This window comes from Xenopus laevis, chromosome 1S (assembly GCF_017654675.1).
Source record: "Xenopus laevis strain J_2021 chromosome 1S, Xenopus_laevis_v10.1, whole genome shotgun sequence".
Lineage (NCBI taxonomy): Eukaryota > Metazoa > Chordata > Amphibia > Anura > Pipidae > Xenopus > Xenopus laevis.
Window position 1 is genome coordinate 2,285,258 of NC_054372.1, and position 72,089 is coordinate 2,357,346.

Genomic DNA, 72,089 nt, shown 5'->3' on the forward strand with positions numbered 1-72,089 from the left:
ACCCCAAAAAATTGCTTGGCTGTAAGTGCATTACTAACTATACAAATTATAAACAATACAAATTACAGTCCCACAGGAATTCCTTATTTAAATTTTTGACCTTCTCATGCCCCCATGTAGCTAAAAGATTTCTGGTTAAACTTGACATTTACCCAACTGCTAATGACCATGACTTACTCACCTTGTGATGTATGCATTGTCTTCTATGTAACAATTAGTTCTGTGAACTACTCTGAGAAGTAAATGTACCAGTTTAATACAGTATATGAGTATTTTGTGGACAAGCACAAATTAATTATGCAAGCCATAAAGGTGGGCAGGGAATCTGAACTGAGAAGTGCATTATTATCTGACTTTAAGAGAAACACCAGTGTTGTAAGAAGATCCGTTTTAGCAGGTACCCCACAATGACTGGGGGGTATCTTACACTGTGCATTGCCTGCCTGTACCGATTATTAAACTTTTATTAAAATTCTGACTGATCTGATAATTACATAATAATTGATACTGGAAATTACCAATATTATTGCAGAAACTGGCCTGGAACCAACAATCATTTACATGGGGTCAAAAATGACATGTTCCTGGGCAGTCCTACCTCAAGAACAATGTAATGAGAAGAAATTTGCCAGCAGAGAATTAAAAGGTGGGGAGATCTAACTATTGAAGCTCATGTTTGACATTCAATTCCTTTGGAATTATGTGCCCAGTTTTCAAACTTTTGTCTCAGGAAGACACAAAGAACATTCTGAACTGGTGCTTCAGAAGACTTTTATATATCTTTTACTGGGTTCCTTCATGGCAGCAACTAATGCGTTTATCTCCCTATCATGAGAATGGACAGGCTTGACAAGTGACCAATCATAGAAGACCTTAAGAACCCTCTCCATCCCCCCATACACTGTCTTTTTTTTTCCTGTCCGCTGAGTTTGGATAGGCTTTTAATTTTGGTCTCACTTGGGTCATTGTTGGCCTTTTTCCACTTCGATGAAGCCTCTGCAAAGGGTATCTGCTTGGCGCTCTGCCTGTCATAGGGCCCCCCCCCATTCCTTGGAGGGACCAAGAATCTGTTTGGAGAGAACTAATTCTTCTGTGACGGTGGGGAGAGACTAGGCGCCGGTGGCAGTGGGGGAGGGTGCAGGGCTAGTTCACCGATTTGTGTTCCACAGTATCCTTGCGTTCCATTCGGAGGAAGTGACGTCACTGTGCATGCCATTTGGCGGAAGTGACATCACTATGTATTCCATTCGGAGGAAGTGATGTCACTTCCGGGGTTAGATTGTGGTTCCAAAGGTAGGTTTTAAAAACGCCAAGAGTAGCAGTTCGGGTTGCTGCTTCTGGCTGTCTTGGCTGGCTGGTTCTGTAGGTAGGTCTTACAAGCTCCATAAGTTGGCTCCTACTTCCGCTCTCTTACGGTTCCATTGAGGATTATTTTTATAATTTTTTTTTTCTCTAGTAGCTCATTACCATGGAGGATTCCCCCACTGCCCCTAGTTCGCATCGTTCAGGTTCTAGGTGAGATCGATTTTTTTCTTGGATTTTTTTTTTTTTTTTTTTTTTTTTCCTCCTCATCTCAGAAGAGAACTACTTCTCAGGAGGAAGGTGGGAGTGAGGAGGACTTAGAGTCTGAAATAGATGAGCTCTCAGGAATCCTTTCTGAGGCAGAATCAGAAGAGGATTCTTCACATTTATTTACTTCAAGATGGTGGATTCTTTGGTAAGAGCCATTAAGGAAGCTTTGAATTGTGGGGAAGAGAAGGAAGAAGCTTTTACATCTAAGAAGTTGTTCATGTCTAAACCTAAGAAATCCAATTTTTTCCCTATCTTTGAAGAAGTAAAGGAAATGATAGCTTCGGAATGGAGCAAGATGGAAAAGAAGCCATCTGTCAGAAATAGGTTAATTAAATGTTATCCATTTTTTCTGGAAGATTCAAAGTTTTGGGACTCGCCACCAGCTGTCGACGCAGCTTTAGCTCAGTTGGCTAGGAGATCCACGCTCCCAGTGGAAGATGCTACCAGTTTCAGAGATTCAATTGAAAGATGAATGGATAATTAAATTAATGAAGGCCTACATAGTTTCTGGTTCTGTTTTTAAGCCGGAAATAGCTTTATCTGCCTTATCTAGGGCTTTCAGATTTTGGGTGGCGAAAATCAAGGAAGCCTTGAGGAACAAGGTTAGCCGAGAGAAGATCATTGATGCCTTAAGTGAACTCAAGTTGGGAGCAGATTTCATGGCGGAAGCTTCTCTAGACCTTATAAGACTTTCTGCTAGGACTGTTGCTTTTTCGGTCTCTGTTCGGCGTGCATTATGGCTTCGCTCATGGCAGGCGGATAACAACTCCAAGTACAATTTATGTGTTATTCCCTTTCTGGGTCACAAGCTGTTTGGAGAGAAACTGGATGAGGCCATAAAAAAGGTGTCTGGTGGGAAGACTATGTTTCTACCGCAAGAGAGAAGTCAGAACCATTCTTTCTCTTCTACTAATAGAAGATCCTTCAGGGATAGTCTATTTTCTACTGATCAGAGTAATTATAGACCAGGAAGAGAATATGGAAGGCCGCGTGCATGGAAAAGAGGACAAGCATCTGTTAAATTGGAAAAGGAAAGAACTTCTTCTTCCTTTCGGGGAGTCAAGAATACTAGAATATTCTGAGGATCTGCCAGCCAAACACCAAGAAGTAGGAGGTCACTTGAAAGAGTTTGCTGTGGTTTGGGCTGGGTCAATTCGAGACAACTGGGTGTGCACGGTGGTGAGCAGGGAATATTTGATTCGATCAAAGACCTCAGACCCTGCATTATGTTCCTTCAACCATTCCTTCTACTCCAGCCAAGTCTCAGGCAATCCATCATTATATCCAGAAGCCTCTGATTCAGAGGGCAATTCTACCTGTACCAGAAGAAGAGAGATTTCAAGGCTTCTATTCTCCTCTCTTTCTCGTGTTAAAGGCCTCAGGAGAGTACAGACCGATCCTGGATTTAAGAGAACTCAACAGATTCATCAGTCCTCAACATTTCAAGATGGAGTCACTCTCAACGATTATACAGATGCTGCATTTTGGAGATTGGATGATGTCTATCGATCTTCTGGATGCTTATTTGCACATCCCAATTGCACAACAACTTTCTGAGGTTCGCAACCCAGCAGGGTATTTCCAGTTTGTCTGTCTGCCCTTTGGTCTGTCAACTTCTCCCAGAGTATTTTCAAAGATTCTCTTGGTGTTAGTTGCCCTGGTAAGGGAGCAGGGCATCAGAATTTATCATTACTTAGACGACCTCCTCCTTCTAGCATCCTCCCAGGAGCAATTGCGGACCATATCAGGTCAAGTCCTACAAACCTTGCAGCAATTCGGCTGGCTGGTGAATTATCAGAAGAGCAGCTTATCACCAAGTCAGCAGCTGATCTATCTGGGAGCTCACCTCAATACCCAGAGGAATCGAGTGTCGCTTCCAGAGCTGAAGATGAACAAGATACAGCAAGCAGTAGCAGAGGCTCTTGTACAGGAATGTTTGTCAGCAAGACAGTGGCTGCGCCTGTTAGGTCTGCTCACGTCGTCCTTTCAGATGGTGAGATGGAGCCGTTGGCATATGAGAGCCATTCAGTATTTCTTCCTACAGAAGTGGAATCGTTGCTCCATGAACCAGAAGATTATGATTCTAGAGGGACTCAGGGAAAAGTTGGAATGGTGGCTAGTGACAGAGAATCTGCAGAAAGGGTTGCCTATCGAGGAGCCAGCCTGGAGTTTGGTGACCACAGATGCAAGTACAGTAGGATGGGGAGTACATCACCTACAGTTCAGTGTACAGGGAAGATGGAGCGCTATCGAGTCAAAAGGCTCGTCCAATATTCTGGAACTGAGAGCAGTGAGGAAAGCTCTTCTGACCTTTCAAGATCACCTGAGGGGCAAGGATGTAAAGATAAGAATAGACAATTCTACAGTAGTAGCTTACATAAGAAAGCAAGGAAGGACCAAGAGTCGGAAGCTGTTGGAAGAGACTGCATTGATCATGCAGTGGGCGGAGGCTCATGTCAAGAGTTTGATGGCAGTACATCTTCCTGGAGTACAGAATCACAGGGCAGATTGGCTCAGCAGGAGATTTGCGGATCGCCACGAGTGGGAGCTGGACCAAGAAGTGTTCTTGTGGATAACGTCGAGGTTTGGAGGGCCGTGGGTGGACATCATGGCCTCCCCTTGGAACACCAAGCTTCCCCCTTCTATTCCTGGAGACCACATCACAAAGCTCTGGGATGGGATGCTCTCTCAATACCATGGAAATTTCCGCTGGGACACATATTTCCACCGATTCCATTGATTCATGTAGTGCTAAAGAAGATCTGCCAGGAGAGAGTCAAGGTGATCACAGTCATTCCATATTGGCCACGGAGGCCGTGGTTTCCTCTTCTCCTGAATTTTGCGGTAGTGTCTCCCCTGAGACTTCTGTGTCGACTAGGTCTGTTGCATCCAGATCCTCGGAGCTTGAATTTAATGGCTTGGAAATTGAACGGTCGAGGTTACTGAAAGAAGGAATTGCTCTACCGGTAGTTTGTATACTCTTGAAGGCCAGGAAGTCTTCTACTAATGCTACATATCATCGCATTTGGGAAAAGTTTATTCAGTTTGCTGCAAGGGAATCTGTGGATCCATTTTCCCCACCAATCAGCAGTGTTTTATCTTTTCTTCAGATGGGATTTGAGAAGGGATTGAGCTTGAGTGCACTAAAGGTGCACAAACATTCATTGGGCAAAACAAGAATTAATAATTCAGTTTTTCAAAGTAGTCTTAAAGTTAAGACCCCTGAACAGGAGATTGTCTGCTCCTTGGTGCCTTCCTCTTGTACTACATGGATTATCAAGGGACCCGTTCGAACCCATGGAACAGGTTTCTGATTATTTTGTGACTCTCAAGACAGCTTTTCTTATAGCTCTGGCCTCAGCAAGTAGAGTTTCAGATTTATATGCTTTATCAGCTTGTCCACCTTTCACAGTTTGTGACACAGAAAGAGCTATTCTGAGACCTCTTCCTTCAGTACTCCCAAAGGTGGTTTCTCAGTTCCATCATAACAGGGAGATTATCTTACCAGCATTATTGAGCATGGAGAACACAGGAATAGATACTCTTCATCTTCTGGATCCAGTAAGAAGCTTGAGGATATATCTGGATAGATCTGCTTCTTGGAGGAGTTCAGAGAAACTCTTTGTCATCCCAGCTGGAATAAGGAAGGGCCAGCCGGCTACAAAGGCAACTTTGGCCAGATGGTTAGTTTCCGTTATTAAGAGAGCCTATGTAGAGCAAAAGATGGAGATTCCAGTGGTTATCACAGCACATTCTGTTAGGGCAGTGGCTACGTCCTGGGCAGCAGAGAAGAAGGTTCCTACTGACATCATTTGCAAGACAGCTAGTTGGCAATCAACCAGAACCTTCCTGAGACATTACAAGTTAGAAGTGAATTCTTCAGACTCTATTCAGTTCGCTTCTGCAGTTCTCGATGTAGTAACCAATCAGTAAAAGTTTGAATTGCAGATGGTGTTATGTGGTTCTTTGTCTCACCCTGTTAGCTTTTTATTTCCCATTAGTTGCTACCATGAGGGAACCCAGGAAAAAGGAGAATTCCTATCATATTTACCGTAATTCTCTTTTCCTGGAGTTCCTCCATGGCAGCACACGCTCCCACCCTCTGGACTTTGAACAAAGACAGTGTATGGGGGTCTTCTATGATTGGTCACTTGTTAAGCCTGTCCATTCTCATGATAGGGACATTAACCCATAAGTTGCTGCCATGGAGGAACTCCAGGAAAAGAGAATTACGGTAAGTATGATAGGAATTCTCATTTATCTATGTTAGGGATGACTGTTCGGTTTGCAGACAGGAGCCAATGTGCTGTGTAACTTAGTATTTACTGAACAAAAAATATATGTAGACTTATGCAGAAAAAAGGAAGCAAAACACAAGTCCAAAAACAAAATGCCAAAAATTCATGAAATGGTGACAATTTGCTTAACACATTAAAGACACCTTTTTCCAAGCTGTGCAACTTTTTATTGTTTTGCAATATGTTGGAGTCTATGGGCATTTTTTCATAGTGAAACAGAATTATCGGCCATCACTACATTTGATAGATATATTGTCCCATATCAGATAACTGCAAGTCTATCCTTCATTGATGACAACTCTCAGGATTGATACAGGTTTAGCTCTGGATTTGTGACAGTATCTGTGATATCATAGCAGTTGTCCGTTCCATTGTTTTCAGTTGGCCAAAGGTACCTAAAAATAATATTTTGCATATCTCCTCCCATGATTCTTTTTTCATAGTTTTGTATCACAAACATGTGTAGGGGTAGACATCTGAATGCCTTTAGAGATTTAAGAGAGCTTTAATTGTAGAGTGTAGTTTAGTAATTATTTTATGCAGTGAAGGGCTTTTTAGAAACATTTATCCATCTTGCATTACTGGGTCCTTTGTTTGCTTACTTAAATTATAAAGTATAGCTATTTTCAACAACAGAACATGCCCATAAATTACAGGGTTTACTGCCTGTTCACTAATTGGCATTTGATGAAGGAAAAAACAACAAGAGGGAAAGCCTGAAGTCAGCTATGAAACATCAGTATTGTGGAAAATGCTCACAAAACAGTCACAGCAAAGGACAGATTGCAAAGAGTGGACCAGTGTTGTTAGTGGAGTACCATAGGGCTCTGTCCTTGGTCCTTTGCTTTTTTTTGCTTTGTTTATTAATGCCCTGGAGGAGGCCATTGAAAGTACTGTTTCTATTTTTGCTGATGATACTAAATTGTGCAGAACTATAGGTTCCATGCAGGATGATGCCACTTGACACAGACTGATTTGACTAAATTTGAAACCTGGGCAGACGGCAACTGAGCTTCACTGTAGATAAGTACAAGATTATATGCCTTGAACAAAAAAACATACATGATATATAATTATAACAAAAACATGCATTTTATATGATTAAAACAATAGGAAAAAGAGTTACATTGGCACAAGACCTATTCATTGTACTTAAAGGGATTCTTTTTATGGTGTAGTTTTTATTTCTAAATGACACTGTATACACTGCAAATAATTCACTGTACAATATAAAATGCCATTCCTGAACCAGCAAGTGTATTTAGTTGTAATATTGGTGTGTAGGTGCATCTCAGGTCATTTTGCCTGGTCATGTGATTTCAGAAAGAGCCAGCACTTTAGGATGGAACTGCTTTCTGGCAGCCTGTTGTTTCTCCTACTCAATGTAACTGAATGTGTCTCAGTGGGACCTGGATTTTACTATTGAGTGCTGTTGTTAGATCTTCCAGGCAGCTGTTATCTTGTGTAAGGGAGCTTCTATCTGGTTACCTTCCCATTATTCTGTTGTTAGGTTGCTGTGAGGGGGAGGGGTGATATCACTCCAACTTGCAGTACAGCAGTAAAGAGTGACTGAAGTTTATCAGAGCACAAGTCAGATGACTGAGAGCAGCTGGGAAACTGACAATATGTTTAGCCCCATGTCATATTAAATATAAAAAAAACTGTTCACTCTTTTTTAAAAATGGATTTCAGTGCAGAATTCTGCTGAAGCAGTACTATTAACTGAAATTTTTTTTCCCATGGCAGTATCCCTTTAAATCCCAGTGTTCTGCCAACTGCCTGCCTGGCTACAGAAAGATCCCAAAAGAAAGGAGCACCACCCTGCCGCTATTACTGTGCCTCATGTTCTGATCGAAGATTTACAATCTAACTGGTAATTGTGTAAATTACAGTGAATTTATCAGAATATAATGATTAAGGATATATTAAGATATAAATGATACAATGATACAGCGATAAGTATACCCAGTATCCATTCACTTGAAATGATAGTGTTTTCTTACAGTTTATTAGTGATGAGCACATTTTTCCACCATGCATGGATTCACTGTGAAATTCCACATTCCAAAATTTTGCAGAGAAAAAAAAATCACATGAAAAACACCCATTCGTTTCAATGTATTTGGATTGAGAAAAAAAAAGTTGCCCATAGACTCCAATTTTTAAACAGATTTATTTTTTACAGATTTACACACTATCCACAACTATATATATATATATATATATATAATTGAGCACAACTTGTCCTCACACAGGGGACACATACTGGGACTTTTCAGTACCCTTTCCTCAGGCCAAAACTCACTGAGGGCTCACACAGCACTGGTATAGGTATCCACAGCATCTCACAGGATCTTTAATCTTCAGGCCAGATCCAACACTCATCCTGAGTGTAAGCCCATCCCAAGCCTCTTTCACAGGAATCTATTACCAGGCAGCTCTTTTACTCTCTCTTTGCTGCCTCCAAACTCCAAACCACATATGTGGTTTCTCTCCATAGCTTGGGGCATTTGCTGCAAGAACCCCAACCCACAAAATCATTCCATCCTGAAGGGAACTAAGTCAGCAAGTGTTGGAAGAGGCCCAGGTGCACCGACCTGAACTTTCAGCTAAGAGAGTGGATCAAAATCATATTGTAATAGACCAGGCACTCATGTAGTTTATTTGGTAGACAAGGACACAGCCTTATGCGTTTGTATCTCACAGACACTTAACAATAGGCTGAACTTTTTGTTACTGCTCTCTGCCCTGTCTGAGAGAGAGAAAGGAGAGCTACTGGGGCTGTGTAAGAAAGTGTTTCAGTGTAACTGCATGTGACTTGTGTTGTTGAGCATAAGGACTGTATTGCTGGACACGTTTTACACAAGGAGACAAGTTCTCTGGGAGCAAGGACTGGCTACCACCTACTTCCCTAAAGTGCTTGGGAGTGAGCAGCTTCCAGGAGAAAAGCACAGGGAATCTGCAAAAGGACTGTGAGTTAACAGTTTATTTTGTTTGCTGGAGTTATATTGCCCAAGTGGGGCTGTGGGTTCTTTGGGTAAAGGACATTTTTCTTTAACAGCACAGCTGGAACTATTTTGTTTTTTGCCTCCTAAAAGATTATGAACTTTTATGTTTATGTGGAAGCTGACATGTGGAATAAAAATCACATATAAATTTCAGCTGAAAACCCGATGTACCTTCTCTTGTCTGTGTGAATGGAGCTGCCGCTGCTACTTCCTAAAGAGTCATTCCCCACAGTAGGACAAGACCATCCACTAGTAAAGCAGTAGCCAAAAATATTTATTTAAATAAAAAGACTTTATTAGGACATGTGTAAGCTCCTCCTTCTTGTACCATCAAGAGCTTTATATGCTCAGGATTGAAACATAACAGGACATGAGGAAGTGGAACATGGCGAAGACATTAACCAAAAGAAAGTGTCTGCTCCATGTCCATATATACTGGGTAGAAAGAGAACATCGCATAACTAAAGCATAACTTGCCCCAAACCGTGTCCATATTAAAGGAATAGTTCAGTATAAAAATAAAAATGGGGTAAATAGGCTGTGCAAAATAAATAATGTATCTAATATAGTTAGTTAGGCAAAAATGTAATGTATAAAGGCTGGAGTGACTGGATGTGTAACATAATAGACAGAACACCACTTCCAAACTCCAAATGATCACCACCTATGTGGTTTCTCTCCATAGCCTGGGGTCTTTTGCTGCAAGAACCCCAGCTGAACCAATCACTCCATCCTGAAGTGAATAGAAAGTAAAACTGAACTTGTGCACATGGCAGCTCAGCTTTTTATACTTCTTGCACAGTGACACCTTCTGGCAAATCTGGAATCTGCAAGGGCTCACTGTACACGGGACAAAGGACTCACTGCCCCTCCCAGGTCCAATTTATATCCAACATTTAACTGGCCACAGTAGGGGATTTCCAACCATTTGGAGATTTTCAGACCATAGGGGAACATAACAATATGGGTCACTACATCAGTACAACAAATGAGTGTTGGAAAAGGTCCAGGTGCACCTCCCTGAACCTTCAGCTAAGGGAGTGGATCAAACTCATATTGAAGTAGAGCAGGCACTCAAAAATCAATCTTCCAAACAGAGGTATGAAAAGATTGTAGTTTATTTAGTACACATGGACATAGCCTTACACGACACTTAACAACAGGCTGAACTTTTTGTTATGACAGCATATTTAAAGGAAAAAAACACCAAGGAGCACTTGGATTACAAATACCAATCACAATAGGGACTCTAGTCTCCCAAGGGCAGTAGCCAAGGATATTACATAATAAATGTGAGCCTGCCTCCAACAAGAGGATGTTAGTGTTATGAAATGGTGAAGACAAATCAAAATAACCAAAACTTTATAACAAAAACAATAACACAAAAACTTTATAAATATACAAAAACATGAAAAAAGGCACAAGAAAACAAGAGAAAAGAGAAATACAACTCATCATGACATGAAATTAAATAATATATATCGGTCAAAAATCAGAAATAACATGTTACATAATATTCATTAATCATGCCTAGAGAAAATCCAGTGGCCAGGGTAAAATCCATTTAGTTTGTTATGGAGTGGTTAAAGTTCCTTTTTAACTTTATTGTAAACACATTTTTTTCTCAGCTATAAGTTCCATTGTTTTTAAGGAACAGCCAGTAAGGACTATGTTCCCTTTGGACATAAATGTGTTATGTCGCAAATTTTTGGATTCTGAGACCCCTCTGGATCATATTCAAAGACAAATATTTGTCAAATATAGCTAGTTCTCATCATAGTTTGGTTTCTTTCTTTGAGAGGTCTTCATATTTGTAAAAAAGTTCTTTAAGTTTGGAATATTTCTCAGTTCTGCAACAGCTGAGTCACTTTTGGTTGAGCAGTGCAGTGTAGCAGGGTTTAGTATACATTTAATCGTGGATAGGCAATGACTAATGAGAAGGCAGATATATATGGAACTTTGACTCACCATACCACAAGTCATATAGCACAAAACTAAAAAATGATGATACTGCCTTAAAAATGCTCTATTTTGCCTAAAATATCAAATAAGGTAAACAATAAATGTGCCTTATCATAGTTACATAGTTAAATTGGCTGAAACTTAAACAAAGGGAGGTGTGGTGGATAAAAAAAACTAAATTCGCTACATCCAAAGGGATTGAATAAAGATTATAACCTGTATCTATTTTTATGAAAGATGGATATTTTATTGTGTTTATAGGAAAATGTACGATTTGTTATTATATACATGTTACAAATGTCTATTTAATTGTTCTATACAGCAGGTGTGGTGACAGCCCTGTACGAGGCATATGGAAAGAATCAGTAGGTCACTTCCTTTGATGGACTTTAAAAACCTGTATAGACTAATTGGATTTTAAAAACCATTGTTCACATGTCTTGAGAAAGAGCCTAAATTGGCTCGAAATGTCGCTACAAAATGTGTACACATATGGTGATGTATATGCTTTTTTCACTTTAATATAACCTTTTTGCATGCAATTCGTGAGTACTGTCCATTTTTGTATATTATATAACGAAGGAAAACCTCAACGGGACTTGCACCACATATACGAAGAGAACATAGCGTGAGTGCTGTTACTAACCAATACAAGAGAATATATATATATATATATATATATATATATATATATATATATATATATATATATATATGTATATTTACATACATATATAGGATATATATAATATCCTTCTCTTTATCGTGCGTTAGACATGCTGTCAGTAAGTCCTTCAGTAACACGTCTTCTTAATTGCAAATATATATTCCTTAAATTTTATCTTATCAAAAATTACAAATACTTCTCTGAAAATGAGACTTCCATTAAAAAGGGAAAAGGTGTACTCGATAAGCCATTTTAGACACTTCCTTTTTAAACAATCCAATATCTATAAAATATAAGTGGGTTCTGGGACATCCTGTCTGATATGGATGGCTGACACAGGGGGAAACTTTTGCACTAAATAAGTAGATATTTGCTGCTCAAGAAATAAAATAAAAACAAGAGATGTGTGTCTTCTTTCATGTTTTTCTCATAAATGTTCAACAAACAAAATTCTATTGTTTGTCTATTGTGACGCAGGTGACTGAGACAGAAAATGTCAGGCAATGAAAGAGTGCCTTGAATTGGACTTTAAGACCTTCTTTAAAGCGAGCACACATCTTTGCATATTAGACAAAAAAGCTTTATTGTTTAATAGAAAAGCAATGAAATATCAGTATTGGTTGAAATCATATATTTATAGTAAGAAATAATATATATTCCTACATATTATAATAATGTAACATAATGTAACATATATATATATATATATATATATATATATATATATATATATATATATATATATATATATATATATATATATATATATATATTATGCAGTGTATTATAGTTGCTAAATATGTATGCAATATATCAAAGACTTTCTGTGATTTTCTGTTTATTTCCCAGTAAATATTGCTTTGTGTTTATTTCTGGTTTTAGTAAAATAATATAACATTTGGGTAGAAATATACAGAAGAGAAGCCCACAGTTTGAAGAGATTATGGCAAATATCTCCACTGCCACCATGTATTTGCCTTTGGTGCTCAGATAGGCCGGGATCATTGTGATCCAAACACTGCAGAAGAGCAACATGCTGAAAGTGATGTACTTGGCCTCATTAAAACTGTCCGGTAATGTCCGAGCCAAGAAAGCTACAATGAAACTCACAGATGCCAACAATCCCATGTAGGAGAGGACAATATAGAAAGCAACTACTGAGCCCTCATTGCACTGAATGATGATAATTCCAGGTTTAGAATGTATATTTTCTTCTGCAAATGGGGCAGAAATGACCAACCAGATAACACTAATTACTATTTGGATGACTGAACAAACAAAAGCAATATAATTTGCCACTTTGGGCCCAATCCATTTTCTCCATGAGCTCCCTGGCTTGGAGGCTTTGAAAGCAATGCAAACCATGATAGTCTTGGACAGAACACAAGAGACAGATGTGGAGAAGGTGATTGCAAAAGAGGTTTGCCGGAGCATGCAGGTTATATCTACAGGGTGACCGAGGAACAAGAACACAGAGAGGAAGCTCAGCTTGATGGAGACAAGGAGAATAAAGCTCAGATTACGATTATTGGCTTTCACTACCGGAGTGTCTCGAAATAAAATAAAAATTCCCAACATACTCAGTGATATTAAAAAAAGAACCAAAGTGATGACATTAAAGATTAGAGTTAGGGGGTCTCTGTCATATGAGAGAAACTCGCTTGGTTTCTCAAGACACAATGTCTTCGCATGATTCGGCCATTTATAGTCCGGACATTTTACACAGTTCTCCATATCTGTAAAAGATAAATGTTTAACAGGAATGTAAAAACAGAAATAGGGTTTTGTTCATTCATCCGAAGAGTTTGTGGTTTCGGGGGTCAAATCTCAAAAAGTAGGGGGTTTCAGGAGTAAAATCTGAAAAAGTCTGAGTCTTTGGTGACAAATCTGAAATATTTGCATGATTTAGATTTTTTCATGATTTTATCATGAAATTTTTGGAAAAAATATATTTATAAATAGGGGGAGAAAGTCAGTACAGCCTTAATCAGAGTAGTTTTCAGAAAATAGTGAGAACTTTTCAGATTTTGATAAATAACCCCCCTGCATCACAATATCCTACTAAATGTATTGTTTATTGTAAAACACAATTTATCAAGTAACATTCATTGGAATTTACACAGTTACCAGTTAAATTGGAGACCTCCCCCTCTGAGCATGAGGCACAGTCATAGCAGCAGGACGGCGCTCCATTCTGTGGGACTTTTCTGTAGCCAGGAGGGCAGCTGGCAGAGCACTGAGATTTCAGAGTCTGGAAATAATAAAGAGAGATAACATAGGAAAATACATCTCCCCCACCCAAATGGCATCATTTGTATTGTATATCCCCTCCGTTCCCCAGCACATATTGTATCATAATTAAAACTCAGTCCCAGTAATCCAAATCAATTCTGGTTCTAAGGGCCAATCTACCTCACTGATAGTTTGAAATAGTGATGGGTGAATTTATTCGCCAGGCGCGAATTTGCGGCGATTCGCCGCCAGCGAATAAATTCACGAAACGCCCGTGAAAATTCGTGGCAAAAATTCGCCGGCGTCAAAAACAATTTTTTTGGAAAAACGGATGCCGGCGTCAAAAACGGGCGCCGGCGTCGACAAAACGGGCGCCGGCGTCAAAAACGAGACGCCAGCGCCGTTTCGCGAATTTTTCGGCGCAAATTCGCCCATCACTAGTTTCAAACAAAGGAATTGATCATTGCAAATACCTTTATTTTTCCCTCCACATACACTGCCCATTAAGCCTAATCTATAAGTACTATACAGATAAAGTTTCGCCACGAAAATGATGCCCATAGACTCTGATGGGTGAAAAAAATTGGCATGCATCAAAAATGAGTTTGTCATCCATAGATTTCAATGAATTTTGCTGGATTTCACAAATTATCAGCAAAGCGAAATGGGTCAGATTCGCCCATCACTACCCGCCATCCCATAATTGACTATAATACAAGCTTCAGATATCAGATCACAACGTGAGATATAAATCATCAAAATATCATTCGCCAGAGTTTCCTTCGCCAGCTTAGACCTGGAGAACTGATAAGATGAAGATACATCCTCCTCAATCTTATATCAGTGACATCATATCCTGTATGTCTGAAGAGTCATAACATTTTTAAAAAACATTATTTTAAAGGGGGTATGCCTTCCGAATTATTATTGTTATTTTTTTACCAATTTGAGTGGCATGCCACATTTGTTTTAGAGTGGGCTCATGTCTAGGGCATTAGAGGATCTTTTGTCTTTATTTTGCTTCCTTGGACATTTGTAATAATAAGTGACCACTTCAACCATTTGCACCAACATCTCTAATAAAGACACATATATATGATCTATATGTACCCGTCCTATTCAAATGAACCTAAGCGTAAGAGTACTAATGAAGTTACACTAGACAGAAATAAACGCTAGTGAAAGTTCTCTATGAAACGCTTGCACTGACGAATTCACGTTAGTTAAACTTTACCAGCATTTGGCTAGAGACGCAACTGCGCATTTTAGTGAATTAGTGTAGCGGTACTGAACTTATTTCTGGCTGAGTGGAGTGAAGTGTGGTGGGGAATTTGCTGGAGAAATTTGCCCTTTAGTGAATTTGCCTCTATATGTCGCCTGTATCTAATACATCAACGAGTGACCTCCAAACCTTCCCTGAGTTGTTTTAGACAGATGTATTACTTAGTCCCGTTTCTCACACACTAACTTACTATTTTGAACTGGTGAAGATTTATTAGAAAACTAAAAAAGATTCTGCTTTTGGCATTCACACTCCTCTTCTGATATTATATTTATGTACACACTATGGGGCAAATTCACTATGCGCCGAAGAGCCTAACGCTAGCGTCAATTCACTAGCGTTGGGCATTTTCGTTACTTTGCAAATTCACTAACGGACGCTGGTGTAACTTCGCTAGTGTAACTTCGCACCCTTATGCCTGTCGAATTTGCGCAATGGACCTAACTACAAAAATTCACTAACGCGCGCATTGTACTGAACGCTAGACTTCCTTCACCACCTCAGACCAGGCGAAGCGCAATAGAGTAGATAGGGATTTCTTCAAAAAAAGTTAAAAAATTTTCTATGTCCCAAGAAACGCTGGCGTTTTTTCTATATTATGGGTGATAGGCTGAAAAAGATTGAAAAATGTTTTGGGGCTCCCCTCCTTCCCCCCTACATTTCCTAATTCATGGCAACTTAACTATACAGTGGGCACATAAAATCAAAATTAAATAAAAATTTTATTTGATGTTTTGAAGGTTTCCCAGGCATTTGTAGTGCTGATACGTATTCCTCCATTGAAATTTGAATTTGCGGCGTATGCAAATTAGCCTTCGCTATCGTAACTTCGCTTCGCTTAGCGAATCAACGCTAGCGCAACTTCGCAACCTTACGCTACCCCTGAGCGCAACTTCGGATTTTAGTGAATTTGCGAAGCGCTGTCACAACTACGCCTGGCGCAACTACGAATCTTAGTGAATGTCCCACTATAAGAAGTACAGTAATCCATATCTCTTTATAGACTAGTAAAACAGTCACCTGCCCAGATATGATAGAAACCTAAAAGTTCTCACATAAGTATTCTCCAAATTCTGACCTGAACACTTTTTGAACTACTACTCCCATTGCCCCCATACAAACTGTACTAATATTAAATACTAATATTAAATTACCCCCATAAAGTAATAAATTGAGGGGGTAGGGTGCTTTTGGCTTGACTTAAAGGGCATATAAAATTAACCCCATCTTGGTTAGGCAACACCATGTCAGGCTATGAAACAGGCAGAGCACCAGTTATATTTGACCCTCAATCCACAAGATGGGACTTTGCTACATGAAAGGGTGAAGGAATAGCGTTGTGCAACTACACCTCACTTGTGCTATGTGACTATATAACAGAATTGGGCACCAGACGTTTCTTGAACAAAACAAACTGCACAGGATTTATTCTCTCAAAGCACAAATCAGTAGGGATGGGCAAATTTTTCACCCTGTTTCGCAATGGAAATGACGCCCATAGACTTGTATGGCATCTTGCGTAAAAAAAATGACGCGCGTCAAAAAAATTACACCAACTTTAATGGGCGTCTGCGACATTTTGCCGGCGGCAAATTTTTGCCTAAATGAAATGGGTCAAATTCGCCCATCCCTACAAATCAGGGTTTTATACTCAACATGCACAATATGGATAGATACACCCTCAGGATCTCTGTACCGTGACCTGGATCCCCACATGTTGGAACAGGGAAATCACTAAACCTAAATCCTAATTATGGTGCGATCCATACACTACAGGAGAGTCTTCCCTAAGGGAATAGCTAGCCCTTGTTATCAATCCTATTTGAAGTCAGGCTGCTCTTGCTCACTTGTTCAATCTGCCTCACTTTCCTAGAAAATGCTGTTATAGAGAACTACCATTTCCTGACTACTCCTCATTCACGGGGTCCCTGTATCCCTAAATTCACCAAGGCCTTCCCTATACTGAGGCCTAAGCTCCAGGCTCCCATTCACTGCCATTCTGGTTGTTGAAAGGCTAATATAAAGGCTGCAGCATCTCCTTAATCACTTAGGATAGCTTCTCCTCCTCTTACTCACTTGGCTAAAATGTGTTTTAGCTGTTGGCTACTGGGCATGCTCAGTTCTTCTTAACTCAAATGACTAAACTCTGCTTTTGTTGTGCACTTGGCTGGAGAAACATATTCTTTCTCCTAACCTCCTCTCCTGAGCTCAACTTAATCATTACCATACTTAATCCAGGCAGAAGTTTTTATCAGAGTAAGTTATTCCTGTATAAGCCTGTGTACTTGATCACATGAACTTTATAGCACACGTGTGATGTCTGCAGATGTAAATGTCACTGATTATGTATCAGAGGGAAAATGGCCACGGGGTGAAAGCTAATATTTGTTTTAGGAAAATGTGGTGGTGCAGGTGAATGGAGGGGTTTATATGCAGTACAAGAATTTAGGTTGGGTAGATATGTCTACCTTATATACATTGTTATGTCCTCCCTACGTATTACCCTGGGACAGTGTGTAGTTCAACATGCAGCTAAACCTCCCCACACTCCAATAAAGAGACTGAGAACTGAAGTCTGTACATTTTACTGTTGGCAAGGGGAATCGTTGAAAGTGGAGAGGTGAAACTGTAACAAATAACAGAAAATATAATAAGTATGTTTGCAAATGAACAAACATGTAAAAATGAACATATAACTGTAGCATGAAAACACTAGCTGGCATGAAATGTCTATGCAGCAATGTCTCTGGGGGTGCTGGCAACTGTGGAGGTGATTTGGTGCAACTATGAATCTATTTGTTTACCAGCGATGTTACTGTGAAAACTGTGTGCTTCTTCCACACCATGAGCTGTAAAATGGAGTCTTGGCTCCCACAAAGCATTGCACTAGGTCACATGGTGGAAGTACGGTAACCAGATAGGTTCAAATGCACTGCTGTAACTGGCCTTATGAAGGTGCTGGATTTGTACAGGAAGTGGCCTTGTGTAGTTACAACAAGCATCCAGCAGAGGGAGTTCACAGCATGAGACATGAAATACCATAGCATGGTGAAAGCTTATGCTGGAGACATGACATACATGATAGGAGAATGTAGGGTTTATATGTCCTTTAAGCACCCTACCAACTTGGCCTGACACTGGGTATTTCTTTTGGGGAGATATAAGAAGTGAATAAATCCATTTCACAATAGGAATCACCCTGCATCTTATTGCCTCCCTACTGAAATACACAAGCACATTTCAGATATATTTCTCCCTGAATAACCTTTTATTAAAAGCTTTATATGGTAAATAAATTGCCCTCTTCAATGTATGATGCAATTATAACAATAATAATCAAGTCTAATAAAGACCCTACTCAGAATGGATTGTTTAATATCAGAGGGACGTTTAAGTTCTCTACACCTTGTCTCTCTGCAGTTTGAGCTTGCCATCGCTAAAGGGCTGATATACAACATTCTAAGCTGAGCTTTGGGTTCTGTTCAAATAACCTGGGAACATGCAATTGAGTTCTTCGTATGTACAGTACTTATAAAACTAAATAAATTGTTCCTACCTGGTTGTTGGTGTTTTTCTTCCAAATTATATTTTGAATATTAATTTCCAGTTTGCCTTTAGATTCTAACCAATCATAAGTGCCAAGAAAAGTTGTTTCTGGATATTTATAGAGGGTAATCCAGTACCAAATTCCGTAATACATATTCAAGAATCCAGGATCACTAAAATGTACTTTTTTTCCGGAGGGATCTTTGAAATGTACATTTCTTAGATATCGGTGCAACTGTCAGATGGAATATGTATATGAAAATCACTGTCTACAAAATTGGATAGTAAAAATTTAAAGATATTGATTGTCTCCGCATTATGCTTTTTCTAAAAGTGACCTGTATTGAAGGAATATGGGCACATGCCTTTGGGCCTCCTCTCTAACACCTTGACCCTTTCCAAGTTGCTAATTTAAAGCTTAAAATAACTCATGATTCTCTCTTCATTAGAATTTGGCAAAGTGTAACAAAGCCTCTGTAGTGATATGGTAAAATACTCTTTAGTGTATTAAAAGCACAATGTCAGTTGAACATAGCAAAGATTCTTAAAGGAACCCTGACCCTTGACTTCTTTCAGTCCTACGGGGAAGCCGCCATATTCCAAGTTGGTACCCTAGGCATGCTGGGAATTGTAATTATGCAAGTTCAGAAAAGCTGCACAAGGAATTACATGATCCTGATTGGGTAGCAGGTATGCATGCTAAATAGCAAGTGATTAGAGCAAGAAGGCTAAAGTTATAGTTATAATTTACTTTAAAACATCAAAGTTATAATTCACTTTAAAACTAAATAAATAGAATGCCTTGCTCTATACCTCTTAAATACAAACTAGTGCTTCCCATTCTCTATTTTGTTATTAACCCAGCTGTGCATTACATAAATAATGGGGAACCCATCCAGAAAGCATAAAAAGGGCAGGAGCGCTACAATATTCCTCTAAATATCAATTTGCTGAGCTCCAAATTATGGGAAGGATTTCATCCATAGACTCTATTTTAATCAAGTAATTAACATTTTTACAAAATTTTTACAAAATGTAATCAAGTAATTAACATTTTTACAAAATTTAAAGATATTGATTGTCTCCGCATTATGCTTTTTCTAAAAGTGACCTGTATTGAAGGAATTAAACAGTAACTTGTACTTGATCCCAACTAAGATATAATTAATTCTTATTGGAGGCAAAACCAGACTATTGGGTTTATTTAATGTTTATATGATTTTCTAGTAGACTTGAGGTATGAAGATCCAAATTATAGAAAGAGCCATTATCCAGAAAACCACAGGTCCCGAGCATTCTGGATAACAGGTCCCTTAACTGTACCTACAATTTCTATTGTTATGAGATCTAAACAACCCCTATCATGATGAGATAAGATGGTTGTAAAAGGTTGTATTTTATGCAACTTCAAGGTTTCTATTTGTAACGTATGGTGTCCCAAAACCCTGAACAAACCCCAAGGTCCCGGTCTTGGCTCACATGTCTGCCTCTAACAGGCACCTTTGGCTTTGGGAGGAGCCCTTTGCTATTCAGATGCTGCCAGGTCTTAAAGTGAGAGGACCTTGGAGAATGTTCTGGCCAGGCAAGGGAACCCTAAAATATGCAGGAGGAATGGGGAGCAGATAGTGAAGTCTTAGAACTGGCTGTGACAATACCAGTCAGACAGAGCAGTACAGAATCAGGGGCCAGGAGGGTAGTCAGGATAAACAGGCCGGGGTCAAAACCAATCAGTAACATGGTACAAAGTCAAGATCTAGCAGAGTGGTCAAACTGGGTCAGTTCAGACAGCAAAGGTCAAAAACAGGCAAAGGTCAGGAACAGATAATCAGATGCAAATCAAACCCAGGAACTATCACGGAATAGACCTACATTGGGCAATGAGTCAGTGCAGAGTAGGGGCTTTTATAGCCAGACTAATGACTTACACTGATCTCCTGTGGCTGGATTGTTAACAGGTAAAACAAGCCATGTTTACTTGCACTTACAAAGCATAGCCATAAGAGTGACCCAGGCCCTTACCTGTTTGCTCAAAAAGAGTAGTGGTAATACAGACAGCACCTAAACACCAGGTCCCTGGTTCAACTCCAGGCAGGCTCTTACTCTATTGGTTAGCCCAAACCCTAGCTGTTTTTTAAGCTATTGTGTTTCTGTAATGGCTGACCAGGGTTTCAACTGAAAGCAAATATTACCTGGCTCATAGTGTTTTCATTGCAGTGATATCTCGCATGCTTTTTACTCTTGACATGACATTTCTCTCGCTGGGTTTGTGAATTTTGCAGATGGACTAAAGTCCAACAGGTGACATCCTACTGTTTGAAACCCTAGACCCAAAACCCAAGTTTTATGTCTATTAGGCAGAAAATCAGACTTTTTTTCACCTGTTTTTCATATTAGTCTAAAAAGTTGCTCTCCCTGTATTTCTGGGATGTAAAGCTGGATTCAGGATAACATGGGGAGAGAAGCACAAACACATTTAGCACTTTTCTTATTACAAGGTATTGAGGAAAGTCACACAGTTTTTTTGTGGCGTTGCACAAGGAATTACACCAGTAAGACAAGCTATTGTATTTCTGTCCAAAGAAAAGCCATTTTGCAATAAAGGCCTTTTAAGATAATATTCACGAGTGGTGCTGTCTGCTGGCTGATTGTGTTTACACCAGTAAGACAATAGCCATGTGCCAACACTAGAGTAAGACGGCAGAGGTAAAAAAATACACAACTTTTTTGGTAAAAAATTAAGCAAAGTTAAAAAACTGTGGTATATTTTATACTGGGACTTTTTAGTTATCAGTGAAAAATAAAAATAATTCCTTACCTATTCGACATATTACCTGATTTCTATGAATATTTTTGTGCACCTGTTTATTACAGTATTGTCCAGATAAAGAAAGCATGTCATGTTCTGCATGTGCCAATCCATATACTGCTGTGTACACTCGGTAACTTCTGCCATCATGTCGTTGTCGTAATTTTAAACTTGAACAGTTCCGTAAAGTAAATCCATAAACTTTCATAAATATGGCATCCTTCTCTTTATCATGTGTCAGGCACGCTGAGGCAACTGTCAATAAGTCCTCAAGTAACATGTCTTCTTTAATTGACATTACGTAGTCTTCAAATTCTAAGTTATCGAAGACAAAAAAAACTTCTTTAAAAATGAGACTTCTATTGAAGAGGGGGGAAATATAACCAGGAATCCATGTTGCTGGAACCACCAAAGTTTTTTCTTTAAAAATCTTTTCTACTAAAAATAATGGACTACGAAATTGTTCCCCACACAAGATACCAACTTCTGCAGTAGATTTTTGTATTCTTTCTAGTGTTCTTGTGTTTGTATCTGTTAGAGTGCCAGTTAAGTCCACACAGGCTCCATGTTTGGTGATCTCGTTCCTGAGGTTCTTACTCTCTCTTTCACTACGTTCATCACCAGCTGCCAGAATGATCACCCAAGTCCATCCCAAGTGTTCCAACAGCTCTGCTATAGCAACGTGCTGAATATAATCATCTGGCCCAGTACTAAAATGGTATGGATACCACACTTGGTCCTTTAGCACAGGGTCAATTAAACTATAACTTATCTAATAAAAAAGGAATAAGGATTTAAATAAGAAAAAGTTTTGGCTGCAAACTTCCTTATCAGCCTTCATCCCACTTATATGAATTCAAATCCTTTTATAAGAAGTGGCCCGAAGAGAAGACTAGTGACCAACTGGTTATGGTGTGATATCATTGGGGAAATGACCAACCAGAAAAGGTTTTACAAATGCAAAGTAGCAACTATTATGTTTTACTACTTAAAATGTACATATATGAATATTATAATGGTGACTCAAGACCTGTTTGCCAAATGTGATGGCAAAATATACAGATGAGGCAAAAGTAATCACATAAGGCAGCTGGTAACGACCAGTTGTGTTTTAAACCTGCACCAACTGAGTAAAGTTTGGTTGAGCAGTATAAATCCCCTTTAAAGGGACACAGTCCCCTAGCTTCTTTTACAATATGGCAACTTCCAACTAGGAGCTGCTGTATTGCAATGTGATCACCTAAGGCATGCTGAGAATTGTAGTTTCTGTACTCCAGAAAAAGTGAGACGAGGGTCAAAGGATTGTGATTGGTTCGCATTCAGAATAGAAACTAGGCAAGTAGGCAGTTAAAAGGAACCTTACATACTCAAACACAAAACTGAACTCAACATTGAATAGACAAGCTAAAGTATTCAGAAAAAAAACTACATTGTGTTCAAACCAGCCTAAAAAACTTCTGAACTGGTATCACTCTGCAAACAACTTATTCCAAACTGATATTGAATTTCATCTTAGAAAATGTGCATCTTTAGAATCTTACAGTGCTGAGTGAGGATTTCTGTACAATCTATTTATTAGACACAAATGCTGATGTGAGTGTGAGTCACTTTGCTCATGTAAATCAGCAGGTCTGGAAAGATGTAGAGTGTTTGCACAAAGGTTCCCCTGTACATTGCATGTTGTTTTGCCTATAGACCTTCTGTCATGGTTTGACTTCTCCCCAAGTCTAATGGGCTGTTCATAAATTCCAACTAGCCTCCTGCAATATTTACCTTTACATGCATCTTGGATCTTCTTATTCTAATACAACCTGGTGGGCTGTAGGGCTATAAAGTACCAACATACTTATTTTGTGAATAATGTAATATCAGCTGAGTAGCTGTTTTCACTCTGTCTATTAGACATGGAAAAACTCTTTATATAGTGATAAACTAACCTGAGCCATATTACGTGCTTTTGTTTAGATATTATTACTATTGCATATAAATGCATAGCTTTATACTAAAGGGTTAGTTAAGGTATGTATGTATATGTATGTATAACTTTATTTGTAAAGTGCTGTTAAGGATCCGCAGCGCTGTACAATGCATAAAAGTACAATATATATAAAAGTATACATGGGGGAGACAAATCACATAATAAATATAAACAGAATCAAAGGACAAAGAGTTTAAGTGCTATGTGGTAAGAGACATAGTTATGTCTCTATAGGTAAAGCTGAATAACCAATCATTATTTAAGAACTGAAATAAGTTGTAGCAGAATAATAAATATCCAAGAATTCTTAAATTGGTGAACACAGAGAAAAATTAAATATGTTTTACCCCAACAAGAAATAATGTAAAATGTGGTTACAATTTGAATTCTTAATACCCTTGAGGGTCAATAGGTGGGATTAACCAATATTGATTCATTATAATATAGGTCTATGGCTTGGGATGTCCACAAGGCCATGATGACAAGGCTGGAAACTTGTGTAACTGTTTTAGTTGTTAAACACATTTTATACTTGAAATATCTAACAGGGGGCTCATAAAAAATTTGAGAAAAGATTAAATAAGGAAATTACCTGTGTGTATCCATATATACCCAATAGCTGTGCTATAGGCAAGGATGTACCTGTTGACCGGCCTCCAATAAATCCAGCAATTTCCCTTTCATCCCCACAGGAATAATTAGGAACCATATTCCCAGGACCAGATAATATCTGCAGGACACTCCCTATAGCGAGCCTTGGATCCCCACAATAATCATATACATGATACCCTAGAGTGATGTTGGGTAACAGATCCGGGTTCTTGTTAATTTCATCAACAGAGAACAACAAGGTCTGGACCTCTCTCCAGCGATCTTCAATGGGCCTGTAGAAAAATTGTTCCTATTAGATAAGTATTTAATAAAGATCTCTAAACTATTATTATCAATAAACTCCAGTGCTTATGAATACCCCACATATAGCCAAACTAGTCTGCACTGAATATATAACAAATTCAATGAAACAATTGCAAATGATTGGTTGGTAGTTCATCTTTTAACAGGGCTCATGGGTTACAAATTGTGGAATTATTAGGTAGTTAGTAATAAAATTAGGCTAATCCTAGGGGGCGTGGCCTGATGCTTAATGTGATCAGACGTGTGTTGGAGTGCTCCTCTCTCTGGGCCATTAATATTCTGATTTAAGACCCTTTTAAAGACCCCAATACAGCCTCAGAAGACCACAACTGGCAGCAACTTCCCCAAAGGATACTAATGGGGCAAAACCGAGCTCAGAAAAGATCCTCAGCCTCTGTAAAAAGGCTTGATAGATATGCCCGGGAAGAGAAATAAGATGGCACCCGGAACATAGCAAGCAGGTCTCCCTTTCCTCCCACTGCGCAACAGGCAGCAGAGCCTACACTGCAAGAGATCTTGCAAGAGATAAGGGAGTCCAAAGACACCTGTACCAGCCTCATCAGCACAAAAACCGATGAAATAAAGCTTGATCTCTCAATCATAAAGCATGACCTACAAAGGCTAAGGGAGAACAACTGCAGTAGAGCAAAGAGTTGGAAGCCTTGAAGATACTTGCGCCCCACTCCCGGAACGTGTAGCAGAGGTACACCGGATCATTTTCGGGTGGTTGGAGTTGCTTGAATTTAATCAAATTGACCCACGAACACCATTATGGGGCAATGCAAAATTCCAGTATATGGCCCATATAACTCATTCAACCTGCTGGCTAAGTAAAGGGATAAACTCTATAGCAGATGTGTGAGAAAATGGTAACCCTATATCCTTTGAAGATTTAAAAATCAGATGATATACCCAATGGGCAATGGCTAACTTATCAGCAGGTTAGAAGTGCTCTCCTCAGGCAATCTAGGAGCAAACCAATTTCGGTGACTCTCCAAAAGCCAAACCAAAATGGTATCATCTCTAAAATATACAAGAAAATACTGGCAGCAGCAAATAGAAGCACCCCAATCCAAAGTAGGGAAGCATGGGACAGGGATCTAAACTATATAACTGACAGTGAGTGGGGTGAGGCCCTCAGGGCTCCTAAGCGTGTGTCTTATAATTATAACGACAGACTGCTACAGACATATATGATGCATAGAGCCTACTATACAAGGGCAAAGCTAAATAGAATGTACCCTAATGTCTCTCCTATATGCCTAAGATGTGCAAAAATCTTCCAAAAAGGGTCTAAGCATATTCAAACCCATAGCTATGGCTATTGTAGGCCTTTTCTTAACACTCAACTAACATCGCTAACTAACAATAGCATGTGGTGAAACCAAAAGTGCCTCTATAACATTTTTAATAGTTAACCATAGTGCCCTGCCACTGACATAGAAAGCTACAATTCCCAGAATGCTTTAATTGGCAATTTGGCCTTTGTCAGAGTGTCAGAGAGGTGGTCCAAGGTCAGGTGTCAGTATCCCTTTATAGGGGCACTAATCCCCACAATAGAATATGTCTAGAAATGTTTGTCTATGCGTTTTGGGCTCTTGTACCAACCAAAAGTCAACAAAGCTCTATAGAAATAAAGATCCATGTCTTGGAAGATGCCACAGTAGCTCTCCATATTTTGCCTGTCAAACTACTGCACATGCTCTGTCTGCTCTTGGCTGATGTGACCTAAGGTTAGGGACCTACTTAATATTCTTCTTTTCTCTGCCTTCTACCAACAGTCACTGCCTATTCACTATTAAACATGTATACAAGCTAACCAATCACAGTCTTGTCTGGCAGCTCACTAAAAAACTAAAGCCCTGATCTGACACTTTGAGCTTGGAGCTAGAATTTATCTGAATTCTTAGAAAAAGAAGTGTAGAAAAAGAGAAGAAATATCTGATGAGAGAGAATATAGGAGCCAAGCTGTAAGTTGTGTTTACATAATATACATCTGGAACGGTCTAAATCCTAAGACGGACGAATGGCTAGTGTCAGAGGGTTGATAGTTGTCACCCGCACCCTCTATGACGCCATAACGCTATAGGGCCCAAGGCAGGATGGACTATAAGGGCTAATGGTCTACTGTGGACAATGGTCACTAATATAACTTATACTAGGCCATACAAACAAAAGATCATCACTCTGTTACTTAAATTCCAGAGTGTCAGCATAACGCCAGCCTGTCTGGTGGGGCCCCTTTTAGCAGAAGTGCTGCTCAAATTACTGGAAATACCACAATGGCCTTAGTTAGCCAATAGCTGATTGCGAGGTTGTGGACCGTTGGAGCTAGGCACAGTATGTTACAACATTCCTTTGATAACATGTAAGACTAAGTAAATCATTTAGACATTAATTGTACAAGGAGGAGTCAGACTATGTATGGTATTTCCGTGAACCCCTTGTCACAATTACTGTAAATGCCTTCTGAAAGTTATATAACGCCTGGACCAAGAGGTGGGTCTTTGGTAAGTCCTTGGCTGACATTCTGTGTGTTACTCCAACAGCTTACCCAGACAAAACTGTTATGTTGTATTATGTATGAATAAATTGCCTGACTGGAACGCCGGGTTAAAAATAAGCAGACATCCACAGTTGCGCCAGCATTCAATTATATATCAGTGCAAGGGGGGAGGGGTGTCCACCACATTTAAAGCAATTATCCTATATACAAAAGAGGACTTATCCCCCTATCCCGTTGCACTGTAGAAAATTAGACACAATGTATTACAGTAAAAAGCAATATTTATTAATAACCATGCTAGTGAAACAAATTAAAACATATTTAAAAACCAACAGCGCTGCTGGAAACAAAAAACGGGGAATACCCTGATGTTAATTAGTGATCACTATTTTTCATACTGGTTGAAAAACCTTGCGTAGGTAAAGAAATGTGGTTGGAGCAGTAAAGGTGGTTTGATAAAACGTATTAGGTGTAAACTCCCGGCAAAGACCACATTAAGGGCATGTATGCCAAAATGTCCCTTCTTCTCTGTATAAGAACTATGTCCCAAGCAGGGTAGGGGCTGGCTCCCCTTGCAAGTCCCTCAGCGGAAGCCCCTTGAGCCGAGGTTAAATGCAGGGTAAGTAAGGAGTTAGCTGTAGCAAACGCTGGATCCAATGTAGTAGCCAAAAGGCTATATATGCAGAACCCCAGTTCAGTATGCCAGCAAAAGGTTTCCTATACTTGCCCTTGTGTGGATATCGTCCGTGGTGTGGAACGCTCACAAATATCCGTCAGATCATCCCCGGGATAAAAACTGCATCCAATCCGCAAGGGAAAAACACCGCTTTGAGCCCAGCAGCGCCGAACTACTCGACAGCTGTTTCGCCACGAAAGTGGCTTTGTCAAGAGATCAAGCATCGGAAAACAGGTGGGGCTTTAAACATTTCATCACGTGATCAGTCCTCTCGCTGTGTCATTGCAATTATGTTGTAGACTGCATTTGTTAGACAATGTTCATTGTGAGAATCGGATCCACATGCTACTCAGCTGTTGCATTTTGTTCAGAGTTGAATTTGTATCCAGAAATGCCCGGAAACATCATTTCACTTCAATTGCTGTTCGCACTGTTGGAAGTGCGCTGAAATAGCATTAGTTATATCTCTGTGATCCATAAATGCTAGAGGGACAGTACGTGATTGCTATACAGTCACTGCATGGTATTATATCCTAAAGGTTGACATATAATAACATATAATAACATTAATACGTTTTATCAAACCACCTTTACTGCTCCAACCACATTTCTTTACCTACGCAAGGTTTTTCAACCAGTATGAAAAATAGTGATCACTAATTAACATCAGGGTATTCCCCGTTTTTTGTTTCCAGCAGCGCTGTTGGTTTTTAAATATGTTTTAATTTGTTTCACTAGCATGGTTATTAATAAATATTGCTTTTTACTGTAATACATTGTGTCTAATTTTCTACAGTGCAACGGGATAGGGGGATAAGTCCTCTTTTGTATATAGGATAATTAAATTGCCTGACTATTACTAAAGGTTTTCCTTTACTGAGTTTTGTCTTACACGAGGTCAAAATGGTACTACTAAAAATACCATCATATTGTGACCCGCCGACTGTGATCCAGTTTTTTCCAGTCATTGTTTTCAGGCAATGGAGGGCTCCAGGCTGTGCTACTGGAGTGTACCCGAGGAGCTTTGCTCCCGGATGTCTGTAGTGTACCCGTGGATATTTCTTCTCCCGGACGGTTTTCCTTGGAGCTTTACTCCCGGATGGTTGATTCACACGCGTAAGTGCCCCTGGGTTGGGCATATATGTTTTTTCTAACTTCTTCTTTTTGCCTATTGTTTTGTTAATTGTTGTGTTAATCAGCTGAAATTATCTGCCATTCATGATAGGAATCCGTAGTTTCCTTCCTGTTTTTGTATTTTGTACGTCTCTTATTCCTTATCATGAAGAGTAGTCTACAACATCTTGAAATAGAAATTACACGTGTATGTTGTTTGATGAATGCAAAAGGATCCATGAATGTTGTATGTTTGCCTAGCCGAGTGCGTGAATAACTTTAGTGTAACTGTCATCTGTGTGATGGTGTGTGAGAGAATTTGTGGCTCTATCTCAGAGTCTGCTTGCTGTTTAGGAGTTTTTCTGCGGTTCCTGTTTATGGGGCGACCTAGCAGGCCAGAAATACGGAAAACTAGGTTTTCTGGAGGAAATTCTTTAGAGTGTGAAGTGTGACTCACTTTCCTGTCCGTTTGAATTGTCAGATGAAAAACGAGAGTCATACAAACATCTAGGTGTTGTCCATCTGCAACTTCAAACCTGTTTTCTCCCTTTCCACTCAATTGTAAGCATGTTCTAAATTACAGAGAAAAGTATAACATCATTTTTTCCTGCAGGTGACTCCAGTTTATATGTATGTTTGTTTGCCCTGTTTGTTTTATAAACCAATGTTAATAGCTCGCTGCTAAGCTTTTCTGCATCCTACAGGTCTGTTAGAGCATATTGTGAATGTAATACTTGTGTGTATGTTAGAAAGAATAGGACTTGACTTGACTTGACGGTTATATGACTTTGATGTGTCTGTAATGAATATGTTTGCCTTACTGTTTTTGGTTCTCTTTAATGTTTATATGTTTTCATAGGTACCTCTTGTAATATAATATTTGTTCTATGTGTCTGTCACTAAAATATTGTCATTTTGTCTTAGACTATCATGTCACTATTCTTATCTTATCCTAACATTGTCTTCTTTGTTATTATTCTCATAGTAACATTAGTTCTCTTGTGTATTTCTGTTTGTGAATGGGTTACTCGTGAATAAGGTTAATTCACTCCACTTGTCTTTCTTGTGTTAACAGAAATATTAGTGTTGTCTCTTTAAATGTTCTCTGTTATAGTTTTTTGTCTCAAACTAACCTTACTTCTATTTTTTATCTTTATGTGTCAGATTGATAACTGTTTTCTAAGGGTATTATGTTTGATTTGTGATCTGAAGAAAAGAAAAAAAACATGTTCCATCAGTTTAGAATATCTAACAATCCTCCTAGATATGCTAGTTGAGTGCCCAAAACATTTTAAGTTTCAAAGCCTTTGTTGAGTGTCATAGTGGAGGGGACAAGACTGCGTTTTCCTGGCCAGAAAGCGATAGTTTTCTTCCCTCACAACTTGAAATTCTACTGTGACAGATAAAGGATAAGTGTAAGAGTAAATATCATAAAAACTACACTTCCCAGAATCCTCCGTTGCACAATATTTCAGATGCTCAACTTCTCTCACTGTTTTGTAACTTCCTCGTTTGTCAGCCGTTGGCTCAGGAACTTTTAACCACAGCAAATAATTTTAACTTTACCATTTCATACTCATCTGTATTTTTTTTTCTGTATCTCCTGCGTCTGGATCTTTTTCACCCACATGAAGGTAAACTTGATGCAGTTTGGATCCATACCCGATTCACTCATTGGTACAGGTTAAATTATTTTCATTATTCTCTAGACAGATGTGAATCTATTATTTCATATTATTGTAGTGCATTTGCAGTACAACAAGAGAGTATTATATTGTGGGTTATGTTGTTGTTACTATTTTTTCTAATTAAATAAGTTTCAGTTCATAAAAATGCAGCTCATGTGCTTGTGCCGCTGCTAAAAAAAAAAAAAAAAATTCTCCCGTAATCTTTGCACTTGTGTATCTTGCATCACACGTCTGCAAGTGTAAGAAAATGCTGAAGTGACTTCGATTTATTGTTGATTTTATCTGATAACCAGTAATTTCACTACCAAATTTGTAGAAATAAATGATGCTACTAAAATGGGTCTATGTCATTCTCATTTAGACTAAAAATATAAAAATATAGATAAATATATATAAAGATACAAGAGAGAACTTGTTAAATGTTTTTCCTGGTTATGATTAATCAATATTATTTTGTTATAAGAAGGAAACAGTACAGGTTGTAGTTGACAGTTTACACAATTACATTTTCAATTCTGTTACAAATTTGCAAATGACACTGATATTAAGTGGAGTTGTGTCTTTGTACCATCCCACTTCCAACAACACAATTAGTGGCAGCATTTGGTTGGATTTACTCCCAGCTGTCCTGTCAATTCTCTGTAACAATCCTATCAGCTGTTGTGGACTTTCTTCATTTGAATTATCCACAAGAAAACAAACGTCTCTCACTCATATCATACATGTACAACCACTTCTCATTACTGACAGTTCATACAGTAGTTACATTAGAGTTCTTTAGCTAGTACATTAGATAAGTCAGTATTACCAGAACACCAGATATTGTCACATTGTCTCTTTGTTTCCAGGTTGGTGATCTGAGCAAAACTCTATCAGTAGCTGTTGAGATTATTCACTATATTCCAATCCATTCCAAATAGAACAGCTATCATTGATCCCACCACTCATTGAAAGAAACTCTACATACATACAAAGAGCCATTTCCAAGTTTTCCATTCATATCTGTGATGCCTTTACATTTTTGCCTATACTAATATCAAAACCATGGACTGATTATGAACTCTTAAAAAAAACTGTACAGAGACTGCTGCATTGACTGAATACAAGTGACTGTTGAATATTTCTTCATATGTCTATCCACAGCCATGATGTCTCTCTGATTGGACTTTCCCCTATAATGAACTGATGGACTGATATTGAAATGAGTTAAATTTAAGTTTGAGATTCATACAGTATTGAATGTGATATAGTTAAATTGTGTACAATTTATAAGAACAATGGGAATGTGATAATGTAACATTTTCTCTATATGTTTAGTTTTAGATTAGTTATGAAAACAACAAAGGTAAAATTGTATCTGTTTAAAAAGGTTTTAGAAGGGAAGTTTCCTGTAATTACTTATTATTGTATTATTGCCCCAGGTCCTCAGCTCTATATGTAGCCGGTTGTGTGTAAACAGCACTGATGTAGAAAAAAGAGAGAAAAAAATGATAGACCCCATAATAATAGAACTCTGTCATGTGCTAATATTAGTATTGAGTAGAGTCTAGATTCCAAGACTAGTCCCGCCCATAATGTTAAATCTATAAAAAAATATAAATCTTATCACCGTCATAAACTAAGCTCTAAAGTTAGTATAAGTATAGGTATGGGTATATAGAATTTAATTAAAAGTAGGGAGGGGTGTGTGTATGGGGCTGGGTTTTTATTTGGAGGGGTTGAACTTGATGGACTTTGTCTTTTTTTCAACCCAATTTAACTATGTAACTATAAACATAGAGGTTGTTCAAATAAATAGAGTAGCTGACCAAAATAGTATGATTTTAGATTAGCATGTGTTTTGATAGGAAAGAGAAGGTTGTACTCATATTGTTTCTGAAATGTTTGTTGAATGTCATATAGTCAAAGTTTTAGAGCTGCAACAATAAGTGTAATGTTTTTATAGAACAGTTCAGTTATTCCAAATGATTAGGTAAAATTTTATAGCTGGTTAAACAACTCCATTGGAAGTTTCATTAAGTCTATCCATGTCATCCTAGCATTAATACTTGCTCTATATTTCTCTGTTAGAATTTGTGATATAAGCACCTCCCCCCAACTTCTGCTCTCATTTGATTTACATCTATAAGATAAAGCTTTTCTCAGCCGTATGTGGGGAGGTTTGAAAGAAAGAAAGAATATTTTTTTACTTTTCAATAGTACTGAAATCAGTATTATTTTACAATATCAGTATTATCTTACTCAGGATGATTATTACTATGTCTCATTAGTAACTCTATGCAATGATTTCCTTTTATTATCTCTCTGTAATTCTTTATTTTGCTTTATTTTGAAACCTAAGTTCACTATAATCATATATTTGCTTAAATCTTAGGCTACAGGTTATATTCAGACAGCTCTTGCTTCATTGTGCGGTTCCAGCGGTCCCTAGTCAAGTTAGTTCCTCAAAAACAGGAAATAAATCTAGCCCTCTAGCTTCCTGTTTTCTTTGTTTTCATTCATTTCAGCTTTTCAGCTGCACTTCTGTATTGGTGCTGCCACAACAGTTGAACTGTAACTCACAACAGCATACACCACTGTCCCAATTATAATAGACCTCCCTTGTTCCTGGGTGTCCTCTCAGCACTCTTACTGTGCCTGTAATATACTAATGTGAAACATCTTTAAATGTTTCAAGTGAGAAATGTTTATATAATATATATCTGGAACGGTCTAAATCCTAAGACGGACGAATGGCTAGTGTCAGAGGGTTGATATTTGTCACCCCCGCCCTCTATGACGCCATAACGCTATAGGGCCCAAGGCAGGATGGACTATAAGGGCTAATGGTCTACTGTGGACAATGGTCACTCATATAGCTTATACTAGGCCATACAAACAAAAGATCATCACTCTGTTACTTAAATTCCAGAGTGTCAGCATAACGCCAGCCTGTCTGGTGGGGCCCCTTTTAGCTGAAGTGTTGCTCAAATTACTGGAAATACCACAATGGCCTTGGTTAGCCAATAGCTGATTGCGAGGTTGTGGACCGTTGGAGCTAGGCACAGTATGTTACAACATTCCTTTGATAACATGTAAGACTAAGTAAATCATTTAGACATTAATTGTACAAGGAGGAGTCAGACTATGTATGGTATTTCCATGAATCCTTGTCACAATTACTGTAAATGCCTTCTGAAAGCTATATAACGCCTGGACCAAGAGGTGGGTCTTTGGTAAGTCCTTGGCTGACATTCTGTGTGTTACTCCAACAGCTTACCCAGACAAAACTGTTATGTTGTATTATGTATGAATAAATTGCCTGACTATTACTAAAGGTTTTCCTTTACTGAGTTTTGTCTTACACGAGGTCAAAATGGTACTACTAAAAATACCATCAGTTGCAAAACTCTCAGAGAAAGAAGGTTACAGTCATATAGATGATATGTGTGGAACTTTGGTGAGATCTATCTAACTGTTATAAATTGCCATTTAATTTAGGATTCCTAGTCTAACAGAGATATACCTGAATGTATTTAATTATTATTATTATTATTATTATTATGTAAATGTCCCAAGTCAAAAGGTTAGAGATTTTTCTCAAAATGGTGCAAAGTTAATTTGAAATCCCCACTTGTTTAATATACCATTACCTTCATCAGCTTGGTGTTGGTAACTCTGTTTTTTTTTTTTTTTTTAATTTTTTAATTAACACATTTTTACAAGACAGATCAAGTGACAGAAATATAAATAGAAACATGATAAAAAGTAGAAAAAAGTAGATAGGAATATCACAAAGTAGATTAAGAATATTGAGAGTACATATACCAGCGCTATTTCATTACCGTACACTTCCAATGTTCACAAACTTGACCCGCGAACCATCTCTTTAACAATCAAGCTACAAACAACAGTTACACTTTTATTATTCCATCTGGATCACTTTGCCAAATCCCCAGATAAATCATGTTTATACACAGAAAGATCCTCCCTTTGCTCCTCTTTCGACCTACCCTCCCCTTTTATACTTATTTGTTTAAAAACCTGACCCATGGTTCCCAAATTTCCCAATATTTATTACTCTTATTGTGGATGATATGTGTTATTTCTTCCATCTTCCTAGTATCCTCTACAACTTGTTGCCACTCCGTATAACTAGGAGGCGCTGACTCCTTCCAGTGTTTTGGGATTACTGACCTAGCAGCGTCAAGCAAATGCAAGGTAAGTGGGTCCCTTAATAAACCATTTTTAACCGTATCCAAGCTTAACAGTATCAAGGGAACATCTTCCACCCTCATATTAATATTCGTTACTTCTTTTATTGCTTTCAAAATATTGCCCCAATAACCGTGCAAATCCTTGCGCTTACACCAAATATGAGCATGTGTCCCCTTTTCCATACCACATCTCCAGCATTACTCTGTATGTTCAGGATACATCCTGTTCAACTTAGCTGGTGTAAGATGCCATCTAGTAACTATTTTGAAATTCATTTCCCTCACTCTAGCTGCCCTCGATGATTTGTGGGCTAGTAACTGGATCTTATTCCATATTACGGGGGAGATCTTGATGTTTAATTCCTTTTCCCACTCCCTACGTGCTGTGTCTTTCACCAGAGAAATATTTGATAATAAGAGTTTATATATATTGGAGATTGCTTTGTTAAGGAACTCATTACTTTCCAGTAATTTTTCCCAATTAGTCAGTTCTCTATCCCATTCTTCCTCTTTAAATTTGTGGATATAGTGTTGCAATTGACGGAAGTTCCATGCATCTCTAGCATGGTTTCCCCATTTCTTTTGAATTTCTTTTAATGGTATTATTTTATTATTGTTCAGAAAATCCTTAATCCTTGTAGGTCTCCCTTCTAGTTCTCGCCATTCCTTGAACGCGCCTTGCTCCAAACTAGGTACAAAAGCGCTGTTATGCACTAAAGGTTGTAGAATATAGGGAGTTCTAGTCAGGTTCATCTTTAATCTGTTGCTATACCATGTCTTAAGTGTAGGAGCTATTAGTGGGTGAGCCTTCACCCTTTCCGATAAACATTTAGGATCACCCCAAAGAAGATTTAATAATGGTGTCCCGGCCCATTGATGTTCTAACACTACCCAGTCTTTCTTCCTTTCCTCTGCTGCCCATTGTTTTATACGTGTTAACTGAATTGAGATGTAGTATAACCAGGCGTCTGGAATAGCTAGTCCTCCTCTCTCTATTGGTAATATTAATTGTCGGTATTGGATCCTGGCCTGTTTGCCGTTCCAAATAAATTTTATAAACATGGATTTAATTTTCTTGAAAAAGATGACCGGTAATCCAATCGGCAAGGCTTGTAGATAGTAATTCAATTTAGGCATCAGGAACATTTTCAACGCTTGTACTCTCCCTAGCCAAGACAGGTTTATTTTGCTCCATTTGTTTACCTTTTCCTGAAGTGTTGTCAGTAAAGGTACGAAATTGTTGTTATACAGATCAAACATATTTGGGGTAATATTTACTCCCAAATATCTAATACTATGGTGTGCTTTTTTAAAAGGAAAGTTTTTTGTTAACCTCTCCATTATATTTTCAGGGGTATTAATATTCATGATTTGAGATTTTGTAAGGTTAACCTTAAAATTTGATAGGGTTCCAAAATATTCTATAAGTGTTAGAAGGGAGGGTAAGGAGGACATCGGATCAGAGACAAAGATTAGCATATCGTCAGCAAAAGCTATTGTCTTATACTCTTTCTCTCCAACCTTTATTCCCCCTATGCTTGCCTCCAGTCTGATATGCGATAGTAGTGTCTCAATCACCAGCACAAATAACAGTGGTGATTAACTCTGTTAATAAATACATATAGTAACATAGTAAGTTAGGTTATTAAAAGACACACATCCATAAAGTTCAACCTTTTAGCTCTTTTTTTTAACCTGCCTAACTACTAATTGTAGCAGAAGGAATATTTCCCATGCAGTTGGAAGAACTATATAATAATGAAATACTTTTTGGTTCTTGTGTAAATTACTTCTTTAAAGCACAGAACTGTGTCCCCATTTTGCAGCAATCCTGTATGCCCTCATTAATTCATATTACATGTACCTACTGGGGGTGCCGTCTCCCTTAATGGAAAAGCACCAGGAGTAATGTCTGCAGGAGCCAGGGTCTGCACTTGTGCGTGTGTGTTGTGTGATATACAGTTTTATCAGAAGTCAGTTAACCTTCCTGTATGTTTTGTAATGTGAGAGTAAAATGGTTTACCCAGAGGAACCCCACACATACAGAACATACAAACTCCTTGCTCTGTTTCAAAATTAACCTTGGACCAAAATAAAGAACATTTATCATCCTTTATCTATATGACATATCTGAATTCCACATATGTGTGAGCCAAAAGCTGAAGAACTTACTTTGTGCAGACAAGAATGTTTTTACCAGTATTATCTTTTATATATTTCACTTTGATGTTTACAGAGAAGACTCCTCCTATGATGAGGTCTCCATCCTGAATGTATTTGTATTCATACTTAGGCTTAGTGATGTGAATACGACACTGTGAGTCTGACCCACTCAGCTCAGTACTGCAGGGAGTTACCCATATGGCTGCCAGGCAGAATATCACTTTCAGCTGATCAGATGAGAGACCTCTGGTTAAAGACCATGTTAAATGTATCATTTCCCTTTTTCACAGTCACAGTAATGAAAATAGTTCTCAGGTCTTGTAAATCAATTGCTCTTATGGTTCAGTTATGAGAGCTATGGAAATGCAATTGTGCCTCAGTGTCCTTATATATATTCACTGCTCAGTGATATTTCTGTTGTACTGTATGTAAAACCTGTGATTAGATTATTAACAGAACACTCAATGTCCATGTCTGGTTCTTCACCACAAATAAACACTGTAGTTATCTCCTTTTGTAGACAATTACAAATTATATTTTGCCCTCACATCTTCAGGGGACTTTATTTCCTGAGCTTCCAGATTAGATGCAAGTTGTCAGTAACATTTTCAAATTAGGAATTGCATCACTAGTAAAACCATGTTAAACGTAATTGGTGTGACATATCTCCCAACTGTGCCCTTCTCTGCAGGACAGTCCTGATTTTGACAGCTCAGCTCCAGGCCCAGGTTTCTTATTTAAATGTCCCAACTTTCTCTTTGATCTCCTGCCTGGATGCCAGAAAAAGATACAAAGTTTCTGAAACAATTAAAATTAGAGGCACTCAGCAGCTGCACTTAGAAACATTTGTGACAATTTAAGATAAGCAAAGATACAATTGTAACTATGTAAGATAAAAAAAGTCTCTTTGGAGAACTGAGACTCACAGCTTAAGGGACAATTACACTCATTAGCAATTAGTTATAACACATAAAACACAGCCCTAAAACTCCCAGAAATTCGTTCAGACTTTCATAACCTGTTAAATTTTGTAAGACAGACATGATAATTATGAGGTGTGGCTAGGGATGGGCAAATTTTTTCACTTCATTTCGCAAAAAAGTTATGCTCATAGACTTGTATGGCGGCGTGCGTCAAAAAAAAAGACGCGTGTCAAAACAATTTTGCCACGCTACAAATTTTTTTTGACGCCCATAGACTTTAATGGGCGTCTGCGAAATTTCGCCGGTGGCGAATTTTTGGAGAAGTGAAATGGGTCAAATTCGCCCATCCCTAGGTGTGGCCATAAAATAGGTACGGTCAAAACAATTTCAATGCACTAAACGCTTCTGATTATTTTTTGTCCATCTTTATCATTTTCAAATGTTGGGAGGTGTGGGTATGTGAATGTTTTAATGCAGGTCTGCTGTTCCTATTGACACGTCACTGTAGGAGCCCTGGAATTACTGCCACATTCAGAGTGACACGAGCTCTAGGGTTCCATGTGTCACGAGCCACACTTGTGTATGATTCAGCAGGATGGTACTTAGTACAACTATACAAAGATACCAAGAGCATGTTTGTACACAAAAATGTGAAATGATTGTCATCAGTAAATGAAACAGTCCATCCTATTTTAGGACAATAACACTTGCAGCTTCTTTTAGATGTAAATTACCTGCATTATCTTAAAAATTCTAAATTATAATTAAATAAAATGTAATGCCATCCCCCTCGCCGGCTTACGTGTCGGGAGGGGAGGCAGGAACACTATTGCGAAGAGCGCAATTGTGCTCTCTCGCATTAGAACAGCCAAATTTCCGGTTCAAAAACTGAAAATTGGCTCTTAAAGGTGCAGGAGTGGCTTTTTGCAACCCCTGGAATCCTCTCTGGCGCTGCCGCCTGAGGCGAACAGCTCAGCTCCCCTCATTGGTGGAGCGCCCCTGTATGTAAAATATAAAAGGGCCTTGCAAGGAGTTTTTATAAACCCATATGTGACCACGTAAAACTGGGGAATGAGCTGGGGAAAACCCATAGACACATTTTTGAAATCTGGATACAAGAAGCCATTGGGATTTCACATTTTGTCACACTATGCCCAGACTCCATTTTTTTATGCTAAATCCTGCCTGTAGATGGTGCCAGAGTACATTTTGTTTTCAGAACATTGCTTGTGCAGGCTGGATTTAACAATAAAAAATGACTCCGTCTGACAAAATTTAACCCTTTACCTTCTAAGAACATAGGTACTACGTTCTTGCAGCGAAAAGCCCAACTGCCAAAAACATAGCACCAATCAGTGGTTTAGTCAGCACACTCCAGGTATTGGCTTTAATCTAATGCAAGTCATCTAATGTCCACTTCACAGACAGCACCAGCCACAAAATTCTTTGGTTAAAACGCCTTTATTAGGACTTGGGCTCTGACCCGAAAATTCAGCAAAATTTCAGACTGCCATGAGTACTCACCAGCACATGTGTACAGTTTAAATACATTGTAACACAGTGACCTCTAATGGTGCATTTCCCCATTACACAATAATGTATCTCCCATATAATTAACAGTGTATATCTGATTTAAGCACTTATATATATCTCAGACAAAGAATTCCATCACCAAAAAGTCAAATCCATTGGCCTGTACAAAAGATTTTTGGAATTAGTTTCTATAGAAAAAAGATAATTAAAATTTCAAATTATAGATCGTGTCCCCAAAATTCGTTGAGGTGGAGATAGAATAAAAATGTTGCTGAAGAAGGAAACAAGATGGATTCGAAAATGAGAAACATTAGCTCCCCTTGGCCTAATCAGGGAATATGAGCTAAGCAAAATATATCAGTAATTGTTTTAAATAATATGTTTTTAACTATTGGGTTTTACCTTCAAATTTTATCTTTTATCTTTTTTCTATAGGAACTTATTCCAAAAATATTTTCTACAGACAACGAATTGGACTTTTTGGTGATGGAACTCTTTCACTGAGATATATATAAGTGCTTAAATAAGATATACACTGTTGTTAATTATATGGGAGATACATTGTTGTGTAATGGGGGAATGCACCATTAGAGGTCACTGTCTTATAATGTATTTAAACTGTACACATGTGCTGCTGAGTTAGCTTGATAAAAGACTCATGGAAGTCTGAAACCTTGCTGAATTTTTGGGTCAGAGCCCAAGTCCTAATAAAGGCTACGTTGGTCCTCAATGCGATCATCGCAGGACCCTCCTACAATTACGCAGACGTGTCTGCTCATCTATTGCATCTCTGCCTCCTCCAGCCATTTTTGCACATATATACACTCATAAGCTCCTATACCCACATTCACACACCTTTTACACACATGCATACACAGACACACACATACATTTTTTTCTTACTTTATTTTTTTAGATTTTCATTTTATCATTTTGCCTCTTGTTTTTTCCCTAAAAACTGTAGATTTCACAGCATAACATTTGGATCAAGCATTCTGACCACTAACCACACTATTTTGTAATTTCATAGATTATCCTGATTCTATTTTTGTGATTTTATTGCAGTTTTATGCTTGCCTTGTTGTTCCTCATGTTTTATTTAGTGAAGTTTTCCAGTATGATAGTTTGGAGTAAAAATAAATTTTTTCAATTTTGTATTCATCACAATGTGTACTTTACAAAATATATGGTTTTTCAGGGTCTTCGAGCTTTGTTCACAGACGGCGAAAAGACAGCTGAGTAAACTCATATGCACTATTTTTATTTGGGGTCCTCACATGCCAGCTGCTTTGGTATATCAATGCATATTGGGCTTTAAACTGTTCAGTAGACCCTTGGCATTAATATTTACGGTGTTTTATAATTGCATATAGGAAATTGGGTGAGATAAATGCCGTCAATTGCAATATTTTTAGGCAATTTTCAGAAATATCATAAAAACTGCTACCTGTAGCGTAGCTTTGCAGTTGAGTAGTGTGGAGTAGAAAGACCATATTATCCATTTTGGATTCATAAAAAATGTGTACTTTCCAAAGATACATGGTTTTCAGGGGTCACCATAATTTTGTGTACCTTTTATCCTACATAAAACTGGCAGTGTTTTGAAATCAGTGTAAATGTAAGCCATCAAGTAGGTATTCACAAGGTAGATTTTGGGGTCTTTACATGTCATGTACTTCGATAAACACGTGAACATTCAGTATCAAACTGTTCAGTGGACCCCAGGCTTTCATATTTGGGGTGATTTATCTTGATACCTAATACTATGTGGGAAATAAGAATATGCAGGATGGAAGTTTTGAGGTGATTTATGGAAATGTCACCAAAATCGCCAAATTTGGAAAGGTTTGCGGCTTGGTGCTTTGAAGTATAAATATATGTATACTTGTAACAATAAAGATAAGAAAACTACAGGGGGTCATGATTCTAGTCCATATGAATTTACCATTCGACTATATTGATAATATGAAGGATTCTAAAGGTAGATATATAGCTTTCAAATGCAAATTAGGCAACTCGCTGATCACAATAGCTAATATTTATGCCCCAAGGGCAATCTACCTTCCTTACTCACTTTCTAAAACAATTAGAAGCATTTGCCAAGGGTATAGGTGGTGATATGAATATGGTCTTGAATCCTATACTGGATTTATATAAGGTAAAAACAAGCTTGTCATACAAACAACTAAAACAGGTCAAACAAGCAAAAGGCAAATTTAAATCTAATGGACACATGGAGATGCTACCACCCCAATACAAAAGATTATACACACTATGCAAAACAGTATAATTGTTAAATTAGGCTAGATTATGTATTTATGAATCATAATTGGTTGCACCTAGTGAAGAAAATAGATATTGTTCTGACAACTCTATCTGATCATGCTCCAGTTATTTGAGAAATATATATTGCAAACTCTACTAAACCAATGTACAATTGGAAACTTAACTTCATATTATATAATGAAGCAAATAGATCCCAAATTAAACAATTCTTACAAAAGATTATTAAAGAAAATTTTTTACCTGGAATGGATCCGGGGATGATATGGGTGACATATAAATGCGTTCTACTAAAATACAAAAATTAGAATGCACCCACAAAGAATCACTATGAATACTTACTTGAGAAGAGCTTGAAGGAAAAAGATAACTTAAAGCTCTTCTGGATCAATATTCATACAAGGCTTACCTAAAGTGTAAACAAAAAAAACATGTGAATTAGGAGATAAATGTAACAGGCAAATTGCTAATAAATTACGAGCAATACAACCCCTCACCCATATACAAGCTATTAAGGATAAAAAAAATATATCGCCAAAAATAGCAGAATGTTTCAAGGAATGCTACCAGGAACTATACAATATTAAGAAAGAATCCCCCTAGTACTAAAGAATAAGTAAACATAAAGAAGTTCATCAAAAATTCTATAAAAAAAAAACCTATGTCACAACAAGACGAAGATTAGATTAGATTCACCATCACAAAGAAAGAATTAACCAAAACCATACAGGAATTATTAGCTAAAAAAAACCCTGGTCATGATGGATTTTGAGTGGCATATTACAAGACATTTACAAGATACAAGATACCATTTCGTAACCCCTTCTCCAATATTTTAACTCCTGAGGAACCAACTGTGCAACACCCAAACAAGCTCAAGAGGCTCTATTATTCCAAAACCTAATAAAGATCCCCATCTATGTAGTAATTACAGCCAAATCTCAATTATTAATGTTGACAACAAAATATATGCTAAACTAATAGCTAATAGATTAAAAAATTACCCTCCAAATAAAAAATCCAGAACAGAGAAAGAAAGGACAATACCACTTAAGTCATTTCTTTAATTCATTATGTAAAAAAAGATATCTCAACCATGATATTAACAACTGATGCGGAAAAGGCCTTTGATAGGGTGTCTTGGAACTTCCTAAAACATACAGTACATTATGTGGGTTTGGTCTAAAAGAAACAACAATCAATAGAATCATGGCCCTCTATAAATCCACAACAGCAAAAGTAAGAGTTAACAGCATCTTATGTCCGCAAATTAAAATAAACAATGGTACATGGCAGGGATGCCCTCTGTCCCCAGTCCTCTTTGTGATGGTTATGGAAATGTTATTGAATACTATAAGAAACAACCCAGATATAACAGGCTTAATAATTAATAATATATAATACAAAGCAGCGGCTTTTGTGGATGACCTGTTATTGTTTATTATAAAACCATTAACTTCACTACCTAATATTTTTAACACTTGAAGAATTATCCAACTTTAAGATTTATTTGAATACATCAGAGGCATTGAATATCAACTTACCTACAAAAATAGTATCTCATCTTGCTGAATCCTTTTCATTCCAATGGGCAAAAAAAAAAAAAATGATGATGTATTTAGGGATCAAAATATCAAATGATTTATCATCTCTGTATAAGGATAACGTGAACTAGATTCAATACCACCTCTGCTGAGTAAAGGGAACAAATCGTGCCTGTCATGGATGGGAAGGATCCAAACAATTGAAATGTTAGCAGTGCCAAAGATATTGTTCTTCTTACAAAATACTCCAATATACATCCCAAAATTATTTTTTTACAAAGATGAAATCAATAATATCTAAATGAATATGGGGAGAAAAAAATCTGAGAATAAGTTACCAAATATTGACATAAAACAAATTGAAAGGAGGATTATCAGAACCTTAAGTATATCTCTATTACATTGCAATTCCTTTATACAGAATACTACAATGGAAAACAAAAAACACAGACAAAATATGTTTAGCTGTAGAACAAGCAAAAATATCCATACCCTTACTAAACACAATCTGGGCAAAAGAAATCAACGCTCCAGTTAATATAAAACACCATCCTACTGATGGGTGCAACTTTAATAGTATGGAATACTGCCTCTAATAAACACAAGATCTCTAACTCCTGTGAACAGGATCAGACGAACAGACAGGTCTTGAACAGGGAAAAGTCCATTTATTGTTCACATATAAAGACTTTGGGAGCAAAGCAGCATAAAACAAAACAAAATCCTTGCCACACTTGGGCTCTAACTAATACACAGGGTAGTTTCCCTCTCTACTACCGGTCCCCTACTGGGATTCCCGGTCAAACACAAACAGTACAACTCCCCAGAGTCACAGAACCTTTACAAAGTCCTTTCCTTTTGGGGAAAAATAAACAGCCTCTTCCAATGGCCACACTCAGCTCCCAGCTCTCCTCAGTGTGTGTCTCACTCTTCCTCTCTGAGCCCCAACCCTCTCTAGCAGCAGCAGGTCTAGCCTCCTAATTATTCCCCAGGTGAGACTTTCTAGGGGAATTAACCCACTCAGAACTGCTGTACATATGGGAGTAAGACATGAACCTAGGGGAAATACATCTCCCTTTGCACTGTGTTCCAGTTACCGGTTCACACTCCCCATATAGTCTTAAAACACTAATGCAAAACTTAAATTACACACCCAGCATGGATAAACAAGCATTCCAACATTAGGGAACTTTTAAAAATAGACCAACTTTGATAATTGATTTCATACAGAATAATAGAGTTGTATCCCTGGCCAAAGTCCAACGGAGATGGGGTCCCAATCCAAGGGACTCTTGGTTCCATAATCAATTACATCATTATATCAATAGCTGTACTCAAGATACCCCACTACAAACATGGAAACTTAAAACTTTAATTTCAACTTTTAAAAAACCTATCTCTCTAATATATAGATACTTAAGCTCAGATAGTATACCAATGAGTATCAGTCATAGAGATGCATGGGAAAGAGAGCAAAAGGTATCCCTAACAGAAGAGAACCGGACAGCAATATATAAGTCAATCCATAAGACTACAATTGCATCTAAGACACAAGAAATGAATTATAAGTTACTATCCAGGTAGTACTATACACCAATGAAAATTAAGAAAACATTTCCAAGCACATCTAATCAATATTGGAGATGCCAATCTGAGGAAGGTACCTATACACACATTTGGTATACCTGTAAAACTGTAAAGAAATACTGGGATGATATACAATAGAAAATAGAGACTATCAAACAAGAAAACATTGGTTTAGAATTTCTGCCCAAATTAATTCTGCATTATGATATAGAGATAAAGAAGGTGATTAAAAATAGATTATTAATCTACCTGCTTCGTGTAGCAAAAGCCCTAATCCCTAAGAGTCCGAAAAAGGTACATGTCAGGATGAGTTTTACCGGGTAAAATTCATGGAAGAAATTAGAAAAATGGAGGAATTGACAGCAATTAGTCATAACAAAAGCACATACTATTGGAAAATATGGAACCCATAGATACAACACTTTCAATTTGTTAATTAAATAAATGATGAAAGATTCTGATATATATTCTATACTAGTATACAGTTGATGAAGTAACATGTTTTATTCTCTTATACAAACTGAAGGTAACAGAAATAAAAGTAAACAATAAAATAAGAGCAAGATGGGACTATATTACTCTCTTTTTTTCCTTTTCCAGGCAAATTAAGGTTGAAAATCAGTTAAAAAATTTAAGATTGTGTAACACATGTATAACCCTAATTTGGTTACTGTCTCTTTAAATAGCAACATACCCTTGGCAATCCAGGGGCCCTGAGTCCCTTTTGTGTATGAAAAGTACCGGGAACTGGGAATTACAGTGCAGTGCCTCCACCTAGGGAACACTGAGGAACACACCTCAGGGGGATTCCACTAGGAATAATAAAACACACACAGTTTGGAAATGAAACAAGTATAAACTTTATATAAACTGAAGTAAAACTTGGGAAAATGAATACATCATGCACTCCTACACATCATGCACTACCTAAATCACTATTAGGTACTTAACTGTTGCTCCAACACAGTCCTTTTTATTATCAAAGTCCCAATCCTCCGGAAGGGGTCAATAACCACACAGCTCTTATTCCCCAGGTAGCCATTTCCCAAAAGTAGCTCTTATGTAGCAGGTAAATACACAAGACCTGTCTTCACTTTGGGGCCCCACGCTTGCATCCATGCCGGTATACTCCCTTGCTCTCAGAGGCAATCACACTGAAGATTATAGGCAGCACTGCAGCAGGATAAATCTCATCAGTTGCACCTTTATCCTTCTGAATCTCTAGCATCTTGGCAGGGAACAGGCTGGGCTCAATCTGTACCTCCACAGATTCCACAGATTTAACAGCTTCTCTGTACTTGACAGTCTTACAGCTACTCGACTGGCTCTGTTCAGCTCCCTCCATAAAGGATTTAAGAATTTTAGTTCTAAAGGGCAATTTTAAAACAGATAATGAAAGAAAAGAGTGGGAATAAAACTAATGGAAACTCTCAATTCTTTGGAGAAGGGACTAAACCTGGGTCTTGGATTTCTGGCTAATTATATGGACTAAGAAAAGCCTGCACCAGGTCACAAATACCAACATATCTGGATATGGACAAAGAGATCATATGGAATTCCTTTAATTCCACATTCCATTAATTCAGACCTAATTTATATTCAGCCTCTTTGACCCACATTATCTTGTACCTTATCTGCTTGTCTCATGCAGATCCCCTTGTAAATGACTTCAACACCTCACACATAGATTGATATTCCTTTTTGTTGGTCATGTGACCTATGAGCTGAATGTTGTATATTTACCAGAGAACACCACAACTTCATTGTAATCAGCTTGAAAAAGGGAATTAAAAAAAAAGGAACTAAATTATTCTGAAATCTTGCTATGATTGTCTTAGTTAGCCAATAAAAGTATCATCTTTACACCATTTGTTTTCTTTTTATTTCAAAAGGGTTGCCCTGTAACATACTCTATAAAAACTTTTCCCTTTTCTAAAACAGGACTCACTATACTTGATGGTGTGTGTGTTTGAATTGATTCATCTGCACATTAGGGTTACATTGGGAATTATAACACTGAATACGCCACACTGTATATTTTTCTAGTTTTCCCCCATTTTCTTTGTTGAATTATGATCAGTAACACCTTTTAGAACAATGGGAATATATTTCAAGTTGAACCATTTTGAAAAAAAACACAATCACGTGTCAGACATGATGTCAGTAAGTCCTTAAGTAACAGGTCTTCTTTCATTGCAAATATGAAAATGAGACTTCCATTAAAAAGGGAGAAAGTGTACTTGGGAAGCCTTGTCAGACACTTCCTTTTTAAACAATCCAACATTCATAAAATATAGGTGGGTTCTGGGACATCCTGTCTGATATGGATGGCTGACATAGGTGAAAACCTTTGTACTAACTAAGTCAATATTTGCTGCTCAAGAAATAAAATAAAAACAAGAGATGTGTGGCTTCTTTCATGTTTTTCTCATAAATGTTCAACAAATAAAATACTATGTGTTTTGTGAGGCAGGTGACAGACAGACAAGGTGCCTTCAAACTTTTTCTCTAGGTTTTCTATCAAATAATAAAGATGGGCAGGTGGTGTTAGAATGTTAGATGTCAGTGAAGAAGGATTGGATCACTCTCACTCCTCTCTGCTCAGAAGCCAAGCTGCCTATTATTACTATGTTGAATTAAACAGATTACCATTCATGATAGTTCCCCTTTAAAGGAGAAGGAAAGGTTTTTTACTTGGGGTGCCAAAAGTTAAACACCCCGAAGTGATCACATGTACATACCTGAATTTACCAGGGACCAGGGACCAGTTAAGCAAAGTCAGACTTCATTGGTGCCCAATATCAGGGTATGTTTCTCTGCTTGTCTTGTAATCAATATTGTTGTTTGAGTAAATGGGTGTCTTTGAGCATTCTGGAATAGGGATGTAGCGAACGTCGGAAAAAATGTTCGCGGACATGTTCGCGAACGTCCGGACAAAAATGCGAACGGTTCGCGAACGTTGCGAACCCCATAGACTTCAATGGGAAGGCGAATTTTAAAAGCTAGAAAAGACATTTCTGGCCAGAAAAATGATTTTAAAGTTGTTTAAAGGGTGCAACGACCTGGACAGTGGCATGCCAGAGGGGGATCAAGGGCAAATATGTTTCTAAAAAATCCATTGTTGACACAGCGCTGCGTTTTGTGCTGTAAAGGGCAGAAATCACATTACGTCACTCAGGTGGTGTTTCTGGAGACGGTATTATTATTGATATTTAGACAGAATGTGAAAAAGCTCACACAGCTAGGTGGCAGTGGTTTGAAGAACAGATGCAGATGAGAGATCAGCAGCAGGACAGACAGCTGCCCACAGCAGCTACATACAGAGCACTGCAGTAGAAGGTAGATTACTAGCCAGCAGCAAAGCTACCTAACCTAAAATGTCCCTCAAATCCCTGCAGAGTTCTGTCCCTACAATACAGAGCAGTATCAAGTAGATTACTAGCCAGCAAACTTACTATCAACTGTCCCTCAAATCACTAACAGCTCTCTCCCTACACTAGCTCTTCCAAGCACACACAGGCAGAATGAAAAAACGCTGCAGGGCTTCAGTTTATATATGGAAGGGGAGTGGTCCAGGGGGTGTGGGGGTGGTCCAGGAGGGAGAGCTTCCTGATTGGCTGCCATGTATCTGCTGGTCTGGGGGAGAAATGGCAAAAAAAAGCGCCAGCTAAGGCGAACCCAAATTGGCGAACGTTGCGTTACGTTCGCGAACATTCGGCGGACGCGAACGGTCGATGTTCGCGCGAACAAGTTCGCCGGCGAACAGTCCGCGACATCCCTATTCTGGAATGCAACTATCAATCTAAAGGATATTTTATCTTCTGTTATGTGTTATTCTGTCTCCTAGTGGCTGGAGAGACCACATTACAGATACAAACCCAGATATTGCAACACAGATCTACTATTTGGAAGGTTAATGTCAAATGACCTGTGTTGAAACACTGATATGAATTTGAGGTTTATGGTTTTTGAGTGTGTCCCTCCTAGAAGAAGGGAGGTGTGGTGAATTCATCAACTGGAACCCAATGGGTTATATAACATGTGCATTTTATTTATGAACGATCATTGAAATTTTCTGTTTTTATCATCCATATATCCATTAACTACATGGGGGGGGAGACATTAAGACGTGATGCAGAATGGTTACTGGATATTTTGATTCATTTTCTTCCTTTCCTGGCAATCTAAAATGAGCAAATAAAAGGCTAAAGTTTTATTTTTGTTTTTATCTGGATAGGTAAAATGTGTTTTATATGGTTAAACACAGATGGGAAATAGAAAGCTTTTAAATGATATGTAACAAGAAGACATCTTTGTATATTCGACAAATAATGAAAGAAAGAGAAAGCAAAAGCTTTATTGTTTAGTAGAAAAGCAATGGAATATCAGTATTGGTTGAAATCATATATTTGTAGTAAGAAATAATATATATACCTACATATTATAAGAATGTAACACATATATATGTTTGTAGTGAATAGTATAGTTGCTAAACATGTATGCAATATATCAAAGATTTACTGTGATTTTCTGTTTATTTCCCAGTAATAATTGCTTTGTATTTATTTCTGGTTTTAGTAAAATAATATAACATTTGGGTAGAAATATACAGAAGAGAAGGCCACAGCTTGAAGTGATTATGGCAAATATCTCCACTGCCACCATGTATTTGCCTTTGGTGCTCAGATAGGCCGGGATCATTGTGATCCAAACACTGCAGAAGAGCAACATGCTGAAAGTGATGTACTTGGCCTCATTAAAACTGTCCGGTAATGTCCGAGCCAAGAAAGCTACAATGAAACTCACAGATGCCAACAATCCCATGTAGGAGAGGACAATATAGAAAGCAACTACTGAGCCCTCATTGCACTGAATGATGATAATTCCAGGTTCAGAATGCATGTTTTGCTCTGCAAATGGGGGAGAAATGACCAACCAGATAACACTAATTACTATTTGGATGAGTGAACAAATAAAAGCAATATAATTTGCCACTTTGGGCCCGACCCATTTTCTCCAGGAACTGTCAGGCTTGGTGGCTTTGAAAGCAACACAAACCATGACAGTCTTGCCCAGGACACAAGAGACAGATGTGGAGAAGGTGATTCCAAAAGAGGTTTGCCGGAGCATGCAGGTTATATCTACAGGGCGACCGAGGAACAGAAACACACTGAGGAAGCTCAGCTTGATGGAGACAAGGAGAATAAAGCTCAGATTTCGATTATTGGCTTTCACTACCGGAGTGTCTCGAAATGAAATAAAAATTCCCAACATACTCAGTGATATTAAAAAAAGAATCAAAGTGATGAAATTAAAGATTAGAGTTAGGGGGTCTCTGTCATATGAGAGAAACTCACGTGGTTTCTCAAGACACAATGTCTTCCCATGGTTTGGCCATTTATATTCCGGACATTTTACACAGTTCTCCATATCTGTAAAAGATACATGTTTAACATATTATATATTATCATATGAGGTATCTCAAATTTTTCATATTAAATCAGTTGCCAACCACTAATTTCGACTTGGCAGATTTATGTGATTAAATATGTGAGATTAGAGTTCACTACAGAATTTTTTAGGGCTTTTTAGAAGTGTATTTATCAATAAATAAGCAGAAAAAGGTACATGTGGGGGGCCAGAGGGGGGTTGGGGCTCAGGCATTTTATGGTGAGTAGCTCTGGGGGTGTGGGGGACAATGAATGAGAACCCTAAAATGGAAGAGACCTTATAACTGTATCTCTCTCTCAACAGAATTGCTTTAGGTCTTCTAATTATGCTACTGGGTAGTTTGTTATTATTCAGTCACTTCTGGATGAAGCCATTACACTTAGTAGATGCCTGATATATGTATGATTTAGTGACACATTTGTGGAAGCAAATTTGCTGAAAGCAAGGAGCTAAGTATCTATAGAAGGATACAATTAGTATGCTCTCTAATTCATTTAATCTCTTATTGAACATCTGCTAATGTTTCAGCTCCACTACCAAGCAATGACTACATACCCAGAGATGCGTGAGAGTCTGATAGAAGAAACAAATGGTTGGGCTGGAGAAGGCAAGGACTTTCTATCTTAAATGGAAGGACAAAGTCAACAATATTTTATGAAATGAAACTGTCATGTTCCAATAGCAAACCGCAACAAGTCAGTAACACCTAAAGTAGATGGAGGATCAGTAAACTGATCACTTTAAGGGTGTTATTTACTAAAATCTCTATTTTCACTATTTTCTTAAAACTACTTCAACCAAACTCCCATCCACATTTTTTCCATTTTTATCAATAATTTAACTCAATTAAATCTGGTGTGGGAAAAAACTCACTGATATTGTGAAAAAGTCTGAATCGTATGATTTTTCCAGATTTGACACCCAAAAACTCCAGATCAGGATATCTTCCAATTGTAAACAGCACATCTACCATTGACTTCATGAACTTGGCAGGTTTGAGATGGAGTATTTTTTATTTGGACTTTTATCACGATGGGGTTTAATAAATCATGAAAAACTCTGACTAGAAACCACCTAAGTCTTGCATCATAATACTTATATTTCCTAGTAAAGGTATTATTTATTGTAACAAATATAAAACATAATTCATAAAGTAACATTCATTGGAATTGACACAATTACCAGTTAAATTGGAGACCTCCCCCTCTGAGCATGAGGCACAGTCATAGCAGCAGGGCGGCGCTCCATTCTGTGGGACTTTTCTGTAGCCAGGAGGGCAGTTGGCAGAGCACTGAGATTTCAGAGTCTGGAAATAATAAAGAGAGATAACATAGTAAAATACATCTCCCCACCGAAATGGCATCATTTGTATTTTATATCCCCTCCATTTGCCAGCACATATTGTATTATAATTACAACTCTGTACAGTTTCAGTCAGCATTGGACTGGGGGGGCCATGGCATCAGGGGCCCCACAAACACCCCCCTCTGAGCCCTCTCCCTCATTTCACCTCCACGGACCCCCTGCACCAGCCACAATCCCCATTCTCATAGGTGCATATCAGAATGTACCTGGGAAGTAGTGAAGTACAAAAGTTCAGGCAGCTTGTGCAGGTCTGGGATCAGGTCAGGGTTGGTGGTGCCCAGGAGGGCCAGGGACCACCATTTTTTCCCCTGATGCGACACTGGCCAAATCTGATCCTGATTTCAGTAATCGAAATCAAATCTGTTTCTAAGGGAGGAACTATGGTACCTCACTGATAGTTTCAAACAAAGAAATGCTCATTGCAAATACCTGCATCCTCTATAGCTAATTAGAAAACCCCCTCCTCACCAGCCACTCTTTTACCAATGGGCAGAGTCAGGGTGTGGGTGGAGTTGGGGTGGGATGTATATGGAGTCATGGTGGGAAGTGGCTGGGACAGGAAGTGGGTGGGAGGATGGGGACAGGAGTGTGCCGGGCCCCTCTGAAGGTTTTTTGCAGGGGGGGGGCCGGTGCACTCTAGTTATGTCTCTGCCATTTAGCCTAGTCTTACACACTTAATAAAACAAAGTCTATACACTAGTAAAACACTAGTAAAGCAAAATAGCCTGTCCCGATATGGTAGAAACCTAAAAAGTTCTCACATAATTATTTTCAGAATTCTGAGCAGCACACTTTTTAAACTACTACTCCCATTGCTCCCAGACAAACTGTACTTAGATGTTCAGTTGCAGAAAAAGCAACAGGGCTATGATCCATTGTGCGCCGCACAATTTCTCCTATAAGGAAGGCAGGAAGAAGAAATTGAGCGCCGCACAATGCATTGTTGGATCGCTTTTTCTGAAGAGGAGTGCAAGCTGAGTTTTTTCTTAATAAAGACTCCAATGGAAATTTACTTTGGCTGTTGGGTACTGGGCATGCTCAGTTGTTTTCAACTCAGATTACTAAACACACTCTCCAGTCAAACATTTAATGAAGAGATGACATGGCTGGTTTCAATAGAAACTCTGCTTCAGTTGTGCATTCTGCTGGAGAAACATATTTTTCTCCTTTTCTACTGAGCTCGGTTTAATCCAAGCAGAAATTATTATCAGAGTAAGTTATTTCTGTGTAAGCCTGCAGTCTTGATTGCACTTTATAGGACACGTGTGCTGTTTGCAGATGTAAATGTCACTGATGATGTGTCAGAGGGAAAATGGCTGAAAGCTGGTATTTGTTTATGTGGTGGTGCTGGTGAATGGAGGGGATATATGCAGTAAAAGAATGCCATTTGGGTCAGGTAGATGTGTCTACCTTATGTACATGATAGAAGAATGTAGGTTTTATATGTCCTTTAAGAACCCTACCAACTTGGCCTGGTCCCAGGTATTTTTTCTTGGGGAGACATAGGAAGTAAATAAATCCATTTCACAATAGAAATCACCCTGCATCTTATTGTCTCCCAACTGAAATCTACAAGCATATTTCAGATCCATTTCTCCCTGAATTACCTTTTATTAAAAGCTTAATATGGTAAATAAAGTGCCCTCTTTGGTATATGACAAAATTATAACAATAATAATCAAGTCTAATAAAGACCCTACACTCATGGCAAAATGCAAGTGAGTTCTTTATATATAACTAAATAATTTGTTCCTACTTGGTTGTTGGTGTTTTTCTTCCAAACTATATTTTGGATATCAATTTCCAGATTGCCTTCAGATTCTACCCAACGATAAGTGCCAACCGAAGTTTCCTCTAACTCATTGTCATTGCGGGTACACCATGACATTATTGAGTAATACATATTCAAGAATCCAACATCATTAAAATTTACGTTTCCTCCCTTGGGATCTTTGAAATGTACATTTCTCAGATATCGGTGCAACTGTCGGATAGAATATATATATTGAAAATCATTTTCTAAACAATGGAATAGTAAAATGGAAAGATACTGATTGTCCTGCATAATGCTTTTCTAAAGTGTCCTGTATTAAAAGGATAAGGGCACATGCATTTGAGACGGCTCTCTGGCACCATGACACTTTCCAAATTGCTAATTAAAGCTTAAAATAACTCAGGTATGCACCTTCCGCTAATTGCATTAGAATTTGGCAAATCGTAACAAAGCCTGCACAGTGATATGTTATTACAGTGTTGGACTGGCCCACCGGGATACCAGGAAAAATCCCGGTGGGCCCAGGGGTCAGTGGGCTCTCATGCTGCTAAACATTTGGCCTATTTCATGCCATTCCCTATTGTTTTTATGAGAACAAATAGGCTAAATAGATGGAATAATAGATTATAGTATGTAAAGAAAACAGACTAGCAGAATAGAGGTTGAGTGAGGAGAGGAACAATTATAGTACTGAGAGTGAGCCCTGGTCTAAGATTAATTGGTGGGCCCCTAGTCAAAGATTTTTGGGTGGGCCCCTTGTGTCCCTGTCTGACACTGTATGGTAAAATGATACTCTAGGCATGCTAGGAATTGTAATTTATGCAAGTTCATAAAAGTTTCACAGGGAATTACAGGATTGTTATTTGTTACCTGGTATGTAGGCTAGATAGGAGATGATTAGAGCAAGAAGACTCTAAGAAGAATCTAAGCTAAATATTTATAATGCCTTGTTCTATACCTAATAAATGCTAAGTACTTAACTGTGTTTGTGCTTCCCTTTCTCTATTTTGTTATGAATCTGATTGTACATTTAATAAATAAAGAGGAAACCATCCATTAAACATAAAAAGGAGGGGCATTACAATAATGCTCTTAAACCAATTGGTGGGGATTAATTTGCAGTCTATTTACTATAGCGAGAGTTAAAATTCTGAACTCAGCAGTAGTCACTTTGCATACGCAAAAGCCCCCCTGTACATAGCATGTTGTTTTGCCTATACACCTTCTGGGTACTTATAAATGATGTTATGTGGCACTTATGTTCAATGTATACTCCTAATAGTTCTAAGAGTAGTGATTTACTTGGATTAAGCAACAAAGTTTTTTGCTTCACTCTAATATTATCATTATTGTCAGGAGACTTAAATTTGATGTTTATTAGTTCCCTAGATAGATCAGATTAGAAATGAAATGATCCTATTAAGATGTCTAATCTCCACCATATTTGTTGCAAAGACACACATTTTAACAATGTTTGGAGGCTTTTTCACCCTACCCAGAAAGATTTAACTTTTTTCTTCTACCCATAATGTAGGAACAAGAATAGACTATTTTTAATTGCCAACAACCTAATGAACAAATCTATAGAAACAAACATGGGAAACATAGACATCTCAGACCATGCACCAATAGCAATTCTTGTCTCAAAGACACCTGCCCAAAAAATTACATCTCATGGGCGTTTCCTGATACACTTAGAGAGAATCCTTCATTTATTAAGATGCTACAATGAAGATGGGATTTATTTTTAGACAAAAATAAAAAACACTTTAATGACCCATCATTAATGTGGGAAACTTGGAAGGCAGTGGTTAGGGCTGAGATATCCTCATTTAAGTCCCACCTCTTTCGAAAAGGCAAAACATCAAAATTAAAGACACTCATAACCAGTTAACTAATGACCCTAATAAAATTAGGGACATCTTCAAAAACTATTATAAAGTATTCTAACCCTCATATTGATTCAGAAATATGAAAAAAAAAATAGAGTTGTAAGATCCCATGGATATCAAGAGAATCGAATTGGAGAATCAAAATAGTCCAATCACTACCGACAAAGTGTCCAATATTATTAGTAACCTGAAATATGAAACTTCTAATGCTAGTGGTCCTGATGGCCTCATGATAATAATGTAATAATGTAATAATGTAATTCTCCTACCGCACACCTGTAGTTCACAAATCCTGCAGTTGGTGGTGCGTTCCTTCCGTTGACCCTCATGATAATAAAGGGCAGATTTATCAAAGGTCAAGTGAAAATTTGAATTAAAAAAATTTGAATTTCAAGCTAATTTTTGTGTACTTTCGACGAGGAAATAGTTCAAATTCGATTTGAATTTGAAAAAAATTCAAATATCGAAATATATCGTGTACTGTCAATTTAAAAGTTTGATGTAAACCATTAACCATCTAAAACCTACTGAATTGCCATTTTAGCCTATGGGGGACCTCCTAGAACCTATTTAGAGTCAACAGTTTTTTTGGGAAAAGCTTTGAAGCGAATTCCATCAAATGTGCTGTTACTTCGATTCGTACAATTCTAATTTGATCGAAAATGGACCTATTCACCAAAAAAACTTAAATTTTGAAATACGACCCTTGATAGATCTGTCCCAAATGACAAAATCTTTTTAACAAATTTATTTAAGGATATATTATTTTTTGGAAATAATTTACCTTCTAGTGGACTCTCAAACATTAGAGTTTTCCCGATAGGTCAATTTCTTTGTTAAATCAAGATATCAAGATATTACCCAAGTGCCTTGCTGATAGGCTCTCTTTAATTCTCCCCTCTGTAATCTCTGCAGCCCAGAATGGATTTATTAAAAATATATCAGGGGTCAAAAATATGAATGATGATGCACTGATTCACTTAATATTATTTGCTTAAAAACATAAAATCACTATCTCCATAATAAATATTGTTGCTGAGAAAGCATTTCATAATATTACATGAGAACATCTATTTGCTTGCCTTGAAAAATTTGGAATAATGGGCCCATTTTACCAATATATCAAGTGTCTTTAAAGAGGCCCCAAATCTCAAATAATCCTTGTGCGAGGTAAATCATCATCTTTTGAAATATTCAAAGGAACCAGGCAGAGATGTCCCTTATCACCCCTTTTATTTAATATTGCACTAGAACTAGATGTTAATAACCTTGAGTCTGCTTTAATAAATTTCATTTGGAGCAGAAACAAAGCAAAGATTGCTTTTTCACAAATTGAGAGCTCCTATTTAATTTGGGATTAAAACACCCAAATTTCAGTGATTTTAATTTATCAGCCATCACCAGGTTCCTTATTGAGTGGATTTCCCAAGGTAATAATTTTATAAATCCTAAAATTTAAGTTTGGTTTGTATCACTTGAATTTGTAGTATATTTTGCTGCCCACAGGGTAACTGCAGTTGCCTCCTTAGTCACAAGGATGTAAATTAGAGACAATAATCCCCCTTATCTAAGTAACAGAAAGGGAAAACAACATAGACCAACACATCTTTCCATAAAACCTTATAGAGCAACACAATTACCTGAGCCTCACTCATCTCTTTGATTAATTGTACAAGAATGGGATTCATTATCCCATTATCCAGAAAGCTCCAAATAATGGGAAAGCCATTTCCCATAGACTCGATTTTTTTAATTTATTTATTTTATTTTTTTTAATTGCAATTTTTAAAAATTATTTCCTTTTTCTCTGTAATTATAAAACAGTAGCTTTTACTTGATCCCAACTAAGATTTAATTAATCCTTATTGGAGGTAAAACCAGCCTATTGGGTTTAGTTAATATTGAAATTATTTTTAGTAGACATTAAATTATGGATAGATTCCTTATCTGGAAAACCCAAAAATTCTGGATAACCTGTCCCTTAACTGTACCTACATTTTCTATTATTATAAGATCTTAACAAGCTCCTAGCATGATGAGTTGCAAGATGGTTGTAAAAGGTAGTTGTGTTTATGTAATGGCTGACCAGGGTTTCACCTGAAAGCAAATATTACCTAGAGTGCACGACACGTCTTATGACTTGATCACAATGTTTTTATTGCAGTGATATCTCGCACATGTGAATGCTTCTTACCTGTCTTGACATGACATTTCTCTCCCTGGGTTTGTGAATTTTGCAGATGGACTCAGGATAAAGTTTGTAGAAGGGATGAATATGCAAAATGTGACATCCCAACCCAAAGACTTTGCTTGAAACTAACATCCTACTGTTTAAAACCCTAGACAAAGTTTTATGTCTGTTACGCAGAAAAAACCTGTAGTTTATTTTACCTGTATTTCATATTAGTAAAAATAATTGCTCTCGCTGTATTTATGGGATGTTAAGATGGATTCAGGATAACATGGGAAAAGAGAAGCACAAACACAATTTAGCACTTTTCTTATTACAAGGTACTGAGGAAAGTCACACAGTTTGCATGTGGCCTCACACGAGGAATTACTCCAGTGAGACAATATCCATGTGCCAACACTTATAGCAGGATTGAGGTTTAATAGAAAGCAAACAGACAGCATTGTGATTGGTTACCTTGTATGCATGCTAAATAGTAAAATGACCATTACTATAGTGAGACGGCAGAGGTAAAAAAGGTGTAGAACACATTACTTTTTTCTACCTATAAATGCAAATTTTTTTTGGTAAAAATGTAAGAAAAGGTAAAAAACTGTAAATTTTTATTCTGGAACTTCTGCATTATAAGTGAAAAATAAAAATTATTCCTTACCAATTTTATTTATTACCTGATTTCTATGAATATTTTTGTGCACCTGTTTATTACAGAATTGTCCAGATAAAGAAAGCATGTCATGTTCTGCATGTGCCAATCCATATACTGCTGTGTACACTCGGTAACGCCGGCCATAAGCTCGTGATAATTCTGAACTTGAACAGTTCTGAAAATGTTTTCTATAAAGATTCTGAAATATCATATCCTTCTCTTTATCATGTGTCAGACACGATGAACCAACTGTCAATAATTCTTTAAGCAACAAGTCTTCTTTAATGGACAATACGTAGTCTTCAAATTCTGAGTTATCGAAGAAATAGATTTTTTCTGCAAAAATGAGACTGCCTTTAAAGAGGGGGAAAACAAAACCAGCAATCCATGTTGCTGGAACTACCAAAGTTTTTTCTTTTATTATATCTTGTACTAAAAATAGTGTTGGAGTAGGAAATTGTTCTGCACACAAGATAACAACTTCTGCAGTAGATTTTTGGATTCCTTCTAATGTTCTTTTGTTTGTGTTTATGTCATCTGTTAGAGTGCCAATAAAGTCCACACAGGTTCCATGTTTGGTGATCTCGTTCCTGAGGTTCTGACTCTCTCTTTCACCACGTTCATCACCAGTTGCCAGAATGATCACCCAAGTCCATCCCAAGTGTTCCACCAGCTCTGCTATAGCAACATGCTGAACATAATCATCTGGCCCAGTACTAAAATGGTATGGATACCACACTTGGTCCTTTAGCACAGGGTCAATTAAACTATAACTTATCTAATAAAAAAAGAAATAAGGATTTAAATTAAAAACGTTTTGGCTGCAAACTTCCTTATCAGCCTACATCCCACTAATATGAATAAAAATTCCTTAAGAAGAAGTGGCCAGAAGAGTAGACTAGTGACCAACTGCTTATGGTGTCATATCATTGGAAAAATGACCAACCAGAAAAGGTTTTACAAATACATAGCAGCCACTATTATGTTTTACTACTTAAAATGTACATACTATATATAAATATTATAATAGTCACTCAAGACCTGTTTGCCAAATGTGAAGGCAAAATATATAGATGAGGCAAAAGTCATCCCATGGGTGTCTGGTAACCACCAGTTGATTTTTAGGCCACCACTAGCTGAGTAAGGTTTGGTTGAGCAGTATAGATCCCCTTTAAATGGACACTGTCACCTACTGGATGTTGGTAGTTTCTGTACTCCAGAAAAAGTGAATCATGAGACAAGGGTCAAAGGAGTGTGATTGGTTAGCATTCAGTATAGAAACTAGGCAAGTAGGCAGAGTTAAAATGAACTTTCCATCCTCATAAAAAAGAAATTGAAATCAACATTGATTAGAAAACCTATAAAAACAGAAAAAAGCTATATCATGTTCTAACCAGCCTGAAAAAACTTCTGAACTGGTATCACTCTGCATACAACTTATTCCAAACTGATATTGAATTGTATCTTAGAAAATGTGCATCTTTAGAATCTTACAGTGCTGAGTGAGGATTTCTGCACAATCTATTTATTAAACACAAATGCAGGTCTGGAAAGATGTAGAGTGTTTGCACAAAGGTTCCCCTGTACATTGCATGTTGTTTTGCCTATAGACCTTCTGTCATGGTTTGACTTCTCCCCCAGTCTAATGGGCTGTTCATAAATTCCAACTAGCCTTCTGCAATATTTACCTTTACATGCATCTTGGATCTTTCTATCCTAACAAAGCCTGGTGAGCTGTAGAGATATAAAGTACCAAAACACTTATTTTGTGAATAATGTATGTAATATCAGCTGAGTATTAGTCTATGAGTCTATTAGACACGAAAAAACTCTTTATATAGCAATAAGTTGTAGCAGAATAATAACTATCCAAGAAGTCTTAAATTGGTGAAGAGAGAGAAAAATTAAATATGGTTAAACCCCAACAGGAAGTAATGTTGATTCATTCTTATATATGTCTATGGGTTGGGATGTCCACAATGGCAAGGATGACACCTTTGGTAGCTGTTTTAGTTGTTAAACACCATTTATACTTGAAATATCTAACAGGGGGCTCATAAAATGTTCAGAAAATATGAAATATGGAAATTACCTGTGTGTATCCATATATACCCAATAGCTGTGCTATAGGCAAGGATGTACCTGTTGACCGACCTCCAATAAAACCAGCAATTTCCCTTCCATCCCCACAGGAATAATTAGGAACCACATTCCCAGGACCAGATATTATCTGCAGGACACTCCCTATAGCGAGCCTGGGATCCCCACAAGAATCATATACATGATACCCTAGAGTGATGTTGGGTAACAGATCCGGGTTCTTGTTAATTTCATCAATAGAGAACAACAAGGTCTGGACCTCTCTCCAGAGATCATCAGTGTTGCTGTAGGAAAATTGTTCCAATTAGATAGAAATGATTTAATAAAGATCTCTAAACTGTTATTATCAATAAATGTCAGTGCTTATGAATACCCCACATATAGCCAAACTAGTCTGCACTGGTAATTGAATTCATCAAATAACAAATTCAATGAAACAATTGCAAATGACTGGCTGGTAGTTTATCTTTTAACAGGGCTCATAGGATAGAAGCTGTGTAAGTATTAGGTAGTTAGCAGTAAAAGTAGGCTAATCTTGAGTTTGTATATCTCAACAGATTTCTATGCAAATTAATTATTTACATAAATTAAAAAATCTTCTAAAAAGAGTCTAAGCATATTCAAACTCATAGCTATGGCTATTCTAGGCCTTTCCTTACCACTATACTAACTGGGATCTTTTGAAACTAAAAGTGCCTAAATAACATTTTTAATAGTTAACCATAGTGCCATGCCACTGAAGTAGAAAACTATAATTCCCAGATTGTTTTCATTGGCAACTTGGAAATTGTCAGGGTTTTGAGAGGTTGTTCAAGGTCAGGTGTCAGTAACCCTTTATAGGGGCACTAAAACCCACAAAAGAATATGGCTAGAAATTTTTGTCTATGTGTTTTGGGCTCTTGTACCAAACCAAAGTCACCAAAGCTCTATAGAAATAAAGATCCATGTGAATATGCCACAGTAGCTCTCAGTCTTTTGCCTGCCAAACAGATGCGGGTTCTTGTTAATTTCATCAATAGAGAACAACAAGACTTAAAGGCTTTTGTGAGATCTATCTAACTGTTATAAATTGACCATTTAATTTAGGATTCTTAGTCTAACAGAGATTTACCTGAATGTATTTAATCATCATTATTTTTATGTAAATTTCCCAAGTCAAAAGGTTAAAGATATTTCTCAAAATGGTGTAAAGCAGATTGGAATCCCCACTTGTTTAATATACCTTTACCTTCATCAGTTTGGTGTTAATAATTTATTTTGTGGGTAGGTAGCAGAGGGAATTTTTCCCATGCAGTTGGAATAACTTGAAAATACCTATATAATACTGAACTTCCTTTTGTTCTTGTGTAAATAACTTCTTTAAAGCACAGAGATTTGTCCCCATTTTGCAGCAATCCTGTATTCTCTCATTAATTCATATTACATGTACCTACTGGGGGTGCCGTCTCCCTTAATGGAAAAGCACCAGGAGTAATGTCTGCAGGAGCCAGGGTCTGCACTTGTGTGTGTGTTCTGTGATATACAGTTTTATCAGAAGTCAGTTAACCTTCCTGTATGTTTTGTAATGTGAGAGTAAAATGGTTTACCCAGAGAAACCCCACACATATAGAACATACAAACTCTTTTCAGATCTTCCCCTGGTTGGAAATTAACCTTGGACCAAAAGAATGAAGAACATTTATCATTCTTTATCTATATGACATATCTGAATTCCACATATGTGTGAGCCAAAAGCTGAAGAACTTACCTTATGCAGACAGGAATGTTCTTACCAGTATTATCTTTTATATATTTCACTTCGATGTTTACAGAGAAGACTCCTCCTATGATGAGGTCTCCATCCTGAATGTATTTGTATTCATACTTAGGCTTAGTGATGTGAATACGACACTGTGAGTCTGACCCACTCAGCTCAGTACTGCAGGGAGTTACCCATATGGCTGCCAGGCAGAATATCACTTTCAGCTGATCAGATGAGAGACCTCTGGTCAAAGACTTTGTTAAAAGTATCATTTCCCTTTTTCACAGTCACAGTAATGAAAATAGTTCTCAGGTCTTGTAAATCAATTGCTCTTATGATTCAGTTATGAGAGCTATGGAAATGCAATTGTGCCTCAGTGTCCTTATATATATTCACTGCTCAGTGATATTTCTGTTGTACTGTATGTAAAACCTGTGATTAGATTATTAACAGAACACTCAATGTCCATGTCTGGTTCTTCACCACAAATAAACATTGCATTTCTCTCTGTATGCTGCATTCTAATTATATTTTAACCTCAGATCTTTAGGGGACTTTATTCCTGAGCTTACAAATTAGATGCAAGTTGTCAGTGAATTGTGTCACTGGCAAAAACATGTTAAACATAAATGGTATACATACATCCCAACTGTGCCATTTTCTGAGGGACAGTCCAGATTTTGGCAGCTCAGCCAGAAGTCCCAGGTTTCTTAGTGAAATGTCCCAACTTTCTCTTTGATCTCCTGCACTGACTGGAGAAAAGATATAAAGTTTCTGAAACAAATTAAAGGCTTTTTGTCAGATTTGTAACTATTTAAGATAAGTAAGTCTCTTGGTAGAACTGAGACCCACAGCTTAATGAACAATTACACTCATTAGCAAAACTGTTATTTTAGGGATGTTTCAAATTCACTATTTTATCTGAAACCCTAAATCCATTTTGAAAGGTTTGGCTGAATACCAAACTGAATCCAAATCCTAATTTGCATGTGCAAATTAGGGGCAGGATAGGAAAACGTGGGAAAACAATTCACTTCCTTGTTTTGTGATGAAAAGTCACATGATAAAACCCGCACACACCCCAGTAAACACTCACAGCCTCAACAGCTTGAGTGGAAAGGCCTCAGCTTGATTAATTAATTCACATTACACAAGATTATAATAAATTAACCACCACAACAGTCCATCATTATTATAACAAATGAATATCATGTTTACATGTGGAAAACACTAGACACTGAAGGCTGCATATAAGGCTAAGGCTAATCCAAAAAAGCTGTAGTTTTTGGGTGTCAAATCTGAAAAATTGAAGATTTGTATTTTTTCACGGTTTTATCATGTCTTTTCCTGCACAAGAAAATGTAATGCAAATGTATTGATAAATAGTGGAAAAAATTAATACTGGAAAGAATTTATAAAAGATTTTGCCCAAACAATCCCCTGGACATAGAGACACAGGTGTATCATGTAAACAGGTACATGTACATTCATTAAAGCACAGCTTGAGACAACATAGAGATTAAATTCCTACCACAACAAAAAAAACAGCTCCACACTGTAATGTGAAATTTGAATGCAATCATCAGTATTAAATATTAATATTTGAATTAACCTAAAAATTTGTGTAAAGACTGATTTCATACTTCTTGCTTTCTCCAACCACTACTTTATTCAATATGTAGTGATGGGAGAATTTATTCGGCAGGCGCAAATTCACGGTGAATTCCCGCGATTCGCCGACGGCGAATAAATTTGCGAAATCGCTGCAAAAATTCGCTGGCGTTAAAAACAATTGATGCCGGCGTCTGTATTTTTTGGACACCGGCGCTTCTTTGCCATCGAATTTTGCCGTTTCGTTGGAAATGCACAAATTTTTCCATGAAGCGAAAGGCCCCAAATTCGCCTGTCACTATCAATAAGGCATAATACACAACAAAAAAATACATTACTGGATAACGCATCTGACACAACTTATTGAAATAGTCTTAAGGCTGTAACAGAAATGCTGGGAAATTGGTTGAAGTGGTGTATGTATCATCCAGATTTCTGTCATACTGTTTTTAAGCAACCAGGGAAATGTACATTTTTTCACGGGTCGTGGCTAGCTGTAATAGCCGGAAAAAGGACCCGGTTTACGAGAGTGTTGGGCGGGATCCAATTCCAGATGGACAGTCCGGGTTTGCCCAACACCCGAGAGAGGAACAGGTGTTCTCTCTCCTTAAGTAGAGAAGGGATTGTGTGTCTCTCTCAATCCTGGGGAAAAGAGCAGGCAGTGCAGGCCTGTTAGAGAGCCTGATTCATGTGAGTACGTGCTGTTCTCTGTTAGATGCTGGATGTTAGATCCTCACCTAGTTAGTTAGGAGCTAATTGTTTAGTTAGTGCCGCACAGGCAAGGTTTTATTTTCATTTTTGTTTGTTTTGATTCATGTCTTCCTGCCAATCAGACAAATAAAAATGGTTGTCACCAGTTGCACATTACCAGCCAGTTTTGTGTTGTTTTGTGTGGACTCCAATACTGCTGTGTACCCGTCTACCCCCAGGAGACAACGACCCTGTTACCTCAAGCGGTTACAAGGCGTACTAACTTTACCTGCATGGTTACTAATACTGACATTGTTACAGTGTCTGGTGTTGTAGGAGTTCAGGATCTATAAAGAAAGATGTTTCCAATTCCCTTACACTATATAGTTCTTTCCTCCTCCCCATTAACTTATCTGTTTTCTTGTCCAGATACAAAAGAAATCCAATTCAGAGTTGCGAAAGGAAACCAGCGCTCATCCAGCACGAGGTATAGACAACAAGAGAATGATTCTCATATACAGTAGTGTAGTATTTTTGCATAGATGTAATACACCACTTTGTGAAATTAGAGTACTAAAAAAGTGCCCTTTACAGATTATACTATTTGCCGTGTCACTTATTAGAATTCACACAGTGAAGTGAATCTTAAACGAGGTTTTGGCGTTTAGAAAGATAGTATAACGGTCATCTTCTCACTTCTCTCCAGACTCTGTGGCTTTAAAACAATGCGCTGACATAGTGTAAAATCGTCGCTTTTTTAATCCCAAAATAACATTAAAAACACACTCACAATGTTGCTGTTAAAATATTCGCAATAAAATAAAGTCACCACTTCGCCGTCTGTTGGAGTCACCAGGCAGCCAATGTAGATGGTTTAGCCGGCGTCTCGGCCGCCTCGTGTATCCCAGTGCGCTCGTGGATGACGTCACTGCCCGACGCGTTTCTTTGTGCAGGATAAAAAAGAACTGCAGTGAAGACAAAGTGCTGGAGGAACAACTAGACCAGAAGAGTAACACATTTCGTGAAAGAGGATATAAAGAAAAAATACTAAAAGAATCTAGAGAAAAGGTGGACAAAATAATAAGAACTGACCTATTGATAGGAAAAGAAAAGGAAATTAAAGGGGAGACAAAACAAGTGATAGTATTCTCCACCACATATAATCCATTGGCTAAAAGTATAGGTAAAATTATTAAAAGACATTGGGGAGTACTACAATGCAATACAGAATTGCAGAAAATTATCCCAGACAAACCCAAAGTGGTATTTAAAAGAGCGAATAATTTGAAACAAATCTTAACCAATAATCACTGTACCATAAAAGGGCAAGCAAAAACTCACAAGGGACACACATGGGCCGGATTCTACCCATGTTCCTTGTGCACGGCCTGTAGATATGGGAAAAAAAGAAAAAAATCATCTCAGAAGTAAATAAAAGGGAATTTGAAATAAAACAGAGCATTAGATGCACGACAAAAAATGTGATCTATTGCTTACAATGCTCATGTGGATTACAATACGTGGGGAAAACAAATAGGAAATTGAGGGATAGGATTAGAGAACATGTTAATAACATAAAAAAAGGGAATGAGAAACATAGCGTCTCCAAACACTTCAAAGATGCCCATGGAATGAATCCTGCCTGTCTACAATACTGGGGGGTGGAAGAAGTGAGAAATAGATGGAGAGGGGGAGATTTGGTAAAAACCACCCTACAGTGCGAAAGCCGCTGGATTTATAGTTTAGAAACCTTTACACCTAAAGGACTTAATGTAGACATTAATCTGAGAGCCTTTCTATAATTTAATGGGAATAAGGAACTTGTATTTGAATGAAATGGTATAAATGTCCTAGAGTTATAAATATGCTGTTTATGTTATATATGGAAAAATTCTTTTAAATGTCCTTATGGAAAAGTGGGTGAAAGGTTTATGCCATAGGGATTTATTGATCCATCAGTGAGGGAAATTAAAATCCTCCCTCTATGATGGAAGAAATCCGTTAGGTGCTGTGGTAACGCAGAGAAGATTCTGAGCTGGGAAGATGTTACTATAGCAACATGCAAACAAACAGGACGAGAGAAGCGGAAGGGAGGAATATGCAACCGGATCCGCCGTCCCTTCATAAGGCAAAATGCGCACTGACAGCTTTGAAGCCCTTGAGGAAGTCAGTAGACGAAACGCGTCGGGCAGTGATGTCATCCACGAGCGCACTGGGATACACGAGGCGGCCGAGACGCCGGCTAAACCATCTACATTGGCTGCCTGGTGACTCCAACAGACGGCGAAGTGGTGACTTTATTTTATTGCGAATATTTTAACAGCAACATTGTGAGTGTGTTTTTAATGTTATTTTGGGATTAAAAAAGCGACGATTTTACACTATGTCAGCGCATTGTTTTAAAGCCACAGAGTCTGGAGAGAAGTGAGAAGATGACCGTTATACTATCTTTCTAAACGCCAAAACCTCGTTTAAGATTCACTTCACTGTGTGAATTCTAATAAGTGACACGGCAAATAGTATAATCTGTAAAGGGCACTTTTTTAGTACTCTAATTTCACAAAGTGGTGTATTACATCTATGCAAAAATACTACACTACTGTATATGAGAATCATTCTCTTGTTGTCTATACCTCGTGCTGGATGAGCGCTGGTTTCCTTTCGCAACTCTGAATTGGATTTCTTTTGTATCTGGACAAGAAAACAGATAAGTTAATGGGGAGGAGGAAAGAACTATATAGTGTAAGGGAATTGGAAACATCTTTCTTTATAGATCCTGAACTCCTACAACACCAGACACTGTAACAATGTCAGTATTAGTAACCATGCAGGTAAAGTTAGTACGCCTTGTAACCGCTTGAGGTAACAGGGTCGTTGTCTCCTGGGGGTAGACGGGTACACAGCAGTATTGGAGTCCACACAAAACAACACAAAACTGGCTGGTAATGTGCAACTGGTGACAACCATTTTTATTTGTCTGATTGGCAGGAAGACATGAATCAAAACAAACAAAAATGAAAATAAAACCTTGCCTGTGCGGCACTAACTAAACAATTAGCTCCTAACTAACTAGGTGAGGATCTAACATCCAGCATCTAACAGAGAACAGCACGTACTCACATGAATCAGGCTCTCTAACAGGCCTGCACTGCCTGCTCTTTTCCCCAGGATTGAGAGAGACACACAATCCCTTCTCTACTTAAGGAGAGAGAACACCTGTTCCTCTCTCGGGTGTTGGGCAAACCCGGACTGTCCATCTGGAATTGGATCCCGCCCAACACTCTCGTAAACCGGGTCCTTTTTCCGGCTATTACAGCTAGCCACGACCCGTGAAAAAATGTACATTTCCCTGGTTGCTTAAAAACAGTATGACAGAAATCTGGATGATACATACACCACTTCAACCAATTTCCCAGCATTTCTGTTACAGCCTTAAGACTATTTCAATAAGTTGTGTCAGATGCGTTATCCAGTAATGTATTTTTTTGTTGTGTATTATGCCTTATTGATAGTGACAGGCGAATTTGGGGCCTTTCGCTTCATGGAAAAATTTGTGCATTTCCAACGAAACGGCAAAATTCGCTGGCAAAGATGCGCCGGTGTCCAAAAAATACAGACGCCGGCATCAATTGTTTTTAACGCCAGCGAATTTTTGCAGCGATTTCGCAAATTTATTCGCCGTCGGCGAATCGCGGGAATTCACAAAGTGGTTTATTACATCTATGCAAAAATACTACACTACTGTATATGAGAATCATTCTCTTGTTGTCTATACCTCGTGCTGGATGAGCGCTGGTTTCCTTTCGCAACTCTGAATTGGATTTCTATACAAGTCTGAGGGAGAACAGACCCTTTTGGGAACCGGCAGAGGGAGCGGACTACCAAAGCCTTTGATATCCTTTATCACTGTGTATATCCAGATACAAAAGAGCCTCCTCAGCCTCATGGAAGACATTTGTGCTAATGAATTTGGTCTCATAATGCAGCTTATAAAGAGGATTTATACAGTCCTTTTAACAAATAAAAACACAAACAAATACAAAAAGTAGTGTAGAAGTGATACCTATGTAGGGATGTGTAGAATAGAAATCCCCAATATTATTCAGTAGGCAGTTTCCCTACTGTTATAGACACCTAACTGGGTCCTAAAATACAGTTGGGAGGGATAACTGTTTCCTATTCCTGCTTTAAGCTATGCCCCTTGTTGTTTCTCACAGTGACCAGCAGATGGCATTGTGCTAGAGTATAAAAGGCTCTGAAGCCATGCTTTCAGTGTCCATCTTGTGCTGGCTCTAGCCTGGGAAGGCAGGCAGAGCTCGAGTGGAACCTAGACAGGTCAGGTCTAGTAAGGATAGGCTACTCACCTTTATAGGTCACTCTAGGAGTGACATACAGTCAGGATATTTAGCTGAGCAGCTTGAGACTCCTCCGAGGATTGTAAATAGGATTAAGATCTCGGTACTAATTGCCCATAAGTAGGGACTAAGTGTACAGACCTAGGGTAGAGTATTTCCCTCAGGTTCCACTTAGGGAAAGGCTGAAAGCTGGGTGTACCTCCTCAAGGCTGCATTCATTTTTCTCGTTCCTGAGGGAAGTTATATTGACCAAAGGTGCTGTGAGTATTGCCTATCCAATGTAATGTATGATCCTGCAATGTTCTCTTTATGTACACTCCACTGAGGATTGTATATTCAATAAATCTGTTCTATGGTTAAGAACCACTGGCGCCCAATTATTTGCACCCTGAATACAGTTACAGTTGCACTACAACCTGCTTCCACATCACTGCAAAGGCTCGATCCCTAAGGTCTCATCCAGAGCATATGTACTGGGAGTGGAGCTTATAGTAGAGTAAGGTGCACTCAATTTACTATAGCGCTACACCTATATTGACTAACAATAAAAACATAAATTGCAAGATTTTGGAGCACCAAGGCCCCTTCTTAAGGCAAAATCACAGTCTTCAGGACATGCAGGTCTTAATTCTAAAAGGGAACTTTAAAACTGAACGGGAAAGGAAGATTTATGAATTCAAATGTATGGAGTTATTTAACACATTAAGACAGGGCCTTAATTTAGGGCCAGGTTTCATGTCACACTATGTGACCTGACTGAATCCAGACTTCTGGACTATTTACAACCCATTGTAATTAATTGTATTATCTCTACATTTGATCTCTATCTATCTGTAACATCCTAATTTATTGCCCATGAATACCTTTCACTGATCTAACAGAATATATACTGTGCCTTTCTAGCTTTCATTTGTATTTCGCCTGATGAAGGGCCTTGGTGCTCTAAAAGCTTGCAATCTATTTTTTTTATTGTTAGTCAATCTAGGTATCACTACAACAATACTTTTTGTATTTGTTTGTTTTTTTATTTGTTATGTTTGCTACTGTCTAACACGTTACCACAGTTTTTGTTTTGTACAGTCCTTGGAAACTGCCATATTTCCTTTGTCTCAATTTCTAGAGACCATCCCTATCTCACTGTCATGTGGTCACTCTGCTGCTGACCAGCCCTTATTAATCATTTCTATACCAACCAAAATCCATTCCATCCACTTCTGTGGTACTACAACTTGTCTGTCTCAAAGTAGCACTATTAACAATCAGGTTACGTGGCACATTAATGTTCTGTACATTGGACACGGTGCTGTTTTGCATAAGCAAAGTGACTAAAACTTTGGGCACAGTTTGTGCTCTCCCTATAATAAACATACTGTGTATGAAACCCCATTCACTTTGCTTTGACTGCAATAAATTATGGGTTTATTTTTGCTTTCTGTAAGATTTCTTTCTATGGTATATAGATAATAGCTCCATGACAGCCCCTGTTTAGGAGTAATAAAACACACACAGTTTGCAAATGAAACAAATATAAACTTCATATAAACTGAAGTAAAACTTGGGAAAACGAATACACCATGCACTCCTACACTGGGGACACGTGGGGCGCTAGCTAAGTCACGATTAGGTACTTAACTGTTGCTCCAACACAGTCCTTTTTATTATCAAAGTCCCAATCCTCCGGAAGGGGTCAATAACCACACAGTTCAAATGAAATGTCCCTTCTCCAGAGCTCTTATTCCCCGGGTTGCGCTACCATTTCCCAAAAGTACCTCTCCCTTTGGAATTTAGCAGCAGCTCCCACGTAGCAGGTACATACAAAAGACTTGTCTTCACTTTGGGGCCCCACGTTTTATCCATGCCAGTATCCTCCCTTGAGTGGCTCACTCACTGGGGTGCTCTCAGAGGCAATCACACTGGAGATTATAGGCAGCTCTGCAGCAGGATAAATCTCACCAGTGGCACCTTTCTCCTTCTGAGTCTCTAGCAGCTTGGCATGGAACAGTTTGGGCTCAATCTGTACCTCCACAGATTCCACAGATTTAACAGCTTCTCTGTACTTGACTTGTCTTACAGCTACTCGTGCTGGCTCTGTTCAGCACTCTGGCCCATACATTTGACTCCAAAGTCAGGCACACCCTCTCTCCCAAGGATGCACTGGGGTGCCCAGCCAAATGGATCGCTCTCCAGCCTGTAACTGGGTTGGATGATGTCACAGGCAGAAAAAACATGGAAAGGATTCCTCTTGTCCCCTACACATGTATGCATATACAAAAGTTGTGATGACTTATGCTGGCATCTTCTAACAAACCTGTAAACCCCCCCCTCCTTATTACCCCCTTTTTTCTTTCTGTATCCATTTTTCCTATGAAAAAACAATAAATAAAGATTAAAGGGATACTATTATAGGAAAACATGTTTTTTCCAAAACACATTTTTTAATTGTGCTGCACCAACAGAATTCTGCACTGAAATCCATTTTTCAAAAGATCAAACAGCTTTTTTTATATTCAACTTTGAAATCTGAAATGGGGCTAGACATATTGTCAATTTCCCAGCTGCCCCTAGTCATGTGACTTGTGCCTGCACTTTAGGATGGAACTATTTTCTAGCAGGCTCTTATTTCTCCTACTTAATGTAACTGAATCAGTCTTAGTGGGACTTGGCTTTTACTATTGAGTGCTGTTCTTAGATCTTCCAGGGAGCTGTTATCTCATGTGAAGGAGCTGCTATCTCATTACCTTCCCATTGTTCTGTTGTTAGGCTGTTGGGGGGGGGGGTAGGGAGGGGTGATATCACTCAAACTTGCAGTACAGCAGTAAAGAGTGACTGACATTTATCAGAGCACAAGTCACATGACTGGAGGAAGCTGGGAAACTGACAATATGTCTAGCCCCTTGATTTCAAAATTGAATATAAAAAAATCTGTTTGCTCTTTTTAAAAATAGATTTCACTGCAGAATTCTGCTGGAACAGCACTATTAAAGGAAAACTATACCCCCAAAACGAATACTTAAGCAAAAGATAGTTTATATCAAATTGAATGACATATTAAAGAATCTCACCAAACTGGAATATATATTTACATAAATATTGCCCTTTTACATCTCTTGCCTTGAACCACCATTTCGTGACTCTATCTGTGCAGCCTCAGAGATCACCTGACCAGAAATACTACAACACTAACTGTAACAGGAAGAAGTGAGGAAGCAAAAGGCAGAACTCTGTCTGTTAATTGGCTCATGTGACCTAACATGTGGTTTGTATGTGTGCACAGTGAATCTTACGATCTCAGGGGGCGGCCCTTATTTTTTAAAATGGCAATTTTCTATTTATGATTACCCAATGGCACATACTACTAGAAAAGTATATTATTATGATAATGGTTTATTTACATGAAGCAGGGTTTTACATATGAGCTGTTTTACTCAGTATCTTTTAATAGAGACCTACATTGTTTGGGGGGTATAGTTTTCCTTTAACGAATACATTTTGGAAAAATACATGTTTTCCCATGACAGTATCCCATAACAGGGGACTGTATATAGGAGAGATTGGGTAAAGTCTGAGAAAGAGAAATATACACCACACCACCGATTGGACACACCAATAGGAAATCATTGCAATGGCCATTAATACTCCATAAAGGATTTAAGAATTTTAGTTCTTAAGGGCAATTTTAAAACAGATATTGAAAGAAAAGAGTTGGAATACAAACTAATGGAAACGTTCAATTCTTTGGAGAAGGGACTAAACCTGGGTCTTGGATTTATGGCTAATTATATGGACTAAGAAAAG

At 38.0% G+C, this 72,089-nt stretch overlaps 1 protein-coding gene across 1 annotated transcript; it reads right to left on the minus strand.

Moving 5' to 3' along the window:
* Positions 1 to 12,548: 12,548 nt before the first annotated feature.
* On the minus strand, positions 12,549 to 45,706 carry LOC121398282 (vomeronasal type-2 receptor 26-like; the record flags this gene model as incomplete). Its single annotated transcript, XM_041577286.1, has 5 exons — positions 45,573 to 45,706; positions 23,944 to 24,235; positions 21,399 to 22,145; positions 13,635 to 13,758; positions 12,549 to 13,243 (listed from the first exon to the last, which is right to left on the minus strand). Coding segments are annotated over exons 1-5 (1,992 nt in total), but the record flags the coding sequence as incomplete, so codon positions are not given.
* Positions 45,707 to 72,089: the final 26,383 nt, after the last annotated feature.